The 62,606-nt window shown below is 41.9% G+C and overlaps 4 protein-coding genes across 9 annotated transcripts in view; 3 read left to right on the forward strand and 1 right to left on the reverse strand.

Annotated features, from left to right (window-relative positions):
- The window catches only part of tmem132e (transmembrane protein 132E), a 294,983-nt gene extending 293,259 nt beyond the window's left edge, over positions 1 to 1,724 (forward strand). For both annotated transcript variants that reach the window (XM_069539842.1, XM_069539841.1), the window contains exon 9: positions 1 to 1,724. This exon is cut by the window's left edge and continues 3,344 nt beyond it. The gene's annotated coding sequence lies outside the window, so the exon portion shown is untranslated.
- A 13,567-nt stretch (positions 1,725 to 15,291) lies between these two features.
- rad51d (RAD51 paralog D) lies at positions 15,292 to 45,347 on the forward strand. 2 transcript variants are annotated; one of them, XM_069539777.1, is made up of 13 exons: positions 15,292 to 15,620; positions 16,852 to 16,913; positions 21,062 to 21,180; positions 27,314 to 27,395; positions 27,607 to 27,741; positions 27,817 to 27,912; positions 28,053 to 28,143; positions 28,624 to 28,694; positions 29,202 to 29,369; positions 29,565 to 29,716; positions 30,919 to 31,165; positions 44,196 to 44,859; positions 44,918 to 45,347. In XM_069539777.1, the coding sequence occupies exons 1-10, from the start codon at positions 15,539 to 15,541 to the stop codon at positions 29,658 to 29,660; spliced, it is 1,002 nt and encodes a 333-aa protein (XP_069395878.1). In that variant the 5' UTR covers positions 15,292 to 15,538; the 3' UTR covers positions 29,661 to 29,716; positions 30,919 to 31,165; positions 44,196 to 44,859; positions 44,918 to 45,347. The 2 variants fall into 2 exon arrangements, with proteins under 2 accessions (XP_069395878.1, XP_019961321.2); XM_020105762.2 differs by lacking the exons at positions 44,196 to 44,859; positions 44,918 to 45,347 and having other exon boundaries at positions 30,919 to 31,472.
- On the reverse strand, positions 30,458 to 46,055 carry lig3 (ligase III, DNA, ATP-dependent). 2 transcript variants are annotated; one of them, XM_020107971.2, is made up of 21 exons: positions 45,928 to 46,055; positions 44,153 to 44,723; positions 43,725 to 43,853; positions 42,803 to 43,021; positions 42,531 to 42,682; positions 42,195 to 42,361; positions 40,821 to 40,898; positions 40,571 to 40,739; positions 38,260 to 38,415; positions 36,672 to 36,803; positions 36,509 to 36,588; positions 36,014 to 36,101; positions 35,851 to 35,928; positions 35,449 to 35,572; positions 34,401 to 34,543; positions 34,228 to 34,302; positions 33,706 to 33,852; positions 32,509 to 32,674; positions 32,056 to 32,141; positions 31,844 to 31,927; positions 30,458 to 31,145 (listed from the first exon to the last, which is right to left on the reverse strand). In XM_020107971.2, exons 2-21 carry the CDS (start codon positions 44,703 to 44,705, stop codon positions 30,912 to 30,914), a joined length of 3,060 nt encoding a protein of 1,019 aa, XP_019963530.2. In that variant the 5' UTR covers positions 44,706 to 44,723; positions 45,928 to 46,055; the 3' UTR covers positions 30,458 to 30,911. The 2 variants fall into 2 exon arrangements, with proteins under 2 accessions (XP_019963530.2, XP_069395877.1); XM_069539776.1 differs by having other exon boundaries at positions 32,056 to 32,137; positions 32,508 to 32,674.
- A 1,668-nt stretch (positions 46,056 to 47,723) lies between these two features.
- Positions 47,724 to 59,040, forward strand: tmem248 (transmembrane protein 248). Of its 3 annotated transcripts, none has more exons than XM_020107970.2 (7): positions 47,724 to 48,194; positions 49,104 to 49,262; positions 49,808 to 50,096; positions 52,340 to 52,490; positions 53,082 to 53,265; positions 54,838 to 54,981; positions 55,707 to 59,040. In XM_020107970.2, exons 1-7 carry the CDS (start codon positions 48,192 to 48,194, stop codon positions 55,725 to 55,727), a joined length of 951 nt encoding a protein of 316 aa, XP_019963529.1. In that variant the 5' UTR covers positions 47,724 to 48,191; the 3' UTR covers positions 55,728 to 59,040. The 3 variants fall into 3 exon arrangements, with proteins under 3 accessions (XP_019963529.1, XP_019963528.1, XP_069395741.1); XM_020107969.2 differs by having other exon boundaries at positions 47,854 to 48,194; positions 54,838 to 55,019; XM_069539640.1 differs by lacking the exon at positions 55,707 to 59,040 and having other exon boundaries at positions 47,854 to 48,194; positions 54,838 to 55,163.
- The last annotated feature ends 3,566 nt before the right edge of the window (positions 59,041 to 62,606 follow it).

Below are 62,606 nucleotides of genomic sequence, written 5' to 3' on the forward strand. Positions count from 1 at the left end.
CGCCCCCAAAAAAATCCCAAACACAAAAGAGATACGAACACATGTCAGTCGTTCACAGATTAGTCTCCTCACATGATCCTAGTGATTATTTTCTAACATGTCTAATGTGTTTAGAGACAAAATCCTTTACCCCGACTTTAAGGGTTGACTGACAACACGACACTACAACGAAAACAGAGAGGAAAGTTCGGAAAGAGCAGAAAGTGCGATTTCGACGGGAGGTTGCGAGGCAGCCAGACGCAGAGTAGCTGAGCTCATGACGAGGGCAGAGTTTGTATATTTAATTGCAGCTGCAGTGAATTTTCAACACTGGTGTGGACGACTGGAGACGACGTTGGAAGGTTGATGCTCCTCCAGCTCAGATCTCACACGGAACAAGATCTTTTCAGGACTAATGAAGCAACTACGAGACAGACATTTTGTTTCCGTGTCACTTTCCTTTAATTTCTCTCCTCTGCTGCTTCTAAGGGCTCGGGTTTTTCTTATCATTTTGTGCTAACTGACTTGACTGACAGATCTTTGCTGAGAAAACCAGTGTCACTTCTCTGTGGTGATGATGTGCGCTAAGCTCTGTTCGTTTTGTTTTCCATCCCTCCTGCCTCTCAGCCCCAGCAGCCTCATTAAAGTCCCAATCCAGAATCGTTCTCCTTGTGGAAGTGCTGTTATACGAGAAATACCAGCGTCATGTTTTCTGTTTAGTTCCCAAACTCCTTACTCGTTGGACGATGACATGAAACAGCTGAATACTTTTGTTAAACAGGATCTGAAGACGACAGTATCGTCCTCACAGCTACGTTGTAAAAACAGGTTTTACTTTTCCACAAGACGCTCAGAGATTCTTTTCCTTCGGTAAACCATCCCTCTCAATATTCTACATGTAAATATATATTCACCCACATTTGATATTTTCGATAAATCCTGGATTGGGACTTAAAGGTTTTGGTTTTCTGCATGATCGCTTTATTTTCCATGTGTTTGAAAATGAACAACGAGCTGTAAAATAATCTGTGTTAACATCTTTTCAAAGAAAAAGAGGATGAGACATTGTTTTTGCGAGTCCAAGCTCGACCTTCAGCCACAGCATCAAACTCGATCTGCCATGAAAACTGAGAGAAGCTGGAAGCGTTGTTTTTTTTGTTTTTTTTTAACTTTTCCGTGTCTCAGGATGAATGTAGGCTCCTTAACTTAAACTGGCTGTTTTGTGTTTAGTGTTGTCAGCCTCAATCTGATGGCATCAGTGTAATGGATTAAGTGTCTAATAGCAGCTTCCTTCACTGTTTGGTTACGGTTTTTCCAGTTTTACCCGACAATTTTATTCACACAATATGTAAATATGTTGCACATAATATTATACAAACAGAAAAACTCTGGTTTATAGATCATTTTTACATCCTACTTCGCTTTCGTCTGAGTTTTTTCATTTTTTTGTAATGCTGTTTCAGTAACGCTGCATACATTGGTTATTTTTTTAATTGTCTTTACGCTGCTAATAGAAACTTTAGTCTTCTTAACAACATGTAATAGAAGATCTTGAATTGTATTTTCCTGCTCTCCCTGTGGAAACTGTGCACGATGTGCACGACTCAGTTGGCTGTGCCAAGTTACCACCACACTGACTATAATATGTTAATGTACAGAGCACCGTTAAATTTCATGTATTCTCTCGAAAACAAACCCTCGTATTTTCCTGTTAAATGTAAAGTACTAAAGAAAATGCAATACACAAGCGATTTGTCCGTTTGCTTCATTTGCTGAATGAGTATTTTCTGCATTTATCAAACTTGCTTTTCTTGATGTCGGCTGCGTGAGCAGAGATGTTATCAGGGATTCAGCCCCAGTCGCCTCGTACATGAAGAACGCTCTAACCTTGAAGGATTCGGCTCATTGGCCACTTAATACTTCACCAGAGGACTGATGCAAACATGTTTGATTTATACACTGTACGGAGGTAATGATTCTGCTTCTGCACTTTACATCTTAAACATTGTTTTAACTTTCACAACAAACCGATTAATGCCTCCGCAACAGCCAGTGGCCAGAGTCAGAATGTTTTTGGGTTCCCTGTCCGTCCGTCAGTCCGTCCATTCATTTACATTAAGCTCGAACATTCAGTTGGACGCACAAACGAGCTGAAGGCCTTGTGATAACCCCAAATGTTTCACACTCATGGAATAACTGATTACACCTGGGTGGTCAAAGGTCAAAGGTCATGTTGATCTCAAATGAGTCCAGCATATAATCTGCGTAAGCTCGGTCCCTGTGAGGCCTCAGACAGAGTTGGTCTTCATGGGTAAACCTTGAAGGCTGAACTGAAAGAACTGAATGAACCTGAAGTCTGGTCTACAGAGGGGTTTTTTTTTCCCGTGATCTGCATCGCCCGCGTGTCCTGCTCTTATTCCTGTTGCTTAGCAACAAAGCTGCAACCGAACACAACAAGAGCGTTTCAGTGCCCGTTGGTTTTTAACACAGCTGTTAATCTGAGGTGAAGCCTGATACTCGAGCATCAGATGTCTCGTCGCTTGCCGTCACCGCTGCCTCTTCGAAAAACAGTTCTTTCGCCGAAGCACAGTGAAGCCGTAGTTTCTCGGAGGATGAAAGAACACATTTATTGGCTGCATTTGAAAAAAAAACCTTGGAGACGGGACGGGCTGGTCGAGGCGCTGGGATGCAATCAGTCTTTAAATGCAGCCCCTGAATTGAGACGCAGCTGCAGACTGAAACTGCGGTGGCTGACGGCAGCATGGTACAACAGCAGAGCAGAGATCCTGGTTTCATTTTAACTGTACAGTATAGTTCACATGAGACACCTTCATCCATGCATGTGTCCCTGCGTGTTGATCAGATCCTGGCACGAGTCCTACCAGTGTTTGAAGTCCACGGGTCACCGCTGTTCCCCCCCTCGCTGTGGCCGGTCTGCAGGCGTTCGCTGCAGTGGCATGAAGATCCTGCACAGACGTGAGTTCAACCAGCTTCTGCTGCATCGCAGTTCTACTCCTTCAGCTGCTCCCGTTCACAAGATCCACACTCGGAGCGTTTCATTTGAAGTCTGGCTTGTGTTTACTCTGTTAGTTCAAAGTCTTGTGAACTCAGACGAGGCTCGCGGGTCATTAGGAGAGAAAGAGTGCGTCCACGAGGCTGAAGAGACAGATGCTGACGGCTGATCGCCAATGACCCAGACCTGCACAGTCAAACAGGAATATATTTAAATTGAATATTACAGTTTCGACTGATGTTCTTATTTATTGTTGTCTATAAAAATACACATTATTATTGCTTCTTCTCGTGATTCCTGAAAGTTCCACAAAAAAGATGAGATAAACTTTATTTATCTAACGATAGAGAAATGATCCTTTTACAGCAGCAGCAGCTATAAAACATGGTGAAGGTACAAAATGGGCAATAAAAGTAAAGTAGAAATTCAAAAGGTAAAATTTAAATGAATATAAAATATGCAAAAATGTGTTCCTCAAGTTTTCTTGTCTTATCGATGCACCTGCATCAAACTGCTCCACAGATGAATCTTCAGATGTAAGCAGTTTAATTCTATGAGCCAGATTCAGTTTTACTAAAAGAAACTGACTGAGCTTTAAAACATTTTCCTTCCTGTCACTCTCTCATCTGCATCTGCACATATTGTCTTCATGAATATAATAAAAAAAAAATCCCCTCACGAAAAGCAAACACATCTTCATACAGAACACACCACAGGCTGCGAGGAGCTGCCAAGTTTTATCCGTGTGTGAGTTTGAGACGAAGCGCCGGGGGGGGGGTCTGAGCTCCGCAGCTCCTGTCAGCAGCGACTCCTCCATACAGTCCAGGACAGTATAGTGCTGCAGTAAACTGCTGCAGCCCCTGTCTCTTTAATCACATATGAAACTTTAAAACATGGTTATAGATTTACATGGGAAGAGTCACAGGTGTTCTTTGTGATCGTATCTTGTGTGTACGCGTCGCACAACATGTTAAGGTCACGGTGGAGCCTTGGAGACGCTGCACGAAATTAAAAATACTCAAGAAATACGATCAAAATTAATGTTTCAAATTTCAGAAACACTTTTTATATATGCAACAGAACAAACTTGTAAACTAATAATATTTTATATGAACCTTTTATTGATGCTGCGCTTGTGTACGAGAGAAAATAGTAAAGCTCTCTGGTCACGAAAAAAAAAAGGCAGCGGCAACTTAATTTCTGACCTGATGACCTCAAAGTGTATAAATACAGTAAACTTGGAGCAGACATCGACTCTATTGTGTCATTTCATAGCCATATATCTACATCTGATCCCTTTAATTACACCTCTGACGCTCACATTAACAGCACGACTGCAGCTGTAATAACAGGACGTCTCTGGTTTAACTCATTATTCCTGTGGCGCCTCACGTCAGTGGCTTTTCAGCAGTGGAATGGAAGCAGCTCATCGGTAATTTGTTACAATGCAGAGTGCAGGGGTGAGTCAGACTGAATCAATCTGCGAGCACAGCAGCCATTTACACCTTGACTAACCTGTAATAAAGGGTCATCATGGCAGTGGGGCTCCAACAAACCAGCATTCACATCCAGCCGCTCAGGAGCAGCCGCACTGCAGGGGAGGAGAAGCTGAATGTTTCAGTTTGTCTTTCCTCTAGCGTCAACGTAAAACCTGAAGTCACAGGACGACTGCAAAAATGAAAAACACACCTGTATCCTAACACCTCTAGATAGAAAAGCTTCCGATTGTAAGCGGCGACTGGTGTTTCCGTTGTGTGGTTGTTGAGGTTGTGTTGTGGTTCATGCATCTCAGACGTCTCGGCCACCGTGAAAACTTAAAGAGTTCTTTCTGGACCCAAACTTTAAATTGGTTCAGTAGTTTCTACCTAATCCTGCAAACAATCTGTACTAATACTATTTAAACTACACGAGTATAACATATCGCCTCCGACAAATACCTTTTAGAATCAAACTGCTGAGAACCGACCGAAGAAGCTGCCATCCATGTAGCCAACATTTTATTTTTTTTAGTTTTATTTCATCCCTGTGGATAACAGGCCAGTCACGGAGACTGTGAACTCACGTCAGGATGTTTCAAGAGCAGCTACAATGAAGCCTGACAGCAGAAATATCTTTAACTATATAAAACATCAGCAGTAAATGTCAGGTTTCAGTGTCATTCCCCGCGAATCAAAGGGAGAGGCTTCTTTCTAGACCATTTTCACAGGCGCTCAGAAACCATACAGGGAGAGATCCATCATAGCAGAAGCAGAGATAACAGCCGTGCACTGACAGCTGCCTCCATAGACCAGAATGCAATGCTGAGACAAGACATGTTGCATTTGTGGTACGGGCTACAACTCTTTATATGACTGGTTGAAAGAAGAAAATCACATTTCTCTTTCCATATATTCTTCCGTGTAAGTTAAAGCTCCTTCTCTGAGGAGATGAGGTAAGAAATCTTTGCTGGAAATAGAAGCAGACAGACGGGCTGGGGGGAAAGTTGAGGTGCCCGGAAAAGTACATTTCAACACTTCCCGAGATCAATGAGGATCACGTCTGTACAGAACCGTTAACTTCCTTACAGCGGCACGGAGCACGCACTGATTAACGCCGATGATCGACTGCAGCGAGCTGCCTCCGCCCCGACACACCGGAGGTGAGCGGTTGTTTGTGCAGCTCACAAACAGAGAGAAGAGGTGGGTATAATATTCAATATTTCTGTTACTGACAGCAAATCCCCTAAAGAGAGAAAAGACAGCTGTTATTCCTCACATTTCTCTTCACTTTCCAAATTCCCCTCCTCGTCTGTGGTTGTCAGCCTCGAGCTCATGGTTTCCTCCTGAACTCGCAGGCTGACAGACACTGTGATGATGCAAATGTTTTCATTTCGGCTGATGAAAAGGTTCATTTTGTAAATGTAGCCGGGGGCGTTGCTGCAGCTTCTTTAGGATTCGACCCTCGACCTGAGAACAAGAAGTCAGACACGATGTGACGAGATGTTTTCAGACAGGATGTACGTAAAATTAGGTTTTGGACATTCTCTGGAGTTTGTCTTTCATGCATAAAGAAGCACCAGGACGTTGTCCGGGCCGGGCGCATTTAAAAACAACAGGAAAATGTTGCAATCAGGAGAAGGGCGGAGCCGGGGTAGAGCAGCAGGAGGCAGGACATGACATATCGATTCTGCTGTGGAAAACATCCACACATCCTTTGGGCCAAAAGCTCTTGAGCCTTGTTGGCGTCTTTGTCTGTGTCCTCTTCGTGCTTCTCTGAGACACAGATTTGTCTTCTGTATTCTCACATGGCCTCACTGGGACATTATTATCGGGGACTGGCAGGGAAACTTCAAGAGGAAGTCCAGAGCAGCTGACTCACACACATTTGACTTTGACACATAAATCCCCTCCTTTTCTAAATTTCAGAAAAGAGTCAAGCACTGCAGAGGAGGGATTCACTTCAATCGAGTGAGCGTTGATGACATTTTGAATGTGCTGCAGACACGAAACTGGAACAATCCAAACATCTCAGGAGAGAAAGAAGAGTCACACACCCCTCGCCTGAATGAGTCCGACCCAGAAAATCTCCTGTTGTCCTCTTTATATGAGACAGACAATGTCCACGCCCAATTTTCATGATTTTATGTCTGCAAACAGTTTCAAGGTGATTTTTTTTTTTTTTTACACATAAATATGACGTGAAACGAATCCTCAGTGGAACGTAACGAGATCCCTTCTGCGGCTTTGACACATCGACGTTGCACTTAGGGAGAAAATCAATGTGGGGTTCGGGGGGAAATGCTGAAACACAGGGTGCCAATAGAGAGGCAGAAACAAGCTGCCTTCACGCACTCATGTTGACAACTCTTAGGTTCCAGGTCAATGTGCTGTGCCAGCGTCTCTCCCCGTCCAAACAAACATTATTCACTGCTTGAAATGCTGCGTAATCAGTAGCTGCTGCGGAGCATTTGGCGAGCGAGCATCAGAGGGGACGGGCTGGGAGCAGGATGAGCACAGTTACCAGGGTCCTGATGGGTTTAGCTTTATTATTTTCACGTTTCAAATAAATCCATTTGGATGATTCTTTTGTCTCTTCTGAGGGAATGGTGGTTTGCAACCAAGGACAACAAAACCATTATTCATCATGGCTGGCAACACAGCAGTTTAAAGTTTTTATTGAGGCTCAAGGTTTCCCTCTGAAAGCATGTCCTGTCTGCAGCCTGAAAACTGAAGGGAAGGTAAACTAACCGTTGAGAGGCTTTTTCCTTGATAATTACACCTTCAAGGTTTTCAGAGGAGTGATGATGAATCCTCGGAGATGAAAAAGTCCAGTAAGATGGACACTAAAGGATGTGCTTTTCACGCCAGACTGCAGCCAAACAACAAACCAAATAATCATGCATGTTTTATGAACACAAGTGCCGATGAAAAATTCAACTTTTCTTGCCCAAACACAAAACTAACTTGGAGGACACAGCTCAGTTATTATTTATCGGCGTTTAATGAATGCAGAGCAGCGGCAGCGGTGACAGCTCCCGCCGTCCCATCCTGACATCCATCCAGAGGCGCTGGGTTTGAGGCCGTCTCTGTGTGTGTGTGTGTGTGTGTGAGTGTGTGATCAAACACACACACAACGTTCACAGCAGTGTGTGGGTGGTTTGGAAACTGACTGACACCTGATGTGCATGTGAGGATTGTGTATTTACAACACAACTCACCTGCATGTTATTGAGACACAACCAGGAAGATGGTGTTTACCTGCTCCCACAGGCGTGATGCAGTGAAGGAGCTGGAAAATAAGAATAATCATTTGCAGCAGCACTGGTGATGGATTGACTTTTAAAATGGTGACTGTGCCAGAACTGATGTTTCTTTCTTTTCTTTTTCGGCGATAAGAACGGCTTTGTTTGTTGCTGAGGCAAATTAGTGGGTGGAATTTTAAGTCTGCTTCTCTTTAACATAGAAATATAAGTAAATGCAAGACTCTTAACAAAGTTACATAAGTGAAACGTGTACTGACTAACCTGGGGATACCCTCACTGCCGGCGGTGCCTGTTATGGGGTCGTGCAGGGATTCAAAACACGGTGCATCCCTCTGCTTTCAAACGCGTCCTGTGCGTCGCCAGGTGCTTCATTAAAGCAGCTTCCAGACATGACCTGTGAATAAAGTCCAGAGAATTGGGTCTGGACTTTATCCCCAGTTTGCCTTTCACACATGCACAACACAGCGGGAGGTTTTGTGCACAGACACGTTCACAACAGCAATAAATCCTCTGCATTATTCAGACGAGAGGTGGAGCAGCCGAGTGCAGCAGACGGGGGCAGGAAGGTTTAAGCTCCGACGGCCATAAACACACTAGACATCTTTGTCGGTGTCTCCGACATGTGCTTTTTAATTTTTGCATCTCTCATTCTCACATCGACTTCTCCCGACTTAACGCGGAGGCTCTCACTCTGACTGACGTTTGTAATGTTCCTACTTTTTCATGGAATTGTTGTCAGAATCCTCTCACGTAAAATACATTTACACTTTTATCCGTTTGGCTTCGGGCTTTTAGTTGCCCCGTCGATTTGGGTTAGAGGTAGCTACTTGCTAACCAGAGCCATGTAGAGAGTGTGTTGCCACCAGAGGAAAGTGTGAGCAGAGCAGCTATTTCTGAACAGAGCTCAGGCACCGAATTCTGAATTGTGATTCGGTCCAGTAGGAAACAGCTTTGTAGAATCCGGTGCCTGATTGGGATCAGATTATCTGAGTGGATCGGCTGACTGTATTTAAATTCTGTGCCTCTCCGCTTCCTGTCCTTCACTTCACGTCTGGTGCCAAGGAAAAACCCAGCTCATAAAAAATAATTTCTGATTGGGCCGTGCTGAGATCTCCGTGTAATGACATGCAAATGCACCTCAGATGGAGAAAATGTTTTCAGACCATTGCCACCTTCACCGCAGGCCTGGGAAGCTCAGCCCGCTTTGATGTCGTGGGCCCTGGCTCACGATGCGTTCACGTCGAGTTGGAAGTCTGCTCGGGCGCCGATATCACCCACTTATTGTCATGAATTGTGTATGTGTTATCACAGGCAGCAAACATGGCGCCGGATCAACAGGTTCTAGCTCGCATGAGGACAAAGATGATCCGGTTTGATCACCTGAACGGAAACTTTACTTGCAACTTCTGCTGTAGTTGGTTAAAATTCACAGAAAGATGAAGTTCTCTCTAGTTTTTAGAAACAGTACCACTCTGATGAAGAGGTTCTATTTTCGTCTGCAGGATTGTGGAAAAACTAATGAACCGAACTTTGTGCAGAGTCGGGGCATCACCTAATGAAGAACCCATAAAACATTCTTTCTTTAACATTGTGAGATAAGACGTTTCTCAACATGTTCATAGATTTTATCAGAGAATGATTCTTGAGTCTTGATGAGAAAGATCAGACATGTTTAGACGACTGATATTTATAAATGTGTGTAATTTTGGTTTCATGAGGAATGTTGGGACATTTTCTCTCCCACTTTATTTAACTTTGCGGTTCAGGACCTTTTCACCAATCTCCCAGAGACCAATTCATGGATCTTGATCTTGAAGGGAACTGTCAGGGTTTGTGGAGGTCTGCAGCCGACTGAGTCACATTCTAGATAACGATGAGTCTTAAAACTAGTGGCGCTCCCTTGTTGGAAGCGGTAGGTCATTTAACTTTAATGAGTTATAATGCACTGGTACATAATACATTTGATGATGAGCATTGCTCACACCTCTTCACAGACGCTTGCAGATAATAGGAATCATGGCAGGCTCCTTAGAGGGCGGAGGGAGGGAGGGAGGGCTAACAGCCTCAGTGGGAGTCGACATGTTGTCAGGGTCCATCGGCTGAAGCCCCTCTGCAGGAGGGTGATAACCCAGAGCCCTTTCCTCAGCCCACACGTCCAACTGCATCATGGGTACGAGTCTGACCTAGAAGAAGAAATGCAAACAAAGCAAATAAACCGTCAGCCACAACAAACAAACTCTTTTATTCTTCGGTGTTTTATGAGGTTTGCATCGTCTCCACAGTTAAAAAACAAAATGTTCAACCAACATATTTTTAACATGGAAAAGAAGTTAGCTGGTTAACTTCTTAGGTTCAGGAGCCGAGCCTCAGTCACACCTCTAATCAGCTGTCAAGCCGACAGTTTATTCGAATCATCCTTTCTTCATCCTCCTTCCCTCATCCCTTCATCCTTCTTCCTCCCGGATCCTTTGACCCATCGTTTGCCCTCCCCTGAATCATCCATCCTTCTTCCCTCATCGCTCCCCATCGTCACATAATGTTGGGCCATATTCTTTTCCAGTGAAGTGGAAATATTAATAATAAGAACTGTTGTCCAACCATTGTTTTGATGAAAAACTGTTGATTGGTGCTGTGTTATACTCCCACAGTGGCTTCTGTCTGTTCTCGGTGAATAACACAAAGGTTTGTGTTTAGTTGCTTCCCGTATAGAATTTGAAAAACAAATGCCTGATATATAAAATATATGGATAAGTTCCTTTGTCCTAAAATATAAAATTCTATTGACCTTTGAAAATGACACAAAGGCTCTCTTTTGTCGCACTGAGAATGATTACGCTGCGATTTCTAACCACACAGAGGATAATGAGGTATTGCAAAGATAATTACACATAATTAATACACAGTGGACCTGTCTCTAGAAAGCAAGATAAAATAAGACGTGAGGATAAATCTATAGGACCAACTCAAATAATCTCAGAGAAGGTTGTTCACACATTCACATTATAAAACCTCTTCGTACAAAGAAAATGCTTTTCGTTGAACTTGTTCTTCGGGGATCCATTATTGGCTGTGGAAAAAAAAAAATCCATAATGATTTTCTTCACTATAGTGCTGTGATTTTATTTTGAAAGCAAACTGTAAATGTCAACAGCGGGGGTTTATTGAGTAATCCAGTTTAATTTATGAAGGTACGGGCTGTGTGCTTTCAGACATTAATCTTTACTGAATTCTTACCTCTTAACTTAAAGCGGGTGGTGAGTGTGTGTACCTGGCAGCATCAGGCGGCAGGGTAGCCAAGGATACAGCCGACACTTCAGTGCACTGTTGCTAACTCGGAGTATTAATAGGACGTTCCAGCAGGTGAGAAACAAGGGATGACAGAGCTTGATCCTGCTTGCAGGTCACATCCATGTGCAGCTGTACATACTGAGCAAACATGTTACGTGACTATATCCGAGACACGTCTTCTATAATTCACACTTCATCCATGATTCATCTCGAGCTGAAGAAGGTCCAGTCAGCCTCGGACTGAAAGACTCTCCTACACGACACAGGAAGAAGCTTTAACTCCACATGACCGGATTTCTAAAAGCAACAGCTCATGTGGTTTTATCATTTCGTTGTTAAATGTTTGAAAAGTTTGAAACTACCCAGAGCTCATGAGCAGAAAGGCGAGGGTTGGAACACAGATCATCTAAATCAGAAGCTTTTGCCTCACAGCTTCTTCTTCTTCGGCTGCGTTTATTGCTGATGCAGCATCAATCTCCCAATCCATGGTTTCCCACTCTACCATCAACCAAACCAGTGGCAGACATATAATATCTGTGATGTCCGTTAAGTCAGGGTTTGGCCCAGGTAGGGTTCAGGATCTCGAGCTTTACTGGCGACAAGATAAGAAACATCTGGCTCAGGATGTGGTCTGATTCACAGCTTCACCTGAGTTTTGTAGAACCGTCCATCCTGTAATCTGCTCCTCATAATGTCTGAGTTTTGTGATGCAACGATAAACAGGTTGACATAAAAACAGCTCTGCTTGTAGCAAACAGCCAATTTCATGCCACATGGGCAAATCCTGATGAGTCTATTTACCGGCTATGATTAAAATATCGATCCCTGTCAGGGAAACAGGGTTGTTAGGATGAGAAAAGAATCATATGATCATTATGAAACACTGGAATAAAATAAAGAAGTGGAAGCAGTGGTGGAGTAAGAACATTTACTGAAGCACAGTGTGCAACCTTTCTTTTCAACTCTTTCTTTTTTACTTTTCACATTTAGTTTAAAAATATATAAAAATAAGTTCTGATCTTTGCTTGTGACGACTTTCAAAAAACCCCGTTTTCATTCTTTACTGACGGCTGAAGGATTCTGTACGTCGTTATGGAAACCTAATGACAAAGAAATGTTTGAGGTTTGATATTTTACAGTTTAATTGTTTAAATGCAAAGAAAATACAATTTTATTTTCATAAAATCTGAACTTAAATCTTTTCTTCATTGTTTATTCTGTAAAATAAAAACTTTACATTCAGTTCATGTTGATAAACATAAATTCTGGAAGCGAAATGTCTGATTGTTATCGGCCAATGGATACGTCGGTCATAGTCCGCTCGTAACTGTGTATTTTACACTGTTTCATTAATGGTATTTAATAAAATAAAATATGTGAATACTACATCCATCACTGAGGAAAAGACAGACATTCAATTATCACACATCATGTTGCTGCTCCTATAGATGAAAACCTCTTTTTTAACTCGGTGAAAACATGATTAAAAAATCCAGCGGCTTTGAAATCATCTATTTCAGTCCAAGGCAGATATAAAACCACGACAACAATATTTACTCACTGATTTCATTTTGTCAGTTAATGCGGAGACGATGAAATCTGGAGATTAATGCTTTTGCCAACAACTTACAATAAATGAAATAAATAAATGAACTAACACGTGATCTGAACAGAACAAACTGGTGTAACGAGCAGAACTCAGATCCTCTTCACTCAGGTGATGGACGACATGTGCATCCTGCCAAATTCATCATTCCCACGAATCCAATGAATAATTCCCGCGCTCTTAATATGCACTAGTCAATTTCATTCATTATTGATCGCTCTCATCAAACAGCGATGGCTACCTGCTTGTTAAAGAGAACATCTTTAGTGGGCGAATGCCTCTGAAAACACCACAAACACTCGTTAACGTGTTGGATGTAATAAATCATCAGAGACGGCGAAGAGGCTGCTGCGGCATCATCTTCGTCTGTTAACTCAGAACAGTCCCCTGTCCGTCCACTTCTCTGCGTGACGCCTCCCCTTTGTTTCTTGACAGGTAATCGAGATGAAATGCTGCTTAATTGAGATAAGACCGTCGGAGGAGCTGTTTATTTCTTTGAATTAAAAACTATACATATTGTTGTTCTTAGGTTCATTTCTGTTGTTTCTCTGCCGCTTTAAACACAAACACTGGGTTTATCCTTTTTTCATTTAGCTGTCATCAAAATGTTCTTGCATTAGAACACATAGAATCATTTAAATATTAAATCTGTTATTAACGAGCGCGTTCCCAAATGAATTCAACTCACTTAGAGATTACGTTCAGGTTCACCGTAAAAGTGAAGCCAAAGCTTATCCATCGCCCCCCCTGGTGGCTGGCTGCAGTATTGAGCCCTGCTCCTCCATGTTAGTGGAAGGGACATGATAAAAAGTACAAGTTAAATACATTTTTCTCACACACACAAGTAAGAAAATCCTGTGCAAACCAGTAGTTATCTCGTGCGCACAAGATAAAAACAACATGTCACCTGTCGGGACATTACTGGCTCTGTAGTAATAATATTCATACATTGAATATTAAGGTCCTCATTGCATTATACTTTGAAAACCTTGCTGACCTACACTACCAACATTTTTACTCTCGGCCTTCAGCAGGGTGATTTATTCACTGGACTCTTCTGGAAACAGAGATAACTTTCAGAATAAGCCTCAATAATGGAGAGTCTGGAGCAGCTGGATTTATTCAAAACTCATCACAAAGTAGAAGTTCATTACTCACACACACAGGCATGAGCACAGTATTAGCTCTTTATCCATAACTCTCATTGCATTCATTTGGGTAGAATTTAATTAGCATGTTAATGGTTATCATAGGATTCTTTATTTATCCCGCAGAGAATTATCACATCTTCTCTTGTATCCATGTCGTCCACAGGGGATCAGCTCATATAAACCTATATTTATAAAGTATATATTTAAAAGTGCTTCAATAGAAGAAGACCACCGTCCATGAGTATTAGGGAAGTATAACAGTAAATGGTCTTATCGCTGGGTAAAAATACACACTCAAGCTGTGAAACGACTGCAGATATAAGAATTTGTTCTGGGGTCAAAGCGGCGGACTCACGGGTTTAGACCAGAGCTGAGAGTCAAGGAAACATGTCAGAAGTTGAAGCAGAGAACTGAAGGAGTGGACAAGCCGAGCCAAGTTCAGTGACTTGTTGAGGTAGTGAGGATCAGTGTGTAACAGGATTTATGATCCAGGCGGTGCTCTCTCTCTTGAGATGAGTGTCTTCATCGTCCAAAGCACCACATCCGCACCTGAGGTACTTCTTTTTGCAGAGGGTACAAGGTGAACTTGAAAATCCCTTTTTGTTGATGCTTTTCTAAGAGCGTCACTAACACACTGAAGCTGACCGAGTCCGTGCAAAGGCTGAATCACCAAAGCAAAAACAGTCACATTGACATTATAATACACCTTCATTAACTCATGGGCAGTGTCTCTTGTGATTCTCACACTTCAACACTTTTTAAAAATCCTATTTTATTTTGTTTTACATTTCCATGTCCTGTTTTGTTTTTGTGTACATTTTTATTCGGCCTATATTTGAAATGACAGAATCAAAACTAAAATAAAGTTGGGCTAGTGTTTTTAAATTCCAGATCAGAAAAGAAAAGATAATAATTTATCAGTTCCACAATTCTTGCTCATTGTGGGACTTGTTGGGTTTCTATATTATATTGTAAGATTTGACCTTACATGTAAACTACCTTCATTTAAATGTATAAATATTAAGGTCTTGAACTCATTGTGATTATGATTTGACACTTGAGCTGAATTGAATACCTTTTATTTCAGATCATTCATTTTTTGCTATTGATTTTGTGAAGTACTTTTAAATAAGTGATAAAGTTATTATACTATTATCAATGCAGGTTGTGATGTAGTGCTATATAAAATAGGGAATTATCTGTGTTACAGCAGCAAAAGGGATAAAACTAGACTTTCAGCAAAGATAATAATTAAGATAACAAAGTTAACACAGGATGAGTCTGAATGAGATTAAGCCTGAGGTTTGTAGTCCCAGTGTTTGGTGCATGTTTGATTATTGTTGGTTTTCAAACGTGAATATAAGAGAAATAATAAAGAAATTAAATGATGTCGCAAATAGAAAGTTAACAATGATCAGTAATTTAATGCAGAAAGTTAAAAAGAGATAAATAAATACATACGATGCAGATTTGGAGCAGTAAAACTACATTACCCAGACACCATTGCGTTCACAAGCCACTACGGCAAGTCGGAGGCGCGTGTTTAAATCGTCTTCCTGTTTACGTTCGCACAGAGTTGAACTGTCGCGACATTAACTTCGTTAAAAGAACAATTTAAAGTTCTGACGCAGGAGAAGAAGTCGTTCACGCAAACCAGCGACGAACACGCAGGCGGAGGGAGTTAGCTGCGCAGGTTAGCCGCTAAGCTAACACACACACACACACACACACACACAAACAACCTGTAGCTAGCAGCTAGCATGGTGGTGCTGAGAGAAGGGATGTGTCCCGGACTGGAGGAGGATTTAATCCGAGACCTGCGAGCTGCCGACGTCAGGACAGGTCAGTGAACCTGTCTGTTACTCTGCTGTCAGGGGGGGGGGGGTCACTGACCTGGGGTCTGCTGTGTTGTTTTACTGAAGCACACTGAACACACGTCAGAGGAACAACTCAAGAGTCAGTTCAGTGATGAGGAGAGAGATGGAGAGATAGAGAGAGATGGAGACTAGATAGATAGAGAGATGGAGAGATGGATAGAGAGATGGATGGATAGATAGAGAGAGAGATAGAGAGATGGAGACTAGATAGAGAGATGGATAGAGAGATGGAGACTTCAAGTTCAAGAGCAGACTCAAGAGTAACATACACCTTAATAGATAGATATATAGATAGATAGATGGATGAATAGATAGATAGATGGATAGATGGATGAATAGATAGATGGATAGATAGATAGATAGATAGATGGATGGATAGATAGATAGATAGACAGATAGATGGATAGATAGATAGAGAGAGAGAGAGATAGATAGATAGATAGAGAGATGGAGACTAGATAGATAGATAGATGGATAGATGGATGAATAGATAGATGGATAGATAGATAGATAGATAGATAGATGGATAGATAGATAGATGATGGAGATGGAGACTTCAAGTTCAAGAGCAGACTCAAGAGTAACATACACCTTGATGGATGGATGGATAGATAGATAGATAGATAGATAGATGAATAGATAGATAGATAGATGGATGGATGGGTGGATGAACGGATAGATAGATGAATGAATGAATGAATAGATGGATGGATGGATAGATAGATAGATAGATAGATAGATAGATAGATAGATAGATAGATAGATAGATAGATAGATAGATAGATGAATGAATGAATGAATAGATGGATGCTTGCTCTTGATACATTCTACGGGTTTACGCTGAAGTCATTGTTGTGTTTATCAAGTTTAAAATATGTGATTGCATTTTTTGCCGTCAATCAATTTCAATATCAGTTTCACACGATATTTAATAATTCAATCGAGTCCAGAAAGTAACTGAAAGTATTCAATGTTAAAAAAGAGACGCTCAGGATTCTGGAGCATAATTGAATTGATATATATATATATATATATATTGTGTAAAAATTGTAATGTGTACTTCTGTAATAGTTCTGCTTATACAGTATTTATAAGGTAAGAGTGATTGAGATTGTGTTTTTATATACAGTCTGTGAAGTTTACACTTTGTCCAGGACTAAACTCAACTCATCAGCCATTGTTTCCTGTTCCCACAGTGGAGGACCTGGTCTCATCCGACATCGAGGAACTGGCTCAGAAATGTTCCACGTCGTATAAGGTATTCAAACCATACATGAATTAAACACGCTGCTCATTTACTGATTCAAGGACCCTGAAAACAGAGTCAACATCCTGGGGATTGATGTTTCCAGATCGGATAGTCCCTGCGTCCAGTTACTCCACATTTTATTCTGCACACGCATGGAAAGGATCAGGTGTCCGATAAATCAAACATTCAAAAGTAAAGAGCTTCTTCATTCAACACTTCCTCACTTCAACACATGACAGCTAATCACTCGGGGGAAATTTCATTATTTCCTTAAAACAAATCAGATTCGTAGTTTGTGCTGTTAGTTAATGAAGTGAAAATAAAAGACACCCACATTTGTATACTTGGCACAAACAGAGAAGAGTGGGAGGTTCAGGCCCTGATCGACATCACGTTGTTCTTAGATACTTTCACCCGCATGCAGCATGAGTCCATTCACTGTGTAAGTGGGTTGTATTAGGTGGCTTATGATTAAAAAAAGAGCCATGCTTAATGTAAGCAGACCTCCCACAGGGCTTGTTAAACATACCCTTGGAAAGACGGGTCATGTGTTTGAGGAGCCAGGCAAAAATGTTTTCACAGCAGACGTTCAAGTCAAGGTTGAAGATCACATTTGCTTCCTGTTCTTTTTTGTATTTTATTGTATTTGTTTTCTCTCAGCAAGAGCAAAGTTACATTATCATTTATTTTTCCTGTAGAGAACAGATGTAAGTTCTGCTCCTCCTGGGCAAATTGCACATTTTGTTTATTTTTTTTCTAAGTAAAATGAAGTAAATGCAGCCCCTGCGGCAAATAGACAGAAAATTACTTCTTATTTTTACATCATCAACTTGAAAAATTAATTTTGCATTTGCACATCTTCAAACTGAGGTAACTCTCAGAACTTAAATAACCTATTAGGCCTTAATCGACATGGATGGGATTTGTGGGGCAGGCCAAGAATTGTCCTTATGTATTGTCAGCTGATGACATTAGCAAAGCTCATGAGTTTTCTGACTTCCTCTGTCGTAAATGTCATGTCAAGAAATCACAGATGTTGAGCTAAGATCTGGAAGACCGAGAAAACTTTAAGATAAAACTGAGATAAGTACTTTTGCGCAGGCTAGTCAATGTTTAAAATATACATTTTCCACATGGCAACTGAAATTTTTTATTTTATATTCAGTAGTTTACACACATTAAGTGATAAACAACAGAAAAATGTGTTCTTCATTATCAGTTTGAAAGAGAAGCTGCTTCTTTTAGCCGTACGTTTATTCCTCAGTGAAGAAAAAGCAGAAATCATGAATTAAAAACTGTCCGACTCAGTTCTGACCTCACGGGCAGATAGTAGGAAACTACATTTCTTTAAATCTCACCTTTCGACCAAACTTCATCTGAAACAAAAGTGCAAATAATCAGGAAGGATGTGCAGCAGGGCTGTTAAATGATATCATATCATATATTGTGTGGGTAGACGGAGGCGTAGAATACAACCCAGATATTATTGTTACAAAAGAATAAGAGATGAGTGAGAGTGAAGTCACTGCTAAATGCTCTGTGGTCTGTATAAGAAATTAACTTTGAAATGATTATTGATTACGAGAGAGAATTTAAAAAGTGTGGAACACATACGGTCTTCATGCTCTTATAATCTTTTTATGCTCTCTACATGTCTTTGTTCCCTGTGGAGATTAAAAGTGTAGGTACAAGTTAATCCCTTCTGGGCAAAATTATAATTCGTTCACCTTTAAATCACTACTACAGGCTCCGTGGTCTGTACATGTAACCTGTGCATGGATGGAGAGTATGAAATCTAAAAACAGATTAAATGGCTTATGTATTATGAAAGAGAATTTCTAAACTCCCGTCACACCACATTGTCTTTTCCATATTTCGGTGGCAGGAGTTGATATGAATTTTAAGTTGCTATAGAAATCACAGATTGAGACAGTCTCCCCTCCCATGAGATCATTGTGTGTTTTTGAATATTCTTCTTTATTAATTCACTGCCTGTGGCAGGTTTACATTCGTCCCATTGACTGAGCCGAGTGTTCCTGACCCGCTTGTTCTGCCCGCGGGCATCCCCTGAGCCGATACCCAGCATCCCTCTGCCCGGTCAGGCTCCCGCTGTTGATTTGAACCATTGTTTCGCGCACGCACAACAGGGGAGGAGGTCAATGCTGGGTCATCTGCACCAACACTTTTATCACTGAGGCAGCCTCCTACGGTTCAATTAAAGATGGGCAAGGCGAGGATTTTAAATAAAAGCAAAGACGTGTTGTGAGGCCACAAACTAAAGTGGAGCGCCAAAATTCCCACTAATTGAGACCCAACAGATTTGCCTCATTTCAATAAATACATTTGTGTTGTTGGACTCAGGAAACCCTCTCTGCCCTGGAGGAGAGACTAATCAGGATGTAAGGCTGCTAAACAGCACTAAGTGTTCTTTGATGACTTCTAACACAGAACGTCACAGCCCAGCCTGGTTGGAGAACGTGTAATCATCAGCAGTGTGTTCTCGTGCAGTAGGCTGACGTCCGGTTGTAAGATCCAGATGCAGAAATCCAAATGCCTCATGGTGTGACTCTATAGGGATCGGACAAGCAGTTAGCATGGCCTGATTAGCTGTGAGTTGATTTGCTACTAGCAGGCGTGCTCCCTCTGGTTGTGCATCTACGTGTCATGAAGTTGTCTTCTTCCTTTGGAGATTTGAAATGAAACAAAACGCACTTTATTTCTAAAACTAAAAATTCACCGTGGTGGTGCAGGGCTGGAGGTGGCATATGTTCCTGCTAGCTTGGCTGTCATAGCTTTACCCATATTGTTTTTTTGGGAACTGATAACATCATGAGGGAGTAAAATATATTAATATTGACTGATATATATATATTTAACATGTTATTATCAAACTCTTATGACAAAGTAAAGTAATTGAGGCTTGACATTTTACAGTTTAATCATAACATTTACTGTGAATAACTAAATAAAAATTAAATTAAACCAAATGTGTAGAACTTGAATCTAGATAATAAAGATCTTTATTTGTGCAAAATAGATTTAGTTTCATTTAGCTGAAGCTTTTATCCAACCTGAAGTACAATCATTTAAACATAAGTGCAAATGTTCTCTGGATTGTTTATCATGTAAAGTAAAAGTTTTCTTATCAGCAAACAACTAGGAGACAAAGATGCCTGGAGGATTGGCAAGATGCCTCATAACACATCTGATTGGACGTCACATTCATGCTCGGTAATTATAATATCAAAATAGGTTTGTATAGCTGGGAGGATTTAAATCGAAACATCCCCATCCTGGATCAGACCTTCATCACTACTCAAAACTAAAACTAAATCTGTTATGAAAACTAGTAAATGAAGTTTTCTTCCCTTGTTTTCAAATCCAGGATAAAAGCAAATAAATACTTGTACTAATCAATCCAAATATTCACCAACATCAAATTTGATGATTGAGTCATCACTCAAGTTATAAAACAAAAGTATCAAAGGGATTTTTTAATAGCATTAATAATTGATAATACTGGAATAAAAGAAACTTCAGTACTTCAAGATACGTGTTTGGGCTCGGGAATGTTTTATTTTTAGTTTTCCTTTGTGAGTTTTAATATTAGATTAAGACGTTGATGTCAAACATCGAGGACAGTTAAATAAAACAAAGGTAACAACAATGAACACATTGAAGTTAGAAACAGTTAAATGATCTATTTTCTCTAATACAAGAGAAAAGAAAGAGAGAAATGTCACATTTCTGGAAAATACAAATGAGTAACAGTGATCAAAAGCCAAAATGACTGGTAGTTTGGTAATGCTATTATATTATTATATATATATTAAATTAAGGCTTTGATATGAAGCCTAAGCAGAAAATGTGCTGCACCCAAGTACATTTTTACAGTGTAGTTTCAAAACCTACATGTTCACTAAAATAACAATAATAATAACATGTGAGAGCACACGTAACATTATTACAAAAATCCTGTAAATCTCATCAAAACAAGCCAGAATTGTACCTGGTACCTCTGGATTATGAACACAATGGCCCAGCTGGACCGAAAACAGCCTAATCTGGCAACGCTGGCCGAGGTGAGTCCGTACATGTGTTGTGTCTGATCCATGCAGCAGCCGTGAGCCTCATACGCTGTCATTTCCCCATTACAGGCTCTGTTTGCCATCCGCAGAGTGCTGCTGGCCCAACACACTGCTTTCCCCGTGTCAGGCGCTGATCTCTACGAGGAACTATTGAGCTCAACAGCCATCCTCTCCACTGGAAATCCCAGGTAACAACAATTCTGCAAACACAGCAGAGCAGAGTGCTTTGTCATTCAGGGACCAGGGCATGAAACGCTGGGCCCAGTGCCACAGGAGCTTAAAGGAAGGTTCCAAAATAAAATATGTATTCCTGAGGACAGTTCTCCACATATTGGATTAACAAACACCACCCTGACTTCACTTGAGAGGCTGAAATGTTTGTTGTGGTGCTTGTTAAAACAAATATTGGCTTCTCCAGCAGTGTAATTAGCGGTAGTGGTGATATTTTGAGTGTTTTTGTAAATTATAGGACACACGATAGTTAAACTAGTCCAAATTAATTTGTGCTGAAACAGCCTGTGTTGAAGCAGGGGACAGTTTCATCACGTCTGCAGCTGTTGGCTCTTACCTTCCCAAACCAGTAGCATCGCAGGACGATGTAAAATCGATAGTATCATACATTACCAAAGATGTTTGTAACCAGAAACCTCTGCATCGATCCCTTTTTATCCAACTAAAATCTTCTCAGTGTTGTTAGAATCAAATTTGCATTGAGCTGTGCCGGTGGAACATGCATCAGGAGTTCTGCTGGCTGTAGTTAAAAATACAGCAGACCAATAACATCTCAGAAAAGCTCTTTGGGCTCCAGTCCTGCCACTGAGGAAACATTTTAGCAGCTAAAGGTGACTTATATGCTGCTTGTTTCGTTTTGCTGTGTTTACTTTGCCTACAGCGAAGCACACTTCCCTAAAAAGGACAAATAACATTACCCATAACTCAAAAGCGCTTACGCTCAGAGGGGGTTTGGAGCCAATCCCGGCGGTCACACCCTGAACAGGTCGCCTTTTTATCGCAGGGCTGACATATAGAGTCTCTGATTAACCAGCCAGTCTTCAGGTTCAAACCTTAGACTGTAAATAAAGACGGACGACATGAAAGCTCCTCAAAAGTAAAGCCAAAAGCCTCTTTATCACCCCCTGGTGGTTGGTTGCAGTATAGGTCACAAACCCTGTGTCCTCTATGTGAGGAGATGGGACATGGACCAAACTAAAAAGCCACAGCACAAGATGGCAGTGTTTATATTCAGGCTATTTCAGCTTCATTTCTGGATAATGGACCGAAGTGGAGACACGTCGTCCATCTTAATTTACAGTCTATGGTTAGAGCCCAGACGCTTCATGATATGAGCTGACAGTATTAACCACTAGACCACCGTTACCGCCTGCTGTACATGTATGTATCACACCAGTACTGTACCTCTAATCCTGAGACACGGCCCCTCAGGAACCGTTGCAGATGTTTGCTGGCGTCTCAGAATCGAGTCATTTATAAACAGTCATAGCTCAAATCACTGCAGAGACAAATCATTTCACTTTTGGAGGACAAAACATTTTCTGGCAAGGACGGAGGCTGCTCCGGACAAATCTGTGAAACGTTCCCCGGCGTGGTTCGGTTTGTGTGACGGCACCTTTTCTCCAGTTAAACTCGCTGTTTGAGCGTAATTAATGAGCACAGGTGTTTCTTATAAGTGGTTTTCATGAATTAGTCAGTGCCTCGGATTAGTGGCTTGAAACTGAATCAGCCGTGTTGAGTGAAGCTGTGTGTGTGTGTGTGTGTGTGTCTTGGCTGCGCTCTTCTGGTGAAAAAGTGAAGTGATGAATGATGCTGTCCACACTGTCACTTTGTTCAGACGCCATGGTGTTTGGTTTATGCAGGGACGCTGTAAAGAAATGGATATTGTCTATTTATTAGGGACACCTAACTCATTAAAGAGACCTGCAATGAATCCCAGCTACGTGAAGATTGCATGTTATTGTTTTTGTTAAAACGGTTTTAGAGCGATGTTGAGTCCGGCTGATGATGCTGTCAAAGTTATATTAGTATTTTAAAAGAATATGTAGATATTTAATGCAGCAAATATCATCAAACATATGATGAACAAACTGAGGAAACACAACTTCCTCCTCTCAGGTAATTTGGCAGATAACTGATGATATTCGAGAAAATTCAGCCATGAAGAAATAATCTAAATATTTTAATACTGAAATGTTTTTCTTCGTTCTCACTGACGACAGTACTGTGTAGACATTTCCGACATGAAGCCCTGGACCCTGAAGGCTGTTCACACTTTTGAACGCTCCCTTTTGTCTTCCAGCTGTTTGATATTTGCACACTGAATGTGAGTCTTCAACCCAGACAGCGATAAGAAGAACTTTATGGACACACTGCTCTTCACTTTTATTTTACCCGGCTAATAGAAATGTCAAAAAGTAATGAAAGAGCTCAAAGAAAACCTTTGTGCTATTTCATTGAAAAAATAACCTAAACCTTTGCTGGACTAGATATACTCGAACTCTACTCACATTAATATGCCCACAATAAAAGCTGCCTTTAAATGTTAGGATGCATCTTTGTCTTTGGTTTGGCTGCAGGAAAATCTCAAAACACACAGATGCAAGTTGCATTTCAAATATCTCCAAGTAGCAGAACAGAAAAGTCGATGAATCACATTTATTTTTAGCCTTTCAGAATGTCAGACAACATGTACCGAGACAAAAACAACAAAAACTAAACTGGTGTTTTTCATTTTTCATCCAAGCAGGATGAACAGTGAGGGTTGATCGTGGTTTAAAGCTTCCATCAGCTTGTGTGTCATGTCGCCTACAGATTCGTTTTGCCATGACGTTACAGTATATTATCACAATATGATTATAATTTCATGTAAAAGTTTGTGTGGAGACGTTTAGCTGTGAGAAAGTTATAAGACTCAACATCAAATCACTAGTTACTGAATACCTGTCTTCTCACAGGGTCGTCTGAGGAGTAATTCAGCTCTGGAGCTCAGTTTAAGTGGCTTTAATTAGTCGGCCTTCAAATGAGCAGACACTGTTACTCCAGCCTCTTTAATTAAGAAGCTGCTGATCCCCATTGTTTGTTTAGACAACATGTCAACCTTGTGTTGTGATTGTTTTTTTAAAATCATTACCTCTGCCGAGGAAGTTTTTCGTTGCTGTTTGACTATCGTCAGGATTCTGCAAAAATAAAACTACTGAACCAACTTTCTCAAACCTCGGTGGAAGGGTCGCGTACGAGCCAAGGAAGACGTGATTAACTAGATTCCAGGGGCGGACCCCGGATTTTTTTTTTCCCACTTTCATTAACCTTGTGAGATTGAAAATTTTTGTAGAAGCAGATTTGTAATTGTTGTGTATATCATGTCAGATGTCTAAGGTCAAAGTAAATCAACTTGATGTGAATTCATGATAATTGGTTTAGGATTTAGTTGCGAAGCCTTTTCCGGAGCCAATGGAAGTTAAGGGGCCACTTCCCAGAAGCCGGCTAATCAGAAAGGACTGGGCTTCTGGCAGAGGCTGAACTGAGGGGCTGTGATAAGGCCCAATGGAAGATGGAGTATGTTGATCTATAGATTATACAAAGCTCTGCCATTAGAGCCCCTGAATAGGACCTGGACATGTGACATGATGTGTTCTCTTCAAATGATTACGCCGGGTGGGTACAGCTCTGGATTGTAAATATCTGTGCACAGGAATGTGAAGTTATCTTTCAAAGTTCTTTCTGTGTAGAGAAAAAAGCACTCAACCAAGCCACTTCGCTGCTTTCAGTCCAATCATCCTCTAAGAGGAAGACCTTTGGTCCAAGGACTGCTCAGTATTTTCAGCTCACATGATGAGTGCAGCCCATGGGAAATTCTGGATTGGTGACTTTTCAAGGACAATCACTTTCACTCGGCCGAGCCCTTACAAGAGAGAAACAAAAGAGAAAAAGAAGTATCACTCCCCCAAACAATTCTCCTCTTCGAAAATCACGCCGAGGGTGATGATGAGGACCACGACCAGCCAACTGCCGGCCTCCAGTGATGCATAACATCCGAGCTGGAGGACCTTGACCATATAGATTTAACTGTGAGGCTGTCACATCCCTCATCACGTTGGCAGGCAAAGCAATTCCACAAACTGCAGATCACTGGACTGACTGTCAGGAGATCCAGACGTTTCAATACTGAAAGATCAGATGGTTGAAGCATCTACAAAACAAATACGACAGCATTCAATCATCTACAGCTTCTAAAAAAATATTACAAACCTGAAACCCTCAAATGCAGTTTTGTGTTATACTGTAACCTTTAAGAAATGTTCCAAAATAAAATATGGTGCCAGACCAATTAGATCAGAAAATAAAAAAGGATAAGGTCTCATTAAGTGTAGAAAATCAGGAGAAACCACCGGCTCCAAAAAATATATTTTCTAATGCAGGTTAGAGCAGACTAGTATCAAACTACTGTAGAAACTAAGCGCGGATTAGGCAACATTAATAAAAAAACAGTTCTCTACCTTCGGAGCTCACCCTGAGTCCCCTGATAAGAGTTCTTCAAGCAAAGATGTTTTTATTCTTGAGTCTCTCAAAGAAAAGTTGCAAACAGCTCCGAAGACCCAACAGGCTGTAAACAAGCCTGACACTCACTTTGCACTTTGTTTGGAAGGACGATTGTTTTGCTCACAACAGTTTCTGTGAACTATTGTTCACCAAACAGAATCATCAGGGGAAGGTTGGGATAGGAAGAAAAATGTTATTGGCTGTTGACGAGAGAACGAGAAACTTTCATCCACAACCTTCTATTAAGCACATCTACACCATCACATCCGTCCGGCCTCTGTTCACGGAGCTCAGGAGGAAATTAATGGACCTCTGGTGATTTATTGCACAAGTTTCTTGCTGTGTGAACACATAAAAAGAGTGGATGTGGATAAACCCGAGGGGGTGGGGTGGAAGAGGTCACGTATAAATTACCTGAGGTGTGTGGAGGTGGAGTCGGGGGAAGTTTTACCTGACCAGCGACAGAGAAGCCGTAACAAGACTGTGAAGGTCATGGATCTAAAGCACAGACCTGACCTCACTCACTTTATATCCCTGTCAATAAAGATAGTTTAAGTATCCATCGCCGCGCGTTCGAGGCTGCTACAGATGTGCATCTGCCTAAAGCTTCCAGAACGCTTTCTCATAATTGATCTCAGCCCACAACGCTGCAAGAAATAGATGAGCGTAATAAAAAACGGTTAGTGAAATGGGATTTAATTGAACAGAGTGGTGTTAAAGAGGAAGTATACAGAAGATTTATACCTGAGGGTCAAAAGGGAATACTTGACCTTGGGAGCAGCTGTTTGACAAAATAATCCTACGTGAAGGCCCGGCGAGCTTTTTGTAGAGTTTTCAATCTCACCCCAGTGTATGAAATTTCAGTCACATGATGAATCAGTGAGGAAAGGCAATTTCATTCATTCACTGCAGATCAATCCAGACACGACGCTAACGCCGGAAAATCTTGCGTCAGGCCGATATCTCAATGAGTTTCAGGACAGGTTCCCAACTAACTCTTAAGTCTGGTTTAATTTTGAGTTTAAATAAATCAGAGCCCACATATTTGTTGCTGGTCTATGTTTTAGTTGTATTTCACTGGAGAACTTTGATCTGCTGGTCTCCAGGCTGCATCCCACCTCTCACCACCGGCAGCTGGGATCGCTCCAGTTTAACCCTCTAAGAAAAAGCAGCGCAGATAATTGGATGGACAGATTTATTCCGCTGCCGTCCAGGTTGGGCTTTTTGTTTCCGCCTCCACCGCCACGCTTGAATAATTCAATCAGAGACGAATTTACAATAACATTCTTCTTTTTCTTCTCCTTCTTCTTCTTCTTTTACGATAGTGATTGATTAAAACTCTAAATGTGTAAAATGGATAGGATAGAATCTTTTTTTATTTCAGTTCACACTTTGGCACGGCGGATCGATAGACACTCCAGTTACACTGACTCACCACACACACACACACACACACACACACACACACACACACACACACACACACACAATCCTCTTAAAACACATGAATGAAAAAGCAGCTATATTTGATGGATTCAGTTTGAAAGACGCAGCCGGTGGCACAGCTTGATAAGAAGCCATCAAACAGCAACTGAATTCAGGAATTGGCCCAACGTTGAAAGACTAGTCTGGAAGTTAATGCAAGCCTTGTTTGTGTTAAGTTCACCCAACTGCAGTTTGTGTTGGCTCTGCAGATGCACTCAGACTTGATAGTTTATTTTGCACAATGGCAGCTGTGAATAATGAATTGCACCTTGTTTCTCGCAGCTTAGATAAACTGCTGGATTCCGGCTTGTATACTGGAGAGATAACAGAGCTGTCAGGAGGCCCAGGAAGTGGCAAATCTCAGGTGAACATTTCCTACCTTCCCTCTCCATCACTGATAATTTCACTCGCATAAATTCACTCTTTAGAATTCCCTCGTCTCCTATAGAATGAGAAAGTGTTCTCTGGCTGAAATAATGCTGAGGTGATTCTTTAGCGTAGTTATCTTTTCGTCCAGCACACGAGCTACCCGCGCTATCTTTAACCATTCCCTGCACGCCTGTCATGTCTTCTAGGTGTGTTTTGGTGTCGCGGTGCACATTTCTTACCAGCTGAAGCAGAGTGTAATATATATTGATACGACAGGAGGGCTGAGCGCCAGCCGCTTGCTTCAGATGCTGCAAACTGAAACGAGCAACACAGAGGCGCAGGTGAGCGGAGCGTTAAACAAATGTACACGACGTGTGATATCAAATAATCTGAATTGAGACTCTGTCACTTCCCAGATGGAAGCTCTTCAGAGGATCCACATCTTCCGCGTGTTTGACATCTTCTCCTTACTCGACTGTCTGCACGGTCTTAGCGGTGGCGGGCTTCAGCAGGTCCGTTCCCTGGTTGTTGTTTTTTTTTTTTTTCTTTCTTTTGCTTAAAATACACCAACAACCCTGTGTTGCCTCGGGGACCTTTGTGATAGACGGATCAAACTTTCAGTAATCGTAATTTTTGTCATATTTTGCACCAGGCATCAGGCGGCGGTGGCTCTGTAAAGGCAGTGATTGTGGACTCGGTGTCAGCCGTTATCTCTCCTCTACTGGGAGGCAAACAAAATGAAGGTGATATCTCTTTCTGCTGATACCTGAGGCCGTGCTAACGCCTGAGTCTGTAAACTACTAACGCCTGTCAGGAATCTGTTAAAAATACATGACAAGGTTCGTTTAATGCACATCACCCAAGTGTGACGATAACAAACTGCTCGTACGAAATACTTTAAAAAGTGCAGAAACAGAAGTTTGTTTTCACAAAGATTCAGAACAATTTAGAGGAAAAGCAGCGGAGAGATGATTCTGTGACCTCACCGCTGGATTAAATATATTTTCAATTAAAAACTTTTAAAATTAAAGAGTACTGTCAAGATTTGTATATATTGATGAATTAGTATGATTTATATGTTGTTCAATTAGCAGCTCAAAGTGAATCGACGTTGAGAATATTCAGAAATATAATCACAACGTGACGCGTAGCTCAAGTTACTGAAAGAGGTCGAGAGAGTTTTCTGTGCTCAGACTAACCTCGGCTCAACCTCATGACTCCAGGGATGTCGCTGATGATACAAGTGGCCGGAGTTCTTAAGACGATGGCGAAGGACTTCAACATCGCAGCATTGGTAAGGACGACACGACCCTCGACGTGTGTGTGTGTGTGTGTGTGTGCTGCTCCGGATGAAAGATGCATCTAAATCTTTTCAACACTTCCTCTGTTTGAGGAGCTCAAATAAAAACTAAACGTGTTCTTCTACCTTTTGTTTGGGTGATAAAACCAAATAAAGAAGATTAAAGCACAAGGTTAATAATTTCCTTCAAACTGAAACGTGTAAAACAAAAAGAGCTTTGTTTGACAGCAGGTTCTAATCACATCGTGTAAAAAGAACTAATTATAATCGAGAAACTGAACCAAAGGAAATTTGCCTTCAATTCAGATCAGGTCATTGAAAGTGAGATAAAGATAATGTGACGGGCTGTTTGATGTCCCATTTGAGTGAAAGTGGGACAATCTGCTCGTCCTACTTGGTTTCCTCTCTTGTATTATCTCTGGACAGCTGCACTGAATCCTAAAACACTAGTAGAACTGTACACGATGGTGTGTGTGTGTGTGTGTGTGTGTGGGCCCGCAGGTAACAAACCACGTGACGAGGAGCGGCGGCGGCGAGGTGCTGCCGGGCCTCGGTGCGTCGTGGAGTCACATCCCCAGAACCAGAGTTCTGCTGGAGCGGCTGGAGGAGGCCGGGGCTGCCGGTCGCTCCAGTCTGCGCTCAGCAACACTGATCAAGTCCTCCAGACAGGTACGACGACGAGCCGCGGCCCGACGCTGCGTTTAGCTGCAAGTGTCTGGACGTCTCAATCAAACAGAATCTCTGTGTTTGATTTTTAAAACTGGTCTGGTTTGATAAATTCTTTCTTTTCATAAGAAGCGAGGAGGCGTTAAATTGCAGCTGAGGTTTGCGTGTTTGTTTTTCGTCTTCTCTCCTTCTTCTCAGCCGTGTCTCGTCACAGAGCAGTTTGACTTGAAGTGGTGGAGTCGCTCCAAAGAAGGAACCTCCGGAAAAAGAAAACGGGACGAGACCGATTCCTGACGAGAGCCAATTAAAAAAATCCTCTGACAAACAAAAAAAAAAAAATCCCATCAAAGGTACAAAAGGATGTTTAAGAACCTCATTTGCAAGAAAATGTGTCTTTGAAACACTTTGCACACATTTAATAATTTGTTTTAAATCCAACGGACCCGTTAAGATCATGACACTCGTGTTGTTTATATTCCTTTCAGACGCTCCGTCAGTCGCCTGCAGCAGAATTAATGTTTTCATGAGATTTCTTTTTACCCGTTGAGAGGAGGGAGGAATATATCGGCGAGCGAGTCCTTTCTCCTCTTCTCAGACCTTTCAGGGGAAGCTGAGCAGGTTCAAGTGGATTTTGCTTCTGAGCTTTAATACATTCAAACGTTTAATGAAGCCACATCACAGCCCGAAGTATCCGCAGGATAAAAAGGCAAATCTGAATTATCCTTGAAAGCCATTCACATGCAAGAGGCTGCAGTAACAAAAATTAAATTTAAATCTTGTAGCATCTCATTGGATCGTACCCAGAGTCCCATGATTTAAAATCCAAGCGAAGAATATTTGGTTTAGGAGGAGAAAATGATTTTTTTAAACAAACTATTAATTCTCTCATTTGATTTTGGTCGATTTGAGAACATGAATCCAAAAACTTTATCTTTACAGTCATATTTCTAGAATCCGACCGTAGAGCTGCTTTCAGACATTTTCCTGAAATCTTCCTCTGAGTGAGTTGGCGTGTCGATGACGTTTCAAACGGAGCCAGACACGTAGAAGAAAATGTGTAACTCAAAGCATTAGAATGATGTAACAGACAGTTCTTGATGTTATCAGCATCTCGTTTATTCTGAAAATGTTGCTCTTCACACGAGCTGTGGTTTCTGGCTGTAAAAAAAACAACAACAACAACAGCAGCGTGCTACTGATTAATCCCATGGTGTTAATTCAGCTATGATCTGTGTCGTGACCTTTTTAAATTGCATTCCGTGATCTTCTGTGCGGCGGCTGTAACCTTTGTCTGAGTGAAATGTTATAAAAACTACGTCTATCACCAACATTCATAATTTTCCAATAACCTGGAATCAGCAGAAAGTAAAACTCCCAAAGTAAATGTTTGTGTTCGTGGCCCCGGCTGGTTTGAAGTTTACAAACCACAAAGGCTTTAAAAGAATAAATACAAATTCTTGTCCATGTGGTTTAACGGATTGAAGCTGCACTGATGAGCAGTGCCTGTAAACACAGTGTAAAAAAAATGTTTTTCGTTGTTTATCATTAACAGGGAGGTACGACGCGCCTCTTGCGGATACACTCCCAGATCCAGCTGGGGGAGACTCTCTGGGCCTGGCTGTTCTCCTCGGGCTCGGCCAGAGTGTGCGTGGCGGAGGAGGTGTCGTAGTCCTGCACGATGTCCCCGTCGTACGCCACGAAGTAGCGCCTGAGTTTGTCGAAGTCCTGCACGGAGACGGGCAGGAAGAGCTTCACGCCGCTGAAGATGTCCAGCAGCGTCTGGAGGGAAAAGACAAACGGTCAGAAGAAACAAACTCCAGGTTTATCGTCACTGAACGTGTGGTTTTATCTTGTTTCATGTTCGAGGGACTCTGCATCAACTGGTGCCTGAATCATGCAGCATTGTTGGGGGGCAACAATATTTCAAGATTTATTGGCTCAACATGTTATTATCAAACCTTTATGACAAAGAAATGTAATTGATTTTACAGTTGAACCGTAATAATAATTATAATAACTATAAAACCCAAACAATAACTGTGGGATGTGGTGGAATGAGGAATGTGGAGCTTCATCCTAGTACTTTAATAAAGGTCTTAAAAATAATGTTATATTGAATCTTTTGGCTCGTCAGCTGCACGTTATCTGAAGAATCAGGACTTTTAGAAGAACCCGAGTCTGTGCAGAAGAAAGAAGCACACAGATCTGGGGGGAGTGGTCGACTGTGAGGTCATTGATGGTGACGTGTGCGTCACATTAAAATGTCGTAGTTTCACAGAAGAGGAGATAACATCGGCTTTGTCTGCTGACCTCTATCTTTCACTTTTAACAAAACTATCAGAGGACAGAGCGACGCAGACGTGTGGACAACGCAGACCTGAGGTTTTGTCACGTTGCGGAACAAACGTCAGATAGAAAATAAAAGACTTGACTCAGACTTGTGACGATTAATAGTGAACAACGGTCGTTGGACTGACCTTGTCGTCCCTCGGCTGCAGCAGTTGAGAGGTCGTCTTTGTTTTGCTTTGTCCGTTGCTGTGGACGTCGTCGCTCTTCTTCACCTGGTGAAACACGGTCATCACGTTTACATGAGGTTTTCTGTGACACTGCCTCAGCGTCGTCGGACAGTCACTGTGACGTTTAAGTTCCCCTCCGTCACGTGTCGTTACTTTACTTGTCGTTACTGTACCTTCTTGGCAGCAGGTGCCTCTGAGCTCGGGGTGCGGGGCTGAGATTTCACCACCTTCGGTTTGGGTGTGGCGCTGCTGCTGCTGCCTGTGATGAGAGAAAGTTACTGATGAAATATCAAATAAAGTTCCACCACAGCACAACGAACGCTGAGCGAAACAACACATTTGACCTTTAACTAGAACCTGACGATGGACTTGTTGTGGATACTGATATCATAGATTAAAAAAATGGTTTTAAGGTGGTGCTACCAAGACGTAATGACAAGAAATATAAACGAGGCTTCATCATTTACGATTCTTATCCTTTGTATCTGTTGTGTTATCTTTGTATTTTTCTTTATTTCTGCACAGTGGGAGGTTAAGTCTCTGATTTACGTGAAGTTAATATCATTAAACCATCAGCGCTGTAGCATCACACGTTTGTCGTCCTCTTTGTTTCTTTGTGTACTCACTGGGCCTCTTGGGAGGAGGAGGAGGAGGAGGAGGAGCGCCGCCTCGGTGGGACGAGGGCGACGGGGAGCTTCCTCCGCTGTCTCCTCCTGATGAGCCCTTGTCGTCGCTGGACGGTCCGGCTGTCACTTTGAAGTCGCAGTTCTCTTTAGATATGCGGAACAGCTCCTGAGCAGAGAGAGGAAATGACAACGTGGGCGTCAGCCAGGAGATGTAAGGCTTCGTGCCTCGAGAGGATTGAACGCTTGTGTCGGATTCAAATAATTTGGCGCTGGCGCGTTTTCACTCGACCGATATTTCAACTCGTTTGTAAATGCCGGATCACTCCGCTCCCCCTCGTCGACATTTAAATCATACTTAACTCAGGTCGTCCCACAGGTGCTGAGTTCAACCGTGGCATTAATTATTTACCGCTCCCACTCCTGCTGTATATCACCTCTGCTTTCTCTCTCATGTTCCCTCATATATTACAACAGAGAGGGAAAGTAAACAGCAACAAATCCCTGGATGTTCACTTCAGGTTTTCAGTTTCAAATGAGCAACTGATTCTGACTCAGTTTTTTATCGTGAGGGATGTTGTTGATTTCACAGAAACGACCGAATCGATTGTCTTGAAACTCGATGGAGGGACGGGACGCATTCTTTGTGAAATAGATGAGGAGTGATAATATCTATGAGCAGGTGAATACTGCCGCAGATAAAGTGACTGAGCGCCCGGTCTAGTTTTTCAGTTTGTTTGTTGGCAGCATTGCACAAAAACCTCAAATAGATTTCGACAAAACACGGGGGAGCGATAAAGGATCCAGGAACTCTTTCTTTTGTAATTGTGACATTTTTCAGCCTTTTCTTAAATTTCTCCTTGAAGAAATCTCACATGTTGAGGCTGAAATGTGTGAAATTTGCTAAAGATCCAGGTGAAGCGGAATTAAATATGGTTTCATGAGATCTCCTGAGTAGTTTGTGATGTCATCTCATCAAAACTAAATCATTATGTGACGATTCATTCACTGATTTTCTACAGATCATTTCCTTGGGTGTAGTAGTATCTGATAAAAAAGGACATAAGAGTCAAAGTTATATTTTCTCCACATTCCTAGAGTCAAACTTTACTCACTCCCCTCCTGCATGAGGAACCCATGCATTATTAATACCAGCGTACAACCGCGTGTAAACTTGTATTCAAAACAGCGATAACCTACTTTGAGCTGGTGCAAGTTGGTGGCGCTCTTCCAGTCCTTGTCATCGCGGATGCGCGTCATGCGGGGGAAGCGGATGGAGATGCCGTCCGCGGTGTGCATTTCTGACTTCGAGAACTCGGCGCCTGTGATCTCCCAGACAGGCGCTTTCTGTGGCGATCGAAAAAAAACAAATGATGAAGGCAAATGTATGAATTTTCACTTCTGCTCGAACAGAGAAGAGGCCGAGGCTGTTGGTTTTTAAAGAAAGATGTTTGTGGATTTTAGTTTCAAAGTGAAAAAGTCGTTTCAAACACATGTTTTCCGTCTCTGATGTAAACACGCAGAAGAAACCCGCAGCCCTGCAGCTCATTATCTTAATACCTCTGAGGGTAATTTATTTGTGGACTTTGCTGCAGGAGACATATGCAAGAGATGCTTTTAACTGATCACTTCATTTAAAGGTCCTCAGTTCACAGATATACAACCCGGCCGTGGCATCGGGTCCACCGGGAGCTACAAATGTGCTGAACAGTCAAATCTTACCTCAGGATTGCAGATAATGAAATCTGGATAATAGTTCTTGATGATTTTCAACCAGCCTGGGATTTTGCTCGGGTCCTACACACACACACACACACACACACGAGGGATTAATTTGAAATGTTATTACATCAGCTGGATATTTCAGGCGAGCCTCTAAGTGGATCCTCTTTGACCTTGCTGATTTTGATCATGTCCAACTCCTTCTGGAGCCGGGCCAGGGTGGCGTCATCGTAGCCTCCGGAGCACTTGGTGACCGTGCACCATTTCTTGGAGTCTGGGTCGTAACAGCCCATGAGAAAACTGGACATGATGCCCCCTGGTGGGCAGAAGAACACACCTGGCATTAGGAGGGACGGTGCTGCCTGAGGGAGCTTCAGAAACACTGAGCTGTGGGATGTTGTTGGAGGTTGTTGTCCTTCATGTTAGTGTCTCCTTATTATTATTAATCAATCACATCTTTAACAACGTGTCTTCAGATGCATCAGGTCTTTGTCCTCACTGTTGCTTCTTGTGTTCTGCTGTACGTCGTGACATGTGATCTCATCTCACTGATTGATTAGATTTGCCTCCACGCTTCGTGAGCCCTTTGTTAGCCGTGCTTTAGAGATGAACCCCTTTGTTTTCGTATTTGTTCATTACGCAGCCTCCTCGTTGGTTCCAATATCCTGTCTGTCTGTTTGCTTTACCCGCAGACAACTGATCTTTATACTTATATTGTTTCGTTGGAGCTCAGTCGTCTTATTATCTCCACTGAGGAGGTTATCTTCTCATCGGTCTGTTCGGCAGCAGGATAAAATGCTTATCTGATTTCAGGGAAATTTTGTTCTGATTGACTGTAAGAAAAAGTTTGAGCTACATATTTAGTCTATAAACTCTTCGGATGATACAGATGATGTTTAAAAACTCACTGAAGTTTTAAGACCTGACGCGTTTGACGAAGAGCCTGTTGATGTAATCACCGTGTTCAACTTATTTAACAGTCCATTAATTTGATCAGTTTTGCTGAAAGTCGACCACAGTTTGAAAAAGTGTCCCCACTGATCATTAAACAAATGATCATTATTAAAAATGATCCGTTACAGTAAAACTTTCTTGATGAGCTAATCTGGGTGTATCCAGGGTCACACTCCTCCGAGCACAGGGAGGAAAAGCACTCAAACTGTCGGGAGAGGTCATGAAACGTCTGAATGTTCTGCGGAGGATAGTTTGAGCTTTACGCACCATTTGAGCCTTTTCCATAGAACGCCCCGAGCACCACCAGGTCGGCCGTGTCTGCCATCGCACCTTCGTTCAGATAGTCTTTCTTCACCTTCAACCAGTGACGCTTTCCCGGTTCATAGGGGCCCTGAGACACACATATACAGTCCACCTCAAAGCTACAACTGTAATTAAACTTCTTTATATTCACACTTTTTACTGCAGCACGTGTAAAATATGACGAACGGTGTCAGAGCACCTTTATGAGCATTTCACAGACGTGACACAAAGATACGCAATCCAGAGAAATCTGCATTAATGGTTCGATTTTATTTAAATATTCTTATTTAAATCACCTTATACCAATATTATTCTATATATTATATGTTTTAGATATGTTGAATTATTATCATATAAGTAACTCACCTTTATGTCTTTTAGCACGAGGCCTTCAAGTCCCTCTCTGATCACACGAGTTATCATGTCGGCCAGATCTCGTGCTCTCTGACACACACACAGAACAAACGAGCAGCATTAGTCGTTGTCGTTCCTCCGCTAAGTGTTTGTTGTTGTTTTTGGTTCAACTCACTGTGACGTGCTTCATCTCCGAGAACAGAATCCTGTTGGGAACTTCCACCATGTTGTCGTGGAGGAACTTCCTGCGTTCACGCAGAGGCCTGGACAACAGGATGTCAGTGGACGAGTGTTAGTGTTCACTTGTTTATCTATAGAAGTTCATGTAAGTTAAACCTCAAAGTAAAAAAAAGAAAATGGTTCAGGCCGTTAGTTTTTGAATATAAACTTTAAAAGAAACTAGTTTCTCTTTCTTTTTATCTATTTATGTTTTTCACATATAAACAAGAACTGAAAACACTAAAATCCAACGTAAAACCAACAAACCCTCAAATAATAAATCACAAAAATAAAAATGAGTCGGCCACAAACACAGAACAGTGACATCAGTTCAGTGGTTATCAACCCGTCAGGCTGGGTCAGGAATTTAAAGTAAAAACCATCCTCAGTCCTGGATCACATTGGGGGAACGCCACAAAGCTTTTAGGACGACGGAGCGGAAACACTTTACCTCTCCATGAGACTCACACCGTTGAAGTAGATACAGTCGAAAACAAAAAGGCAAACTTTGGCATCTTGAAACGCTGCTTTCTGAAAAGGAAAAGACGACACGATGTGTGACCAGAGTCATTCTGCTGGAAGAGACAAAGGACAAATTGGTTTGAAGTTGTCACCTTGTGGACCCCTAAGGTCCCAAAGGGCAGGGGTTTACTGGTGTTTGTGTCAATTAGGAGAACCTCAGCGTCCAGTATCATACTGTGACCGCCAGGAAAAGCCTGAGGGATGTATTCTTTGAAGTGGGCCACCTGAAACACAGACAGGGACACACAGGGATCAGGGACAGAGGAGAAACAGGACGCATTTCAACTACGATACCAAGACTCGACCAGGGTTTCAACTAGTTCTAGGAGAATTATTGTAAACCTCGTTCCAATATTAATACTACTGATACTCCGATACTCCCGGGGTAACACTGGGTTGGTCATCAGCAAGTATGCAAAACTATGTACTGATCCGATACCGTGTCTTTAAAGTAAATTACTGTCGCAGTGGTGGCCAGAGCGTGACGTGGACCATTTGAGAGATTTTTGTTTCAAACTATTTAAAGGAAATAATTGTTGTGTTTTCCTAGATTTATTTATTTGAGTTCTATTTCAGTAATGGTTTTCAAACTAGATAAAGAAAGAAGTTCTGTGTGAATTTCTTTTTCAATGAGTTATTTTTTTAAATGCACTGCTTTTGAATCAATACTCTCAGTACTCTGTAGTACTCTGTAGTACTCTGTAGTACTCTGTAGTACTCTGTAGTACTCTGTACATCAGTAGTGGGAAGAGAAATGGAATCAGAACAAACTTTAATGTTGACAACAGACGTTTATGAATATTTGAGTGTTTATATATTTGTCTAATTATGGACCAAACTCTCGTCTTGTGTTTTCCTTTGTTCTAATCTCATGTGCCCCTCTCACGCTCCTGTGTATAAACTACTAGATGCCTAAATTTCCCTCTGGATCAATAAAGTATTTATCCAACCTCCACCTTCATTATACTCTGTGGTGGCCGATCCAAACTGTTTTACACTGTCGTCATCTATCAGAATAAAGCGCATTAGGGACACTTGGATTATTGCAATTAGATCCTATCCCCACCCCCACAGACTGTTAACCTAACATTAACATAAATTGTTTAATTACAGAGGCTGAGCTGTGCATACTGATGGGAGCACGAGCTGGGATGTCACACATGTGGAAAGCCATTAAAGCCTGAACGTGGAGGATGTTTTATCAGAGGGCTCGAGGAGCCGGTTTCTAACAGCTGGAAGAAGTTTGTGGAATTGTGTGAATACAGAGGGAGAGAAAAAATGAAGAGACGTGTCTCTAAGCTGTTTGATGAGCGGAGGCTTCTGGCTAGTTTCATTTTCTCGTGGCGTCATTCAGAGAAATTAACTGCGGTTTCAAAGTTAAGTTAGTTGTGAGGTACTGTATGTATTGTGTGCACAGCAGCGGCCTCTAGTGGTTAAAAGGGCTGATGACTATGATGCAGAGCCATTCATCCACACGTGTTTAACTGTCGGCCTCGAGCGCAGAAAGAAAATGCTGGAAAATCACTGTGGGAAACGTGTGGATTTTACACCAGGATAATACCTTTAAACTGCTAATCCTGCAGGGGGCAGACCTGAGGGTGTTCCATTCTGTCACGCATTCATCCCGTGTGTGTGTGTGCGTGTGTGCGCATGTGCATGTGCGTGTGAGTGAGAACTGACTTTGTGTGGCAACACTGGTTTGAGGCTGCGGCTGAAGTAGCTGAAGACGTCTCCGTTCTTGTGGACCTGCACACGTTCTCCGTCGTACTTGATCTCGGAGTACATCCCATTGGGACACTTCTTCATGGCCTGTTCGATGGATTTACACGCCTCTGCCTGAAAACACAAAAAGGAAATTAATAAATCAGCAAGTTGAGAAAGACTCTTATGGTTAATTCATTTTATCATCATTATATTTTGGGCCACATAGGAAACATGATAGAGAGAGAAGGATAGAGGGGAAGACATAACACATAAGAAAAGAATACTGCAGTTTTAAAATCATTGATATGAACTCACAGGCTCTGTCTCTGCTGCTCTACCTGAACTAACTGCATCATTTTATGTCCGTACTCTTCTTAAGTGGAGTTCATGTTCACTAATGTGTCCACAGTTGATGTAACGTCTCATCTACTGTGAACTGATGTTAAGACGAGGAGGAAGTTGAAAAGCTGTAACCCGGTGGGAAGCTGGGAGCTGGACCATGTTGTTCATTTGTAAACTATAATGTGATAAAGCTGCAGCGAGCTTCAATTTGCTCTTGTGCTGTGTAATTAAAAGTCGGCGGTGTAATGGGAATTTAATGGTCTGTAGGTTTTGAGGAAAACATTTTGCATCGTGCCGAATTAATACTTGCATTTGTAGAAGGGGCTTCAGTGGAGCCGTGTTTACAGTAGAGTTATCTGTGAGGTCCAGACGCTGCCTGTTTGACTGGAAACTCTCTGTACCATTACTATAAAGGACTGACTGACCTTCTGAACTCACCCAGAAACTTTTATTTTATCTCAATCTTTATTTTATTGCATACAAAAGTGTAAAAATCGACTAAAAGAGATTTTGGAACAGTGCGACAAATAAATCCCATTAAATGAATTTTACATCGCAGAAAATATTTTATTATTAACCTCTCTCTCCCTCTTTTGTGAATCCAACATATTGAAGCAGCAATTATTGTCCTTTATCGGAGATCTATTTCTAATTTACTTGCTTTACTGTCCCCCACATTCAGTGTTAACGCCCCCGAAGCAGAAACGGATGATTATAGAGGACAGACCCTCTGCTGGATAATTGATGCACAATGATTTAGCAATTAAATGAGGTCATTCCTTGGAGGTCATCTTCATTTGATTCATTTTAGTGGAACACATTTTCACATCAGGTAAGATAGGTTCAATTTATCACTATAACTATAACAATGAGGAAAATCCTCAGATGTGTTGTGGAGTGAAGACAGAAATAAAAGTCAGAGCCATTTGTTCAATTACATTCAATTTAAAACGGATTTCTGACTTCGTGACACAATTCTGGTCTGTAACCCCTAATCCTCTGTCCAGACCTGGTTTTAACCCTTTGGTCCTGTCCAGACCTGGTTTTAACCCTTTGGTCCTGTCCAGACCTGGTTTTAACCCTTTGGTCCTGTCCAGACCTGGTTTTAACCCTCTGGTCCTGTCCAGACCTGGTTTTAACCCTCTGGTCCTGTCCAGACCTGGTTTTAACCCTTTGGTCCTGTCCAGACCTGGTTTTAACCCTCTGGTCCTGTCCAGACCTGGTTTTAACCCTCTGGTCCTGTCCAGACCTGGTTTTAACCCTCTGGTCCTGTCCAGACCTGGTTTTAACCCTTTGGTCCTGTCCAGACCTGGTTTTAACCCTCTGGTCCTGTCCAGACCTGGTTTTAACCCTTTGGTCCTGTCCAGACCTGGTATTTACCCTCTGGTCCTGTTCAGACCTGGTATTAACCCTCTGGTCCTGTTCAGACCTGGTATTAACCCTCTGGTCCTGTCCAGACCTGGTTTTAACCCTTTGGTCCTGTCCAGACCTGGTATTAACCCTCTGGTCCTGTCCAGACCTGGTTTTAACCCTCTGGTCCTGTTCAGACCTGGTATTAACCCTCTGGTCCTGTTCAGACCTGGTATTAACCCTCTGGTCCTGTTCAGACCTGGTTTTAACCCTCTGGTCCTGTTCAGACCTGGTTTTAACCCTCTGGTCCTGTTCAGACCTGGTATTAACCCTCTGGTCCTGTCCAGACCTGGTATTAACCCTCTGGTCCTGTCCAGACCTGGTATTAACCCTGACCCTGAGAGATCCGATCACGAACAATAATTTCATTTGGTTCTAACTTTAAAATTCTGCTTGTGTCTCTGGTGAACATTTGGGATTGGATCTCAGTTAATGGTCTATTAGCAAATAAAGTGATTGGTCCAGTTGGACCCAGGATGGATGTTGAAACCAGGTCTGAACGGTGTCTGTGATGGGCTTTCAGTAAACTACTCACCAACATGGGCTGGACCGGGGTCATGAGAGAGGCCTCCACCGTGAGCAGTTTCCTGGGCCCCGATCCGTTGGTGGCGTCCAGCTGATTCCTCAACACCCGTTCAATCACATCGCCCAGGTTCCGCGAGGCCTTGAAGGCATCGTAAGCGTTTGGATCCACTGCGTCCAAGCTGCACGGGGGTGGGGTGATGAAATAGTATGAAAATATTTCATGTTTTCGTGGAGAAGTGTTGAAATCCAAAGACACTCACACGTGTTTAGCTCCGGAGTTCATCTTCAAGTCGTGTTTGATGAGTCGAATGATGCATTTAAGGTCGTTACTGGTGCATCTGAAATAAACAGAGACGGCAGATTATCACTGAGCTGAGAACTGCGTTTTACGAAGGAGAAGGTTAAAACATAACGATTGGTGGATATTCAATAGGATAATTTCTGGATTAATAATTTACAGAACCTGTGTCTTACTTTACCACATCAAGACGAAACCAGATCGTTTATTAAGAACAGCGCAAGATAATAATGAGACGCTTCTGTCGGTTTAAAGCAAACAACAGGAAATGTATGAGAAATAAACCTGGTGGAGTCTGATGCTGTGGAGGTTAGAGTGTCAAACAAAGTGTGTGTGTGTGTGTGTGTGTGTGTCTGTGTGTGTGTGTGTGTGTGTGTGTGTGACTTGCCGGAGGCAGACGATCTAAAAAGAAGGGAGAGTCAACAAACACTAACAATAAAAAACTAGAGGAAACAAATAATTGGACACATTCATTTTCACATCAGATCGTATTTCACACGTGATTTAATGTGAAATCTGTTTCTCTTGTTTTTTTCCACTGAGGTAAAATAATGAAGCTCAGGAACACACTCAGCCGACAGTTCATCAGGGAACGCCTCATTAAAACATCAAGTACACTTTCATAATCACAAACGTTTCCTCCGTTAACGTTACCGTGCTCGTGTGTGCTGCGTTTAATGACATTTTTTTAAACGGCCGTGGTTTCTTAAAGGGCCCGGAGCCCCACCCATATTACACTGGAGGGGGTTCTTAAAGAGACAGGAGCTGAAGCTAAGTGTTTCAGACAGAGGCTGAAAGGAGGAGCAGCAGCAGCAGCAGCGATGGGCAGTTTCAGGAATGTGTTTTCTGAACATTAGAGTATGTTGTGCATATTATATGTATTTGTACATATGTATTTGTACATATAATATGCAGAACAGTTCACATTGTCCTGTCCATTTTTATACACGGTCTACGATCTCAACCCAGCAGGAAGACGGACTGCTACCCTGAGCCTGGTTCTGTCCGAGGTTCCTGCCTCTTAAAGGGACTTTTTCCTCGCCACTGTCGCCAAGTGCTCGCTCATTGTGGGAACAGTTGGGTCTCTATAAATAATACAGTAACCGCACGGTGTGGACCGGCTCTATATGAAAAGTGCTCTGAAGTAACTCCTGCTATGATTTGGTGCTACATAAATAAAATTGACTTGATTTGCGTCTCTCGGATGCATTAAAGAAGAGTCGTTAACTGTTCAATAGAACAGGTCTGCAGAGCTTATTATTTTAATGAATCACCTTATCTGTGCTACTTTACTACCCAGCCTAATTAATATGGAAATGATAAAACACTGTATTACTTTTTGGCAATATCCTCCAGCTCGGTCTGCTGCTCGTCTTCCTTGGTCAGCTGGGCGAGGCGGGTCAGAGACGCGTCCACCTCCTGGATGGTCAGCAGGCTCTTGGCAGTCGGAGGAAATGATTTACTCTCGTCGAAGAACATCCTCACTGTCTCGGACACATCGCCCTGAAACACAAAACACCACCATTTATTCCTCTTACATCGTGACAGAGAAACAGACGATAACTGGCTGCACAGAAGAGTGACAGAGTCCGATACAAGAAAAGAAATTAGAGGAAGATTATTTGCATTTTGAGAATAATTCATATAACAGTAGTAACAGTGGAACGCAGACCTGCTCGAGGTCGCGCACCATGTCATCCTGGTTGCTTCTGAATATGCGGCTGAAGAGTTTTACTATCTGCTTGTCATTCAGGTTGTAGACACTTTTTACGACTCCTGGCAGGAGCAGTTTCACCGTCAGGTAGAGGTCTCCGTGGAACTTGTCTGGGATGAAAGAAAACAACATTTCAAATCAATATTTAGTTGCAGAGCTCCGGCCTTCGATTTTATCGGATGCCGTCATGCGGAATAAACAAAATAAGCCAAAGAAAAAACTCTCCGTACCTCCACCGGAGCCCTTCTTGAGATACTTTGCAATGATTTGTGTCTTCACGTTGTAGCTGTTGTTTTCTGCCACCATTGCACAAAGCTTACGAAACTCTCTGAAGAGGCAGTCCCTGTGCTGGGGGTCGCAGAGCTGCGTGGACAGGGGGCTGCCTTGGTTGGCTTTGGCGGGGGAAGAGGATGACGGGCCTGCGCTGCTGGAGGTGCCGGCCTTCGTAGCTGAAGTGAGACAGTTGAAGTGATGAGACAGATTCGGCGAAACATGAATCAGACACAGAAATCGATATTCTTCTGCGTTAAACAACTTTAACGGTCATTAAGAGAAAGTTTCACAATCTATCACTTTCAAATTTGAAATATTTTGGTTTCTAAAGATTTTCAACCTTTGTTTTAACTTTTTGGCTTCATGCAAAAAAAAATTTCTAAACAACAAAGATACATGAACAAACTGCTGTGTTCACATATTTATGCCCACTCGTCCTAGTTGAGCCTCCCGGGCAACATTCAAATCAAAGTGTTTTTAACTTTAACACCAGATGCTCAGAGACACAGACTTGCAGAAATTAGGTGCAACTGGGTCAAGTTTGTGCAATAGCTGCTTTTAATTTAACAGAAAAAACTGCCTCTGTAACCCAGTGAGTTTTCGTCTCATCCTTCTTATTGTTGCTGTTTTTGGTTTATCACATAAACCTTTTGCTGTGTTTTGTATTGTGTGCCGAGCACCAGCCCCCCCGATGTCTCCAGTTGTCTTGACTGTTTGTTATTTATGTGTTTTTCTGCTGCCATGCTGTGAAAAGAACTTTCTCTCGTGGCAACAGAAAGATCTTAACCTAACTGAGCTGCACCAACGCACGTCTGCATTCTGGATGTTTCTGTCTCCAGTTATGTGTCTTAATACTTACACCTGGACGTCCATTCTTACCCGTGAAGCCTGAAAACTTGCGTGGAGCGTTGAGAGATGGGTCAGCAGGAGGAGCCATCAGCTGGGCGGTGGGGTTCAGTTTGGCTTGCACCTTCTTCTTTGGAGTTGCATTGACTTTGGACATCAGGTCTACGAGACAAGATATATGGCTTTAGAACAAAAACAAATCTTTTGACCGAGGACACTGTGTCTTACACACAAATCTTAAAAGACACTGAATGAGTGTAGGAGGTCAAATCTGAAGCCTGAAGATGCACATACACACACACACACAATTAAAAGCCAACCCAGCACAGGTGCTGCAAGTTATCTTCAGTTGGACCCCCGTTCTCAGCCCAGGTAGAATTATATTACGTGATAGAGTAACAATACAATCCTGATCAATACAGATTAAACAGGCGGCGGATATCGATGTTGTGTCATTTTACCTGAAACATGCTTATCGATGATCTCCTTGTCTTCATCCTGCAGCTCCTCCCACCCCTCCAAATCCGTGATGTCCTCGATCTTCTTCGTGGTGGCTCTCGCCCTTTCCAACTTCTCAAATATGCACTTGACGTGATACCACTCCTTCATCTCCCCTGCTGACTCACTGAAAGGGTTGGGCACAACCTTCCCTATACGCACGATGCCCTTCTGGATTTTGTCTTTGCATTTTTTACAACCCGCTGTACCACGTTTAGCGTATTCCACGATGAACCTCTGCTCTGCCATATCCGGCTCGTTAGAGAAGCGGTGACGCAGGGAAAGCCGCGGGAAATGGTTGTGGAGGAGGGTGTTTTTATGAGAGAGCAATGGAAAATAACAGATTCTCTTGGGAAAATGAAACACATATACAGGTAGAGGTCGAAGGTCTGAGCATGAAGACCCAGGAGACGATCTGCACACTCTGAAGAGTTTCTGACGTCTGCCGAGTGTTTGAAGACTTTGTAGACCTGCACAGAAAGTCTTGGGAGCAAAGGAAATGAGACGTCTCTGCATTCAGATTGGACGATGAACCTGAAAATGGCAAAGAGACATAAGGGTTGAAGAGGTTATTCATTTTATTACCATAACATATGAAACACAGCTATCAGCTTGAACAGGGTGAACGCTGCACTAACGGCCTCAACTTGGCCTCAAAACTAATTTTGATGCTAAATCATATAGAACTCCAGTTTATTAGCATGGTCAAATTCATCACTTATCTTTAGGCCGATATATTGATTAGATTGTTTTCTGATCAACCTAAATGTCAGAAATGTAGAAGCAACTTTGTTCAACATATTAGAAATGCAAATGCTGTCGACAGATCTAAAGATGTTTTTAGGATATTGCTTTTAATTCATTTCACAACGAGCAGCATTTAATTTAAATGAAAAGTGCTGAATACATAAAGGTTTATTCTTCCTCTCGTGTTTTCTCTGTGATCGATAATTTCCCAAATAAATACAGGTGACACAAAGACTATGTGGTGTAAGCTTTTGAATGTTGGTAGAAGCCTGTGTTTCATGGACAAGGAGCCCGAGTCTGATCATAATCTATAACATTGTTTTAACACTTTATTGAATATTTTATCATTTAACATTATTAGTTATTTAGCATGTTCTGCTTTCCTCTTTTAATAAAGCACCTTGGACTGAACTGTCTGCTATAAGAGCAATATAAATAAAGTGTTATTACTATTATATGAATTCCTTATAACTCTCACAGCTGTGCAACATTCATTCTGTCTGTGCGATGGTTCAAACACATTCTCTCATATTTGTCTATATTTCATATGTAATAAGGAGAAATAAATGATTTTATCTCGGTCAAAGCCTGTTGTTGAAGTACCACAGTTAAATACAGAATACAACAAACAGTACTTCATGAAACTACCACTGGAAATGTAAGAACACGTCTTCCATCCCTCTGCTAACACAGGGACAGTGTCCACGTGTCTCCTTCAACACCTCAACCGTGAACTCGTGATTCAAAGTGAATGAAAGTTTAAATCAAACACGTGCGTGTGTGGTTTGATCGTCGACGTGCGGGAGTTTGAGTTTAAACAGGAACAAAACGAGACCCGGGGAAGTTTGATGTTCGGCTAACTAGCATTAGCCGCTCTGCCCTCCTGGTCCCCCCCCCCCCTTGCAGAATGCTAACGCAGCTAGCTAACGGGCCGAGCAGCGGGTGTGAGCTTCGTGTTTCACGCGTGGTTCGTCTCTCTGCGCAGATTTACCTCCGGTGTCTGGTGGAAGTTTAGAAACGAGGTTTAAACGCGTCGCTTCTGCTCCATTGTTGTGAGACAACAAACCAGGGACGTCAAGAGGAGGCGATCACGTGTTTTAGAGAACAACGCGTTTCCGGCCACGGCCTTCAAAATAAAAGATATGCCGCCTAAAACCCTAGCGTAAACAACAATTGGAGTGTTATTAATCAACGTTAAAGCTCATGTAAAGAATATCTGAAGTATTCCCTGTTTTTGAAGTCTGTTATGAGCTTTTATGGCTTCCAGAAGTGTTATTTGTGCTTTATTTTGAAGAATGAATTTGATATTTCCGCAGCTTCTGTGGTGCACTCTGGGAAACTTGACGCAGCTGAACGAACAGAAGCCAAAGCGTGAGAGGAATCACTGAGGCTCGACCTTTAAACATGAAGCAGGATGCTTCTGCGCCACCTGCTGGACCGGAGCACTCACCCTGCACGCAGCTGACTGACTCACTTAAAGCTTCAGTGTGTGGAGTTTAGTGACATCTAGTGGTGGAGCGTCATATAGCAGCTGAATACCTCTCACCTCACCCTCCTCTTACAGACACAAGAGAGAAACTGTTTAAAACCTTCAGGTGTCATAGAAACTCAAAGGATGTTTGGTTTGTCCAGTCTGGGCCACTGTAAAAAAAAACATGGCAGCCTCCTTACAGAGGACCCGCTCCTGATGATGAAGTATTTAAATGTGAAAGAACAATTCTATTGTAAAGGAAACTACAATTCCTACAATTTAGATGAAACACATTAGTGAAAAGAACACTTCAATCCTTTTCACATGAATCTTACAAACTGAACCTTTAAGTAAATATCACCTACCTCTATGTCAATTAGCAGTGGTGGGATAAGTATTTAAATTCACATGAATAAAAGTACTAATAAAGTCATGTAAAAAATCTCCAGTCCAGGTAAAAGTCCTGCATTCATAAACTATTAATCAAAAGAATTACCCGCCTCTTGAGCTCAGAGTGTCAAAGTGCTCTCTACGGTAAATGTGATTCTTGCTGCTGATTTTCTTTCTTAATTTTTATTTTTATTATCAGTCAACATATTTTTATTTGTGTAAACATTTTTCTACTTTTATCAATTGTATGTGTAAAGCTGCATTTCCTGTATGAAAGGTGCTATAGTAATAAAGTTAATATTATTATTTATGTTCTCTGTCTGATAGACAGGTACAAATATAAAGCAGAGAATAACACAGTAAACAGTTTGCAATGAGAGCCACAAAAATAAAAAGTTTGAAAACCATTGGTTTCATCTTTTTGCATTTTAATCATTAGAACAAATATGCATTCATAATATTTTAACCTATAGATAATAATATGATATAATACAGTTCTATAATATTATTAATCAATGGGTTTTACTGAGAAAAATCCATTTGAAATAAAATGTGAACCCAGATCTTCATGTTCCAAAAAACACTGATAATGATGATGCTTTGTGAAAAGGTATAGAGCTACAAATAATAATAATTATCATAATGATAATAATAATAATCATGATAATAATCTTTATTTAATCAGACAGTCTTTTTTTCAAGAACAAGAGAACATTATTGCTAGTATTATTAGAAGTAGTAGTTGTTCTAGTTGTAGTAGTATTAGTAGTTGTAGTAGTAGTAGTAGAAGTAGAAGTAGTAGTGGTGGTAGTAGTACACGAAACAAGCAAACCTGTCAGTTGCGCAACCCCCCTTGCACTTCATATTTCCGACGGTACCTTAACGCATCAAGAGCCTTTAAAATCTTTGTAAACACGGCGAGCGTCGTCTACGTAAACTACGCACACTACGCACACGTCAGTGTCTTCTAACCCCGTGGACGTCGGCGTTCGGGCGTAAACTCTCTACGCGAATAGGCGGAGGACGGCGTAGCGACGCGTCCAGTGCGCAGTGCGCGGGGACGCGGAGCGGCGGAGCGGCAGAGCGGCAGTCAGCTGGGAGGATCCAGATGTGACCGTGGGTCCAGGAGACGCTTCTCACCAGAGAACCCCGGAGCGAAGCATGGGCAGCGGTGTACGCGGTGGTCTGAACCCCGAACGCCTGCACCTCTCCTCCGGACACCAACTCCTGCTCCTCGGCGGCGGATCCAGGAGGAACTAGCTTCGGGACCGCGAGCGTGCTAGCGGCACAGGCTAGCGAGGCTAAGCTAAGCTAAGCTAAGCTAAGCTACCTCTTGTTTTAGCCCGCAACGAAATCTCCACAGCTAGCGACCGATACGTGCACAGGAAGAAAACATGGTGAGACGTGACCACGCGACGTTCGGTTCTATTCAATCTGCTGTTTTTACTGCGAAGTGTCAGAGTTTCAGTTTGTCACATCTTGTCGGAACTGTCCGAGGGCCAGGTAGCTAGCTTAGCATGCTACAGGGCTGACAGCCCCTGTCACCTGCCCGTGGCTGACAGCCAAACAGCCGAACAGCGCCGGAGTCAATATGTTGACACCAACTCGTCCTCACGTCGCAGGACGCTGCAGTTTAATTATCTCTGTTGTAAATGTCGTTTTTTACCAACTGGGGTCTCATTATATTCTGTCGCTGCACAGACAGACACTGTGTTGACAAGTGGAAGGAAGTTATAATATCTGCAAAAGACTGGATATGTTGTCAAACTGTCATCTGCAGTTGAACTGACCCAGTTTTATCCTGAAGCACTGAGCTGCCTTCAACTGGGCTCCGCTCAGGGATGTGTGTTTTATCCTTGGAGCTCACACCAGACTCTCATTTATAAAGTATGTTTAAATAATCTCAATGCACAAAATGCACAACACATAGTTTTTTCTTTGTTGACTCTTTGTTGGCATATTACTCAACAGACTCTGACCTAGATTCAGAGGAACCGAACTGACTTTGCACGACTAAAGTTATTTATTTCAACGGTGAACTGATTAGAAGTCGACAGTTTTCGGGCCTGACGCAAGTTTTTCCAACATTTTCTGGCCCATTTATTTATGTGCATTTCAAAATATTTAGATATTCCTGATGCAAACTTTATCGATTGTTCTGGTAATTTTTTGGTTTCTGTGACTTAATTATCGATACAGATAATGAAAACATTAAGGTTTAGTACTTAGCCCTGTTGTTAGAAACACATGGTATGCTCAAGATTGTTGTGCTAATGTTTTACCCATTGTGTGTTTGTCTGATGCAGGTGTACCTGTTGAATTCTATAGAGAACCTAAGGAGCCACATCAACAACCGTCCGCCACTGGTAATTTTTATGATCAGTGTCAGTGCGCTGGCCATCGCCTTCCTGACCATCGGTTATTTCTTCAAGATTAAAGAGATAAAGTCCCCGGAGCTGACAGAGGTGAGTCACGTCGGCACAGTTGAAAGTACATAGTATACTCCGTTAACTATCTCCAGTAAAATGTGGTCACCGACGACTGACCTTTTACGCCACAAGGATGCATTTGCCAAAAGGAAATGCTGCATTTAGTTTGTGACCTATTTAGCATGTTCTAGTCTCATCTGCTGAGGGCTGTAATGCTGCAAAAAGCTCCTGGGGCATCTAGGAGTTCTTGAAATGCTGTGCAAGCTTCACAGCTCATTTGTTTTCCAGTGTGGACGTAGTCTGCATCTATGTCCCATACAGAGGGTGCATGTATGGAAATAAAGCTTTGCATGTTCTTTTGATCGAGAAGCATATGCAAATCATAAGATGCTTTCAGACACGAACGCCAGAAAATGTCCAGAAAAATGGGTCCAGACATTTTGTATTATTCCAGTGTTGCATCTGTTGCGTATACATATATGTTACTCAACAACTGGATATAGCAAGTAGGTTGAAATGTCGTCAGCTACTTACGTGGTGTAAATGTGTCCAACAATCAAATCCCACTGTCTCTGCATCAGGACTGGAACACCTTTCTGCTGCGCTACAATGAGCTGGACGTCTGTGTTTCGGAGAATGAAACGATAAAGCATGGCCTGAACGAGTCCACCACACCAGAGAGCTTGGTGGTGACCAGCGGCCAAGCTCGATCCAGCACCCAGACCCCCCTCCTGCTGGACGACTCGGGCGCCATCAACATCTCTGTCCCCATCACGCTCACGCTGGACCCGCAGCGCCCGTTTGGAGGGTACTCACGCAATATCACCCACCTGTATGCCACCGTGCTGGGGCAGCAAGTCGGTCTCTCTGGTGGGTAGATTTTGTTTTTTTAATCGCTAAAACCAAATTGCTCAAGATGTTTTTCCAGCTTGTGAGATATTTATATGTAATAGTCAGACATCAGGGACAAAGCTAGCTTATGACTATGTGCTGCCTCTTTCACAGAGTTGACTTTGGTTTCCTTCAGTGTGACCCAGATACATTCACATACACACAGCTAAAAGAACTGAAAGTGGTCTGACCTATCAAACCTCAAAGTCTTGGGTGCGCTGCATTTACACCTGCACTTGGAGCTTTCCACTTGTGATCCGTTCACCCGTGATGCATGTTAATGTCAGGTGTGCACAGAGCCACAGTGAACAGACAGTAGCAGCCTTGTGTAACTTTAACGTCCCACTCAGCCCTGCTATAGGTCTCGGACTTAAAGGTCCAGTGTGTGAGATTTAGGTGAAAGGGATCCATCGGCTGAAATTGAATATAAAATAATCCTAGTGATGTTTTCACTAATGTGTGTCATCTAAATTGGATGAAGTGTCGTTTTCAGACTCTACAAACTAAACCTTTGAGTTTTTAGGACAACTGAAGCTTCCACAGGTTCTCTGTCATGTTTGGAAGGGGAGGGTGAGGTGAGGGGTATTGAGCTGCAACATGCAATTTCACCACTAGATGTCACTTAATTCTACACGCTGAACCTTTAAAGGTTCTGACTTTAGGGTTTCAGACTTTTAGGTTCGAGAAGGCTGATGCAAAGTGAAATCTTGATTCTGAGTTTTAATTCTTCGTTAAGGTAAAATAATTTATAGACCCAACCACTGATATTCATTGTATCACAATTGGCTCAATATGTGGTTTTAGTTTTCTGCCTTTCTGTGGTAGTAGTAATAGTTTCTCTGTTTTGATGAACTCTGTTATACTCTGAAAACTTCCCGAGGCGAAAAGATAAGTTGGTGTTGTTATGAATCGATAACACTTTACATGCTGGATCTTTCAAAGACAGGTTTTGCTTTGCTTTAGGCCCCTGCTTGTTTTTTAACTGCACGGTGCCAAAGGTCTCGGACATTTGCCTGAAGCTCGTAACTTGTTTTGGATTAAAACAGAAAGTAGAATGGATGAGAAAAGTCAGTAAAGAGCTTTGTACATATTAGAGGAGATAGTCCTGTTTGAAACACTGTACAGGAAGTGCATTTAAATTTGAGTGTATGTCATTTATAAAGTAATGAAAGAATTAAGAATTAAATAATACAATTTAAAAAAATTCCCAGCAGACATGTTGACTTTTCGAAGAAGGGAAAGGCTCAGGGGTAAATAATAAAAACAACCAATGAAGGAATTCCATTTATATGCGTCACTTTCAAGGTCTTGTTATTGTGGATGTCACATGTTCAGTTCTCACTGGGACACTTCAGTTAAGAGCCAGTGTTATTACCTCCACCAAGGGGGGTGCTTCTTTAAAAGTTGTGAGATAGGAATTATTGATTCTTGATGAAAACAATCAGGCACATTAAGAGGACTGAGATCCATGAGTGTGTGAAATGAGTTTCAGCTTGATTGACTTTAGACTGGATTGTTAGGTTCAGGTAAGAGCTCCTCTGAGTGACATTCTGGTTGTATTTTACGTTAACGCTCTGATTTCTTTATAAATGATCATCTGGAGTTACTGTTCTCTCGTCTACTTCGTCATCTAGATGACTTTAATACTCCACTAATGAAGTTTTGAGGTTTAAAATGACCTAGATTGAACCAGGATGAGGAACTAGAGAGGTTTGACTCGTGAGTAGAGGAATGACTTCTACCGTGACACTCGTCCATGTTTGTCCTCCTGGATCTACACGTCAATACTCAGGAGTCCACTCAGTTTGAATCATAATCTTATAATCTCCACAGTCTGTCTGTTTGTTATTATCAGGGGAGAAGCTTGATATGACAGGTAATATTGCTGCTGTGACTGTGCCTGGTTTCATACCTGTGGGAATTACTGTGTACAAGCTGTTAAGACAGTTTTAGGATCTAATTATTGCCTCAGAGGCAGGAGGCTCCTCTCTGGAGGCCTGCACGTTGCTTTAGTCTGATCATTATTGTTCCCATATCAACAATTACAACAATGTGGATTATTAAGTTGGATGTTTATGAACTGTGCATGTTTTTTAGAAACATAAAGCTGACAATTAACAACTCGTTCGGAATGAAAAGTTAGAATTTGAAGACCTCGTGTAATCATGTCAATCCACTGATGATGTGTTATTCGTTGTAAAATCACATGTTTGTGTGTTTAGGTCGGGAAGCCCATGAAGAAATAAACATCACCTTCACCCTGCCTGTATCCTGGAACTCAGACGACTGCGTGCTGCACGGACACTGCGAGCAGGTGGTGTTCAGCACTTGCATGACCATCACAGCGGCCAGCAACATCTTCCCAGTCACAGTGTGAGTTGGAACGTCTCCCTGACTCATGGGACAACGCTTTGTTTCCCTGCCCAGAGCTGGTGACAACACACAGGACCACAGTGTCTTTATCTCCATGTCTTTTCTCAGTGTTCAGTGTTACTAAAGATGTTTAATCACGATGTTTAATATGAGAAATTAGCGTAGTTGGTGATATCCTGTCCCAGTAGATTGAGTGTTGGTATGACTCCGCACCAGCGACAGTCCGGTGGCATTATGTTTACGGGTTGTCCATCGGACCCATTCTTTTAAACGCGATGTCTTAAGAACACCATGAAGGATCATATGAATCTGGAAAATAAATGCATGTAGACCGAGACTGCTCTGATTGGCAGAAACATAAAACTGCGGCGAGGTATTTATAGTTTTATTTGTACACACAGACGAGCTCTGTTATTATTTGATGTCTTTCATCTTTGGCTGCTCATAAAACATCCGTGTTATATTTTCAACATTAAAAACAAGAGAAATAATCAGAGAAACGTGTCAAGAAGACGATGAATCCTTAAACAGCATCTCTAACTCTTCTGCTCTCATTATACTGAACCGTCCAGTCTGTGCTCTGGTTTGTAGGCAGCCGCCACACTGCGTGCCGGAGACGTACACCAACGCCACCTCTTGGTACAAGGTGTTCACCACTGTCCGTGACTCAGACACCAAGTACAGTCAGGACTACAACCCCTTCTGGTGTTATAAAGGAGCCATCGGCAAGGTGTACCACGCACTCAACCCAAAGCTCACCGTCATCGTTCCAGATGTGAGTCAACACCACCGTTCATTCCAAAAGCAAGAAATTCAGCCTCCAGACTCATAGTTTCTGTTTTCTATCATTTTTCACAGATTTAAATGTTATTTCACAGACATGAAGTCAGAGTTGTGAAGTTTTCAGTATTCTCAAACAGCTTTTTAAATCGTTAATAAAGTGTTTTATATCTAAATTCACATATATTTTTTGCTAGAATGTTTTTTCTTTAAAGTCATTGCGGCACAACACGGCTCCGTCGAGTCTTTGCAGTTTCTCAGTCGTGATTTCCCTGCAGGTGTAGAATCACTCACTCTTGGCGAGTCACCAAACACAAAGCCCCTCCTGAAGGGCCATTTAGTCTCGGCTCTATCTTTACTGCTGGCGGTAGATTGGTCCCGGATCACAATGGTCCCATTCACGGTCCTCAGCTGGGCTCTGAATGCTGCCGCGAACAATTGAGGAAAACATATGCTGTTACCTGAGCTCACCTGAACGCTCACAGGGTTTGGGAGTGGTGCTCGAGACGACCTCTTCCAGCTCTTTCAACAAAATAACAGAGACACTCGACACGTGGCGCTTCTGTTTTCTTACCTTTTTGGAAAATGGAGCCTAAATAACATTTGTTGAAGTGTTGTTTTTCTTTACTGTTCAGACTGTGCAGTTCATTTTCTCTTTGATAGAGAACATCTTGATAAGAATCTGTGATATCTGATAGTATGTGTTACAGTCTCCCTCGGCAAAACGATCATTTATATTTCTTTCTTTGCACCAATCAGCAGTAGAACTCTTCATTGTATAGAATGCAGTGGAGTTATAAAGAACATATAGTTATCTGAGAGTCCTGGTCAGTGTAAAAAACAACATATATCACAACAAAAATGTCAAAATTCTAAAATTGGCCCTGATTTGATTAAAGTTTCAGTTTGTAAGATTCAGGTGAAAGGATCTATTGGCAGATAGTGAATATAATAATAATATATAACTAATCCTAGTGATGTTTTCATTAGTGTGTTTGACCTAAATTGTACTAATTGTTGTTCTCTTTACCCGAGTATGAGCCCTTTATATTTAAATACTTTATATTTAAATACTTTATATTTAAATACTTTATATTCACTTCATGAGCGTGTCCTCTCTACAGAGGCCACCATGTTTTTTTACAGTAGCCCAGACTGGACAAACTCAACATCGTTAGCTCAAACACACAGGTTCTCTGTCATGTTTGGAAGAGGAGGGGGAGGTCAGAGGTATTCAGCTGCAATCTAACACTTTACCACTAGATGTCACTAAATTCTACACACTGACCCTTTAACTGTCACATGAATTTAAAGCTATAACTGGGCTGACAGTGGGAATGTCACCTCACATTATTATCATTATTATTATTATTTCACCAAATACCAATACGTAGAAGGTGTGTGATGCTTCATGAAGGTTTCCCGTCCATGAATCGAACCGTGGATGTTTCAGTCAGGAGGTGTGCTTTAAGCTTCAGGCCACAAACATCCATGAAACCTGAGCACTGAGCTGTGATTCTCATTAAACCGTCTTGTTTCTAATGCTGTTTCTCCCACGTCTCACCAGGATGACCGTTCTCTCATCAACCTGCACCTGATGCACACGAGCTACTTCCTGTTTGTCATGGTCATCACTATGTTCTGCTATGCAGTCATCAAGGGCCGGCCTGGCAAAGTACGACAAACCAACCCTGACTTCTGCCCTGAGAAGGTACAACAGACACCAGCAGTGCTATATGACTCGCACAGGTAGTTCAAGCCGAGCGTCAGTCGACCAGCGATTGGTTAAAGACGTGATCCAACTTTGATTCTCTGTTAAATCATCAAAAATATTTAAATCACTACAAATATTGTTTATTTTTCCTTGTCTTTTAAAATTGTGGCACATTTCCACCTTGTTGCTTAACAAAGAGCACACGTTGATATATTCAAACAAACTGTGCTGTAACTGGTAAAATGTAAAGTCGGCAGGAGATGAGATGTTGTAGCTCCACACAAAAACCTGGGAGAACATTGTTATGTGCTGCCGATGATCCCCGGCTGTGTCTGGTACGTACGAAGTCAAGTCTCACTCCGAGGTGTAAAAAGTTCCTCCTCTTGTTTCTTGTTGTCGCACAAACACACGACAGCTTGTGTCACCTTTCAGCACGGAGCGCCAGTTCACTCCAGTTCAGAGATGAGCAGGTTTGAACACAGGTTTGAACACGGGTCCGCTCTAACTGGACGGTTTTGAGCACGATCCAGTCTGATAGGGATTTTTAGAGGATGATACAAATACAAAGATGTCCTCGATTACATGTCAACCCCTTACGACAGACAGTTGAAGTTTGATATTTTACGTTTTAACCATAAACTTAATTGTAAATAACTATGAACAAAAAGAACGTCTGTGTTTTTATTGCTCGCAGTAACCCGTGTCATGTCTCTCTGTTGCAGGTGGCGCTGTCAGACAGTTAAAATGATGTGAGAGAGCTTTGTCAGAACTTAACTGTAAAACGGACAAACTCAGAAAGACACGGAGGAAATAAAAATAAACATACCAGTTGCCTAGTGAACCCTGGAAATACAATACGGGACTCGAAAAGCTCTGTGAATGCATTACTCTTGCAATGTTGGGTTTCTCCAACCAAAGATATACAAGTGCCTGTATCTGTGGTGTAAATATTTGTAGGAACTCTGATAATCTGTGCAAGACCTTTTTCTTTTTCACTCTGATTCTAATTCTTTGCCTGGGTTCCCTTGTGCCATGTCAGAACATGCAGTACATGAACAAAACAAACGGCCACATTCAAGAACTTCATTGCCATTTTTTTTCCAGCGGCCGTCTGTTTTTTAATTTTTAGGCAAGTTGTAGAAAAGAGGGTTGGGTTACACGGCTTCCATCGTTAAATGTTCTTTTCATTGACTGTGAATAAAGATGGACGAATAAAGAAATGAAGCTGAAACATCCCAGATATTAACGCTGCCGTGTTGCACGGGTGAGGGTGTGAGTTTGAGTCGATAACTAATTAAAAACAATTGACTTGGAGGAGACGTGGGTTTTGACCTATTCTCCATCCAGTGTCGTCCATCTTTATTTACCGTCTCTCTTTGTTTACAGATGTGTTTGAGGTGATCCTCCCACGATAAGTGAGCTCGATGTGTTTAAGTGACTTGAACGTGTTTGAAAACCTGGGCGGGGATATTTGCTTGAGGACGACGAGATGCTCGAGAAACATTCATCGAGAAAAATCGTCCGTTTGCACTCGGCACCGCAGCTTCGCCACGGGAGGAGAATGAATGTAGCATGTCGCTCTGCGCCGAAACTCCACGGTCTGATCAGAGATCCCAAAAGCAGCTTGTCACAATTTGTGTATTTGCAGTGTCAGTAAAATATTCGGATCATTGCTAATATCTCAGTCCGATAATCTGCAGAACCTGTGGTTTGTGTTGATCGTTTGTTCACGTCGTCACACTTTAAATATAGTTTTCTGCCTTTTGATAATTTCCCCCTGCGGCTTCATCGCTCACCTGCCTCTCGTCTTTCATCAGCTGCCCGTTGCTCTGCAGCACATGTACAGTCTATAATCTCTGTTGCACCTGGATGGAGTAAACACATGATCTTGCCTTATACCTACAGTACAATACGATTGACTTGCTTGCTTAAGAAAAAATGGCAAAGAGACGGCTCCTTCTCTCCAACGTGAACGTGCCAGACTCTTCTTCCTCAGCCGTCGTTCTCCTTCTGTTCTATTCCACTTTGATGAGCCTGTCGTCGGAAATCTAAAGTTGTGACCTTTTTTTTTTTTTTTTTTTGTTGTTAATGTAAATGTCAAGTTGCCCTGGAGTTATTATATTATCAGAAGCTTTTTTTTAATTACTTGTGCTTTGATTTTAAGTGATTCAATATCAGCTGCACGTTTTCAAGTGTTTGCATCGTTTCTGCACCTTTTAGATTTCTTGCACATTTTGTGTTATTTAAAAAAATAAAATCACACGTGAGCTGATGTGAAACTACGAAGTTGGACTCCAACTAAAAGTAAATAGAAACTAGAATAGTACTAGTTAGAGCGCACACCTCTTTTAACTTCGGGGACAAAGTTAATGGATTATTTATTGGCCCTTTTCTTTCCACCATAAAAACACAACACCTCCCTGGAGTATTAATGATTCGATAACTTAAATTATTTTTGTAGACACGAATTAACAGAGACAACAAAATGTGCAAAAACTCACTTGGTGTGTGAATGTGAGCGTTGAGTGAGTGTTTGATGAATGAAGGCGGCTTTAGGTCGAGATTCTGTTGAAGTCCGTTGCAGTATCTGGTGTTGTCATGACTCAGCTGAGGTCAAACTGCAGCGTTAAGGTTTCCAGTGGTCGTTTAATCCTTATTTTGACTTTGACAATCATTTAATTACTCACATTAAAAAAATTCAATTAGCGGAAAACAAAACTGCACCTGAACCACATTTCATTAAGGTTATTGAAAATGTTCAAATCCAGTCGACACCCATCGTCCACAAATCTGTGTTCTCCCAGAGAGAAGTTTGAAATCCAACAACAATCTAAATCCGCCTTTGATGAGTTTATGACTTTCTTTCTTTCTTTGTAGTTTTTAACTTACCTCGTTATAATTCTGTTCCACATTTGAAAAACCTGTTGAATGTACTTTTTTTCGTAGAATCTGAGATGCAAGAATTCCAAGTGATTTTGAAACATGTCGTGGTTTATGGCTGTTTTCATTTTGTTTCCGTTTGAATAGTTTACTTGAATTGAAAAGTGGTTTTCATGAAAGGTTTTTATCTGTTAAAGAAAATGAAACGCATTGTGTCAAACACTTCTACTGTTTGATTCTCGTGTGTTTGTGTTTGTGCGTCGGTGGACGAGTGAGAGGTGTCAGCTTTTGGTCCTGAGGGTTGTGATGCATTTTCTTCCCCCCCCCTCACTGAAGGATGCTGGGACGAGTCTTCCTGAGTCTGATTTCGAGCATTCGTCTGTTGCTTTCGTCGTCGCTGCGTCCCGTGTGACTCACGGTCGGACTGCGGCAGCTCTTACTGGACGGGACGGTCGCTGGCAGGTTGTATGTGAACGAAGGAAACTTGGAGATCAGAAAGATGCTTGTCGTTTTATTGCCGTCGTAATTAAAGCGACACTGTGTGACTTTGCAGCTGAGCGACAGCGCCCTCTGCAGCCTCACATGGGGATTAACTATGTCGGGCTCATTTCGAAGCTGCTGTCTCAAGGTGAAAAAGTTGCAGAGTAGCTTCAACGTCGATGATCTGCATTGTTTTGCGTCTTCGTGTGATTTTTCTGTCTTTGGTTCGGGCTGCGTCTTCTATAAAAATGCCTTAACATCGGTCACATGCATTTGATTTTTCATTATTTTTCTATTTAGTAAAACGCGGCGGCTTTTCAGACTCAAACCTAAACCTCGTGTTATCACGTCCGAGCTAAAGAAACTCACGTGACCGTGCTCAGTGTTTTGAATCGACCTGGAGTGAAAACGGTGGAGATGTTTGTCTTCGGCGTTCAGAAACGGAGCAGAACCAAGCGGAGGCTCGATCACGGCCGTCTCATCTTCCTCTGTCATGTCAGCAGCGCTTAGGCGAGTATTAAGCCAACTCTGTGCCTTCTGCACTACGGAGCTGCATCCTCCTCCCTGTTCATTCAGTAGATAGGACCATAGGTTTAACGCGGCTGTAGGTCATCACCTGAACCCTTCTCTTCTCCAGTGGAACTGCTGTAAATGAATTCAAGTTGAAATAAACTGTCTCTCAATGATAAACCTGCACTTGTCTCACTCTCAGATTTGTTGATGGATAACGTGCTAGTGGAAATAACTAATGAACATATATATATATAATATATTCTGCTGAAGTTTAGGGCCGTGTGTCTGAATTAAAGGATAAATATCTGATGTTTTTATATTTGCTATCGTCAAAAAACAATCATTCGTCCGTCTCTCTCATGTTTGTGTCTCATTAACTCAGAAAAACTTCTCACAAATAACAAATTCAGTTTCTAAAAACTGGAACTGATGTCCTTAAACAGCTGTTTTTGCTTTAGTTTGTTCAGTTTGATTTCTGGGGGATTTGTTGTTGACTGTTTTCAGTTGTAGTTTTTAACTCAATGACACATGAATATTATTTATATATATATATATATATATATATATATATTTGTACCAGTTTCAGGGACATGTTGTCGTGTGGGGCACAGGGTCAGGTCTCTGATTTACAGACAGAACGAGTTCGTAGAAAGTCATTAGAAGTTTCGGTCTTTTCATGAATTCCACCAGACTTGAGCTGTAAAGTTTAGACTCTGGACATTTGTGCAGTTTCATTTGAAAAGTTTTAGTGTAGACGTTAAGCCTCCTCCTCTCCCCACCAGAGGGCGATATTGGCAGACTTATAAATGCTAGGCAGGCAGAAGCAGGTGGATTTTTCTCCTCCTCTTCAATTCCTCAGTGAATTTCTCTTTAATGGTCGCAGGTAGGAACAACCTGAGCCGACAACGACGTCTACTTTGATTTAAAACTGCAAAACCTGAAAATACCAGATTTAAGTTCAGTAAAAAGATTTAGTTTCTTCACTCTTCAGATAAACTCCTTCAGTGTTTGTTTATTCTCCAGATATTTTCTGGAGTGGCCGTACATGAGAACACACATTTTCCAGAACTTTTCCTGCAAACCCCCTGATAGAATTGGTGAGTCAAGTTGTGCCTCCTCCTCCTCCTCCTCCTCCTCCTCCTCCTCCTCCTCCTGCTGCTCTACAGGCTCCAGACATTTCCCTGTTGTTGTGAACTGACTCGGACAATCTCCGGCTGCTTCTTCAGACGTGAAACACAAACTCTGGAAAATGTCTGGACACAGTTTTCTGAAAAGCTTCTTTTAAACCCACGTTAGGGAATAAAGAGGAGAAAAAGACAAACTGCTTTGAGGACTTGATCGATTCAAATATAAACTCTTCCACCTTGATTAGAATAAAACCATTAATAAGTTTGATGAATATTTCAGTATCCTTGAGTAAACAGATTTTTGGCTCTGTCTGCGTTTTAAAAACTAATATCCTGACTGAGCTCTTCGTCCTTGGACGAGTCCCAACCCTCTGAGTATCAGTGAAACTTTACTGTGTGACAGAAGTTTGTTCATTTGGAGATTTCAGGGCCGAACTTCAGGCGTCAGTTTGGCCCATTATGAAGAAGCATATTGGAAAAGGTCGCTCGTACCCTTGACTCCCTCATTTACTTCGAATTCCCGGGTGAAGGCGGCGGCAGAGCCTCGGAGGAGTCGCTTGTTAAGAGACCATTAATCAGATTTCTCCAGACATGGCATCCAACTCGAGAGGAGACTGTTTATCCTCCTTCTCCTGTTCACAGCGTAAACACAGTCGGCTCCGGAACTCGATAACTAACTGTTATTTAACGAAGGGAAATCAGGGCAGTGGAGACTTTTATCTCTGTGCAGATACTTTTCACGAGTTAATGATGAAGGAGTCAACAGATGCAGACTGTCAGAGACGGAGGGGAAACGGACTCGATAAAAACTAATGGGCTGCAGGGAGCTGCAGGTCTGACCGGGGGGGGGGGGGGGGGGGGGGGTATTCACTTAATTTGAGCACAATCATCACAGAGAAACTTTTACTACAAACATTTGATCTAATAAGTTTGGTTTAAACTTTCTAACTAAGGGGCTTCACTTTAGAGACGCTGATAGTTTCAGATATTTCTATATTGTTCAGTATACATATTTAAAAGAAAGACCAAGAAATGTAACTGAGGTTTGATATTTTACACTTTAACCATAAACTTCTGTAAATAAATCAGAAAATCAAACAGAAACATAAAGTATATTAAGTGAATAAATACAAATAGTAAAATGTAAATTAAATTCTGTTGATTCTCTAAAATAAAACGTCTGATATGTGAAATTCTCAAAGCAATGTCAATTTTTATCAGCCGCCCAATAAATCAATCTGAGACCCAGGAAGCTGGAGATTCACAGATTTGAGTTATTTAATATTTTTACTTTTAGGATTTATGGCTTGAAATATAAAAATATGACTCAGCTTCAGAAAGTTAACACAGATACAGAGGAGTAGAAGGAGAGAGAACACATCCTCCATTTGACTCCGGAGAACAGCTCGGTAAGAAGTACACAGAGAAGTGTTTTATACACAACATATTTGTTTTAACACTTAATTGATTCTTCGTCATGTTGATATCTCAATCAACTCTGGAATTATTTTTAGTGTTTGGAGCAACAATAGTTTTCATCTCGTCACATAATATAATAATATAATAAAATAATATAATCCCTTTCTTCTTGCTCTGTTTTGAGTCTCCACCACCTCCAGGAGCTAATTAGCTTCCAACTCCTCCGTGTTCACACCGTGACCTCAGTGTGAATTAGTCGCCCTCGTCGTCTCGGTGTCGTCGCTGCTGAAGCTGTTGGGGATTTATCCGTTTTGTGTTTTCATAGAAAGGTCGACCTGGTGTTTACTGTTGTCTCCTCGCGCTGATTATTTCAGATAATTGCCTCGGCGTGTCCGGGGATTAAGGGACGGCTACTTTACATATCCCAGAGTCCCGCGCTGCACACACCTCTCGGTGCATTATTACCGAGCAGTCAGTGAACAACGACAAGCTCTTAATCTTCAAACTCATAAAAAAGACATGATGAAACTGTAATAAAGTGGACAAAGGCTCGGCCTCTAGTTTGATGATCACAAGAAACCGCCTAAAGAACACATTCCAGACTTGTTGGAAATAAAAATATTTGATTTCCTCAAACTGATTCAAAAGCAAATACTTTAATGAACTTGTTGGATTTAATTGGTATTTCAGGATCAGGAACAGAAAGGAAGCAGGAGACCATCGGCTTGTTTCCCATGGTGAAGCCTCGAAGAGGAACCTGAGGCCACCTGTTCAGAGAGGTGATTTTCTGTAGAAATCTCCGAGGCAGTGATGTTAAGCATCTTCCTGCTGCTTCACGACGCACAGATGATGTGTGTGTTCCCGATGCGCTCGGAATGGATCGAGGGAAGAGCGGCAGGTACCAGAGAACAGCAGAGAGCCGCTCCGAGGTCATCACAGTTCTTCATCTTGAATCCAATTATGTTATGAAACTAATAAAAACCACCTGCACGAGCACAGCCCCTGAATTTCAATCTGCCCCCCGAGCTGTAACCTGTTCCTGGCTAACACTAGAGGGCGCTGCACCATCTGTTGACTGTCTGTGAGTGAGATGACGGAGGTGAGGAGGCGTTCTGTTGTCCAATGTCTGTTGCAGGAGGAGCGTTGAGGATTTCATTGTTTGCTTCAGGGGGAAAAAAATCAACTTTGACGAATTTAAATAAA

The sequence above is a fragment of the Paralichthys olivaceus genome, chromosome 15 (genome assembly GCF_024713975.1).
Source record: "Paralichthys olivaceus isolate ysfri-2021 chromosome 15, ASM2471397v2, whole genome shotgun sequence".
Taxonomy (NCBI): Eukaryota; Metazoa; Chordata; class Actinopteri; order Pleuronectiformes; family Paralichthyidae; genus Paralichthys; species Paralichthys olivaceus.

What these genes read in the sequence shown, in the direction of transcription:
- rad51d (XM_069539777.1), top strand. Translation starts at nt 15,539, where the DNA reads ATGGTGGTGCTGAGAGAAGGGATGTGTCCCGGACTGGAGGAGGATTTA. An exon ending in CAGGAAGTGGCAAATCTCAG is followed by an intron (nt 27,396 to 27,606) that starts GTGAACATTTCC and finishes CATGTCTTCTAG; the next exon opens with GTGTGTTTTGGTGTCGCGGT. An exon ending in GCGGTGGCGGGCTTCAGCAG is followed by an intron (nt 27,913 to 28,052) that starts GTCCGTTCCCTG and finishes ATTTTGCACCAG; the next exon opens with GCATCAGGCGGCGGTGGCTC.
- lig3 (XM_020107971.2), bottom strand. Translation starts at nt 44,705, where the DNA reads ATGCAGAGACGTCTCATTTCCTTTGCTCCCAAGACTTTCTGTGCAGGT. An exon ending in CTGGAGGATATTGCCAAAAA is followed by an intron (nt 40,899 to 42,194) that starts GTAATACAGTGT and finishes TGTTTATTTCAG; the next exon opens with ATGCACCAGTAACGACCTTA. An exon ending in AACTCCGGAGCTAAACACGT is followed by an intron (nt 40,740 to 40,820) that starts GTGAGTGTCTTT and finishes ACCCCCGTGCAG; the next exon opens with CTTGGACGCAGTGGATCCAA.
- tmem248 (XM_020107969.2), top strand. An exon ending in TCACCGTCATCGTTCCAGAT is followed by an intron (nt 53,266 to 54,837) that starts GTGAGTCAACAC and finishes ACGTCTCACCAG; the next exon opens with GATGACCGTTCTCTCATCAA. An exon ending in GTGCTATATGACTCGCACAG is followed by an intron (nt 55,020 to 55,706) that starts GTAGTTCAAGCC and finishes TCTCTGTTGCAG; the next exon opens with GTGGCGCTGTCAGACAGTTA.